Here is a 60,948-nt window from a genome sequence, read left to right as displayed (position 1 = left end):
GGAGGAAATGGCATCTCACTCTGATATTCTTGCCCGGAGAATTCCCTAGACAGAAGAGACAGTTGGGCTATAGTCCATGGGATTTCACACGGCTAAAGTGACTGAGCATGCAAAATACAATAAAATATATAGTTGGGATAAAATATATACCTTAGAAAGATTATTTATCTTAGTGGTTTATGTGTTAAGTACGAAAGCCCTTTGACAATGTAGAGGCTGGACATTTTTAAATTTACTGTTATGATTATGCAAAAAAGCTATTTATGCTTTTAATCAGAACCAAAGCTGGATAATTTCTTCTGTGATTATGTTTGTGAAATATGTTATCCTCAGATCGACAGACTGGAGATTAACATGAAAGAGTGAAAGCTAAGAAAACACAGCTCTTGGGGTGATGGTATTCTGGCTGTGGGCACACATACATAATTCAGCAGAGCAGACCCCAGGAACAGACCCGTGACATGCTCGGTATGACAGTTTCTTAGCAATTTTACACATCTAACAAGTCATAACCTTTATCTAAGGTTTGGAAAAAGCAAGGTACTGAAATGAACGAATATTCAACTTTTAACTCTTAGGATAACTACGTGCGCCCGCGTGAAAGGCGTTGGGGTCGGTGACGTCACAGGTGGGGAGGGCCTTCGGAGACCCGGCCTTAGCACCTTGGGTATCTTCCAAGTCCCAGGCGTGGGGGGCAGGCCGTGGAGGACGATTAGGGGGCTGGATGAGTCATCTCCCACTGTGTGGCAGTTAAGAATCTGCCTGCCAATGCGGCGAACAGGGGTTTGATCCCTGGCCTGGCACGATGCCACATGCCATGGAGTAACTAAGAGCCAGAGGCCACAACTACTGAGTCCCCGCCTAGACCTGGTGCTCTGCAGCAAGAGAAGCCATGGCGATGAGAGGCCCACGCACCCCAACAAGGAGTAGCCCCCCACTAGCTGAAATTAGGGAAAAAGCCCAGATGCAGGGACAAGGACCCAGTACAGCCAAAAGTAAATAAAATAAAAGGATCAGGCTTTAAAAAAAATGTTGTATAATACAAAAACAAAAATTTAGTAAGCATTTGAACCCAAACAAATTCCACGCTGGGTCATATAGCCTTGCTCTTCTTGCTAACGGGCAAGTCAGTGCAAAACCCCGCCTCGCCTGAGTTCATAAATCTCACAGCTGTGGTTGCCACATTAGGTGCCCCAAAGTCCTAGGAAGACATTCCGAGTGTTTCAGGGTGAAGTTCCTGTGGCTCGTGGAATTTTCAAATACTTCCTGGAGATGCTACTTGCTCGGATTCCAGGTGTGGTAATGGGAACAGGAATGTCTATGTCTCAAGGTTAGCAGGGAATGAACTCAGGACAGACTCCAGAATGTCCTCTGTGATTTGGTAAGACTGTATTAGCTTCTTAATGCCTCTGCAACAAATTGCCACAAATATGATGGCTCAATACAATGAAAATTTATTTTCTTACAGTTCTGAGTACTCATTGGGAGGGTGGATGCTGAAGTTGAAGCTCCAATACTTTGGCCACCTGATGCAAACAGTCAACTCAATGGAAAAGACTCTGATGCTGGGAAAGATTGAGGGCAGGAGGAGAAGGGGACGACAGAGGATGAGATGGTTGGATGGCATCACCGACGAGATGGACATGGGTTTGAGTAGGCTCCGGGAGTGGGTGATGGACAGGGAAGTCTGGTGTGCTGCAGTCCATGGGGGCGCAAAGAGTCGGACACGACTGAGCGACTGAACAACAACAGAAGGATCTCCTCACCTCCAAATCCTTAATTTAATTACATATGAAGAGCCGATGTTTTCTTGGCCAAATTAGGCCACGTTCCTAGGTTCCAGGGTCTGGGCCAATGGACATGTCTCTTAGAGGCCACTGTTCAATCCCCTATAAAGATTATCCAAGTGACACAGGAAACCTGTAGGGTGGAACCTCTTGACCAGCTTTTCCTCCCGTGCCTGGCGGCCCTGCCATCTTAGAAACCTGTTCTCCGGAGCTTGCTGCTTGCGCTCAATCCTGGCCTGGCATCTTCACAACGGTCTGCTGGGTATTTCTACTGGGAACCCCCACAAGCAGCTCAGCCTCCACGTGGCTGAGACCAACTCTGTGCTCCTCGCTTCCTTCCTCTGGATTCTTTTCACCCTTGCCCTCCCGCTGGAACACAGAGCCACACGTGGTTCTTCCCTCATTCTCTCCTCCAGCCGACTTCACTTGAGTGTCCCACAGTCACCCCACTTCTCTCCTCAGGCTTCCCATCTCACATGGACTCGTGCGGAAGCCAGGACTGTGGCCAGGCCCACGCTCACTCAGCTCTGACCCTCGGAGGCTCCTGTGGATCGGCCCCCACCCAACAGCATTCACTCCCCGAGACCTTGTGCTCCCGCTGGACAGACCCACGGTTCTCGTCCGAACCCCAACAGTGGCCCCAGACCTGGGCCGGCATTCAGTTTTTCAGATTTCAGAAAGTAGTGTGGTTGTGACAGTTAATTGCATTTCTCAACATGGCTGGGCTAAGGGACCTCCCCATATCTGGGAAAATGTGGTTTCTGGGTGTGTCTGTGAGGGTGTTTCCAGAAGGGGTGAGCATTCAAATTGGTAGAGCAAAGACCCCCTGCCCCCGTGGAGGGACGGAGCAGATCAGAAAAGCTGAGGAAGGGCAAATTCCCTCTGCTTGGGCGGAGACATCCACATCCTGCCCATGGCCATCATCACTCCTGATTCTTGGGCTTTTACACTCAGATCAGAACTTAGGTTTTCAGCTCCTCTGGTTTTCAGGCCTTCACGCTGATAGTGCATATTCACTGGAAGGACTGATGCTGAAGCTGAGGCTCCAAATCCTTTGGCCACCTGATGCGAAGAGCCGACTCATTGGAAAAGACCCTGATGCTGGGGAAGATTGAAGGCAGGAGAAGGTGGGGGGTGGGGTGGGGGCGGGCAACAGAGATTGAGATGGTTGGATGACATCATCGACTCAATGGACTTGAGTTTGAGCAAACTCCGAAAGATAGTGAAGGACACGCAAGCCTGGCGTGCTGCAGTCCATGGGGTCACAGAGAGTCAGATGTGGTTGAGTGACTGAACAACGAGAATAGATCTACATGTACATCAATAAGTTACGTATCTTACTGGTTCTGTTTCTCTGGAGAACCCTGACTGACCACCGCCCCCAGGCTCACTGCCTGGTGGATGTGCAGGAGTATCTCTAGCCGTCACCACTGGCCAGCTCTTCCCTGGTCCCGCCCCGACTACAGGGAAGACTGCACACGCTCCCCTTCCACTGGCGCCTGAACAGAGCTTCCCTGCCAGGTTCCTGCTTAGGAAAAGTTATCTGTGGGAGTCGGGATGCAGCGTTGCCTCTGCCAAGGCCCTTAGATCCCAGCCTCATGTTTCTACCTGTCCCCAACACCCCTCAGGGGCACACACTTGATAAACTGGAATTGATGAGAGTGATCCGGAAGGTGTCCTCTGCCAACAGCCCACAGGAGTGAGTCATCCGGGCCGTCTTTGTGCTCAGGGAAGGCTACATAGTAACTTTTCTGTGAGGGTTGGAAGGGCTATTTCCCTGGGGAGGCTCTGGGTGGAGGGGACAGAGAACCCTTGTTCCGGCTGCTACTGGACTGCCATGGTGATTGGACGTCCAAGGGAAGCCTCAGAAGCAGCAATTCAACAGCTAAGGTATTGGGTTTTAAGGTAAAGTAATACCAGAGGAGTTACTTATCTATTCATTCATTCAATAAGCATTTGTTGAGCATCTTCACAGTGCTCATCACTGAAGAACAAGAAAATTAAAGACAGTTTCTATTCTGGAGTGGAGGAATAATTCAACAACTGCCTATACTATAAGATGATATGCTCCATAATAATAGTTACAGATTATAGTAACTGCTGGGCTTCCCAGGTGGTGCTAGTGGTACAGAACCTGCCTGCCAATACAGGAAACATAAGAGACATGGGTTTGATCCCTCGGTTGAGAAGCTGACCTGGAGGAGGACACGGCAACCCACTCCAGGATTCTTGCCTGGAGAATCCCATGGATAGAGGAGCCTGGTGGGCTACAGTCCATAGGGTCGAAAAGAGTTGGGCACGACTGAAGTGACTTGGCATGCACGCATAGTAATCACTATAGTAACTATAGTAATAGCTACAGAATGCTCAACGTGGGTCAGACACTGTGGTAAACACTGTACTAGCCTCCTGTCATTCATCACTCCCAAGAACTCTATGAAAAAAGAGCCCGTTTCCCCCGTTGTATAACAAACAGAGAGAACGGAGGCACAGAGAGGTGGAGAGACCTGGCCAGTGTCTACCCGAATGGTAAATGGTGGGATGTGACTCACACTCACATGTATCAGCTAGCGCAAAGCTGGATGCTGTGACAAAGAGTCCCCAGATTTCATAGCAATAGCTCACAATCACAGAGAGATACGGTATTCTGAGTGTTTTGCATTATTACTCTATTTGCTTCTTGCAGACACCTGAGGTTTCGTAGTCTTCACCTCCCCAGGGCAGCGATGAGAACTGAGGCACAAGGTCATTAAGCAGCTTGCTAAAGGTCGTACAGCTATTAAGCGGCAGAACTAACCAAGTGTAACTGGAACTGACAAAGTGACCCCGGCAGGTCATTGCCGTAACCACCCTGCCACACTATACTAATACTGACTTCTCCCCCACTCTCAACAGTTTTGAGTTAAGTGGCCCATACTGGTGGGATAAGTCTGCTCTGCTAGGCATCCCAAGACCCATATTCCGTCCATGTCTTTATTCCTCCATCCCCAAGGATTCCAGTGTCTGATACAGTATCCACTGCTGACAAGGCTATTTTACAATTAAAATGCGATTCCTCAGCTGCCCTCACCACATTTTAAATGTCCAGGGGCTACCACCTTAGACAGCATAGGTCTAGAAGATTTCCATCATCTCAGAAAGGTCTACTGGACAGTCATTGCCTTGTCCAGGTCCAGGTAGAGACATGAGGGGAGTGGTTGTGGAGAAAATCCAGCAGATGTGTTAAGGCCCAGACCCAAATCTGGCCACATTGCTTATGCTTGAATTTCTTAGTGTCAAGGCCACGCACGCCTGGGAAATGTGGACCAGACAGGCAGTCATGGGTCTGACTTCACTTCCATTTCTATGGAGGAAGGAAGTTCAGTTCAGTCCCTCAGTCGTGTCTGACTCTTTGCGACTTCATGGACTGTAGCACGCCAGACCTCCCTGTCCATCACCAACTCCCAGAGTTTACCCAAACTCATGTCCATGAGTCAGTGATGCCATCCAACCATCTCATCCTCTGTCGTCCCCTTCTCCTCCCACCTTCAATCTTTCCCAGCATCAGGGTCTTTTCCAATGAGTCATTTCTTCACATCAGGGGGCCAAAGTATTGGGGTTTCAGCTTCAGCATCAGTCCTTCCAATGAATATTCAGGACTGATTTCCTTTAGGATGGACTGGTTGGATCTCCAGTCCAAGGGGCTCTCAAGAGTCTTCTCCAATACCACAATTCAAAAGCATCAACTCTTTGGCACTCAACTTTGCTTATAGTCCAGCTCTCACATCCATACATGACTACTGGAAAAACCACAGCTTTGACTAGATGGACCTTTGTTGGCAAAGGTATCTGCTTTTTAATATGCTATCTAGGTTGGTTATAACTTTTCTTCCAAGGAGCAAGAGTCTTCTAATTTCATGGAAGAAGGAAGGGTGGGTTTTATTTGGGTTCTGCAGTCTCCACCACACTCACCTGCCTAAAGGTGGGGTCTCTGGTTTTAAGTCTGTAGTGGATCCACTACCTTCACAGGAGAGAACAGGTTCCAATGTGCCAGAGCTCTGACCAGAGAATTACACTTCTGCCTGAGGCAGTGAGTGAAAACATTCCTGAAATGGACAAGTGCGTTCCCCAAGTGTGGGACAAAAGCGTGAAAGGGCACGTCCAGGTAGAGGCAGGAATCCAACAGAGGCAGGAGGAGGGGCCACCAGGGTCCGGCCAGGCCCCGGGGTGGCAAGTACTTGGAGTTCATTCTTTTTTTGTTTTACTTAAAAAACTTATTTTTTTTTTGGCCATGCCCCATGGCATATGGGATCTTAGTTCCCTGACCAGGGATTGAACCCACGCCCCCTGCCTTGGATGCATGGAGATTTAACCGCTGGACCACCAGGGAAGTCCCCTGGGATTCATCTTGAGGCCTGGAAACTCTGACAGGGGAGATGAGGGCTGCGGCCCAAGTTGCCGGAGGATGAGAGATTTCAGACGACACAGTCTGCTCCCCTGAGGGGCTCATGTCGTCGTTCAGGGAAGAGCACCCTCGCCTCCTCCTGCCCACCCACAGAACTGGGGTAATAGAGCAGAGCAAGGATGTGGGGGGCTGTGGATGGGGTGACACAGAGAGTGAGGTTTAAAAACCCTGCTGCCGAAAACTGGAACATGTCGAAAGACTACATTGAAGAATGATATACTATTAATGGGAGAGTTAACAGTATATATTAATGTCAATATTAGTTAATATTATTGTTAACTATTATTAGTTAATGTTAATTAATATTATTATTAGCTATTATTAGTTAATATTAATAGTTAACATTAACTGGAGAGTTAGTTCGTGGTACAAGAAGAACAGCTTGACTTTGTGCATGTTTGGTACAAGCTCATAGAAGGGGACCACGTTTGTCTAAGGCCTGTCACTTTCCGGGTGCCATGCTGGATGTTTTACATGTTTATAGACATGACCTTGATTCTAGGAGGAGAGCGCTGGCTGATGACCGAGGTAATTCTTAAAGTCATGCAGCAAGGAAGTATTAGGACTGTGTCCCTTGCTGGCCACGCCTGAGCTCCATTTGCAGACAGTCAGGAGGACTTAGGGATACCATTTGGAACCATGTAGGGCCCAGTGCTGGGAGGAGTCATTTGCTGGAAAGTGTGATGGTGTCGCCCTCACATCTCGTCACTCACGAATTATGCAGGACATCAGCAGCCTTGCGTGCTCAGTCGCTCGGTCGTGTCCGACTCTGCCAACCCGTGGGCTGCAGCCCGCCAGGCTCCTCTGTCCACGGGATTCTCCAGGCAAGAACGCTGGAGTAAGTTGCCATTTCCTCCTCCAGGAGATCTTCCTGACCCAGGGATCGAACTCGTGACTCCCTTGTCTCCTGCACTGCAGGTGGATTCTTTATTGCTGAGCCACCAGGGGAAGCCCCGTATTCAGCATTATTTATATTTAGAAAAACGCTCTTTTTTTTTTTTAGCTTAAGTTCAGTGGAGTCACTATGTCTTGTTGCAGAAGTGAAAGTCCTCTCATATATTTGTTGTGGGAAGAACATGACTCAGGATTCATTGTCACCTCTGCACCAACCACTTTCGTAGTCGTGGCAAGCTTCTTACCCTTTCAGGCTTCAGCTTCCTCACTGAAATTGGGGAGCAAATGTACCTAGCTTGGAGGTCTGCTTGAAAATTATATTTAATATATGTAAAATATCCAGTGCAATGCTTGTCTCTGAGCAGGCTGTTGGTGAACAGCCATGGTTATGAATGTGGTTATGATTGTTACTTGACCTGATGTGGTGCCTATGAAAAAGCAGCTCTCAGATCCCTAACTGCAGTGGCCAGAGTGGACCAGCGGCCCCAATGCTCTGCTCTGAAATCTATTGCAGTTTTTGCTCCCAGGGACTGCTTCCAACCAATGATGGTGAGGCAGGAATGCCAAGTCATGTCCATCCTGAGAGATGTGGGACTCTGCTGGCGAGGGATTTGGGTTTGAAGACTGTAGTGGTCTTCCCTAACTCTCCCTAAAACTGCCATACCATCTGAGGTGCTTCTAGCCTGCCAGCTCACCCCATTCCTTCCTCCCTCCTCCCCGCACGCCTTCCCTCCCTCCCTGCATCCTTCTTTCTCTCCTTTTCTTGGGGTCAGAACTGCACTTTGATCCAATGTTTCTCCCAGTCTTTTCTGATTCCTTCTCAATTTCCTTTCACCAATATTTCTTTTAAAAATGTCTTGGATGCTCAATCCCATCTTGGAATCCGCTTCTCATGGGACCCATACTAGCACAACTAAAGCCACTTTCCAGAAGGTTAGGAGGTTGACACTAGTTCTGGTGTCCCTTGTAACCAAAGTTGTGCAGACCATGACCACGGCCCCTCTTAGCTTCCATCTTCCAGAATGAAGGGTTTTGATATATTTTTCTTAGTCTTCTGACACAAGCTGCTTCTTTTTGCTTGTTTCAGGTGCTCTTTGCTGGCAGCGTCCCGGTTCTCTTTCTTGATCAGAACCAGAAGCAGGTGTTCTCCACCCACGTGCACCATGATTTTCTGCAAGGTAAGGATTTGCTTTCTGGATCGTCACAATTAGAAGAGCTTACTTGCATCCAATGCATTTCTCTTCAGAGTGTTTAAGCCAAACTTAGAGTTCTGCTGAGTGTCATCAGTTTTTACACTGGGGTTTGAGATCTCAGGACTTCATCAACGTACTGAAGGAGCTAACAGGGTGAAAACTGGCATGGAGTCTAAAAAGTTTATACTTCCATGTTTGTGTGTAGGTGTGTATAACTGGCGAAAGAGTTAGATGTCTCAGCTTTCCCCTCTTTCTATAACGCTACCCCTGTCTCCTCTTGAACTTGTGGCAAGCTTTTCATAAAAAGTTAATGGTGAGTGTCAACTGCATGCTTCCATCTTCTGATTGGGTTACATGACAATCTGTAGGCAATAGCAGTGTAATCTTGTCACAGTTTCATCACATAGACTTTCAGGTGGAACAACAGATGTTTCATGTCAAAGGAAGTGGAAGAGAACTCTTACTGCCTCTCAATAATTACTAGTGTAAAACCAAGACACAATTTATTATTTTTATGGCACAAATCATGCACTTTCACTGGCAGGTGACCCTAATAGAATAAATGGTAAATCTGATTTCCTTGAACATTCATGTGTCAATGAGGTACTTACAGAAAAATGCTTTTAGCATCCTTCACCAGTTGGAATTATTCTGCTTCTCAATTCTGTATTTAGGGAAGCTTTTCTGGCTTCCATTTGACCATGTATGGTGCACATTATAGTAGCTTCCTCTTAGGGTTATGAAGAATAAATGAGATAATCCATATAAAGTGCTCAGTAAAATGCTAGATGTTGGCTTCAGTATGATCATGATCATGATCATTACCATCACCATGATCATCATCAAAGCAACAGAGCTGCAAATATTCCCTTCTGCTAGAACTGCTAATGTGGGGAAAAGTCACAAAGAGTAAGGCAGAAACCAGCTGTTTTGCCCTCTTGGTAGGATAGCTGCAGTTTTTAAACTTAAGCTGAATCTGGTTCTCAGAATAAATGAGAATGTATAGCAAAAAGTGTTCCAAATGGCATCCCTAAAGGCCATGAGGGCTGATCGAGCAAGAATAATGCAAATGGAAAAAAATGAAAGAAAGAAAAAAAAAATGCCTCCAGATTCCAAGGTCACAAAGTATAAGAACCCTAGAAATTTCCCCGGGGCAGAAATAAGCTGACCTCGGAGGGGAACGGAAGCAACACCCTCTGGTCAGCAGAGTCCTGCAGTTTTCTGCCTGTAATGTCACTCCAGGTGCACCTAGAATCGCTGGGATTTCTCAGCCTAATTCTATTTGCTCTTGGAGCCTGGGGTGTTTATGTCTTAAACCATTCCTACAAACAAATCAACAATATTTACCATGGTCAGTAAAAGGAAAGCAGCCACAATTTAGCTGCTTCGAGAGGAAAAGCAAGAATTTTCCTGTTGGTCTCAGGGGACTTGAATGGCTTGTGGTTTCATCAGAGAACAATAGTCAATGGAACAGTGAGTTAGGACAATGAGGAGATAAGTGATTTCGAGATTCTTTCAAACTCTCTCGGGCTCTCAGTGGATCTCAAGGGCTCTACTTGGGGTGGTTTCAAAAGTCAGACTTGAAAACCTCCCATTTCTATTCTCATATTCACCAATGGAAACGGGAGAAGAGAGGAAAGAGAACGTTTATGGGAATGAAAATGGGAGCTGATGACTAATCACAGATCACAAAAATGTAAAGAATGAGACCATGATTATACTCATTGTGACCTGGCCTGAATTAAACATCCTGTGGTCACAATGCAGAGAATGAGGGCTAAATTCCTGAACAGAAGAGGTAGCTGTTACAGGTTCAGCTATGTCCCTTCCAAAAACACACGTTGGAATTCTAACTCCCTGTTCCTAAGAATGTGACTGTACTTGGAAACAGAGTCTTTGCAGATGTAATTGAGTTAAAATGAGGTCACTAAGGTGGGCGATAATCACAAACGATTGATGTCCTTATAGAAAGGGGAAATTTGGACAGAGACACGCACACAGGGAGAACGCTGTCAACATGCAGGCAGAGAGCAGGTTGATGCGTTTACAATCAAGGCACAGGAGGGACTGCCAGCAAAACCCTGGAAGCTAGGAGAGAGGCCGGAGCAGATTCTCTCAGAGCCTCAGAAGAAATCGGCCCAGCGGACCTCTGGGTCTCAGACGTTGGGCCTCCAGGCCTGTGAGATAACATATTTCTATCCTATAAGTCCCCCTGTCTGTGATATTTTGTTGCAGGGACCCTAGGAAACTGATACAATGGGCAGCAGGATCCCAGACCAGCTGACCATGGCAGAAGCAGCAGCATAGGTCATCTCCATGCAACCTTGTCCGCGGCCGCGGCTGCTCTTAGAAACTGGTCCATGGTGGGCTACGGATGCAAGTACGGGAGGCAGCAGTAACAAGTCGCTCAGCTCAGTTGCTCAGTCGTGTCTGACTCTTTGCGACCCCATGGACTGCAGCACACCAGGCTTCCCTGTCCATCACCAACTCCCAGAGCTTGCTCAAACCCATGTCCATCAGGTCGGTGATGCCATCCAACCATCTCATCCTCTGTTGTCCCCTTCTCCTCCCACCTTCAATCTTTCCCAGCATCAGGGTCTCTTCCAGTGGGTCAGCTCTTTGCATCAGGTGGCCAAACAACTTGCTAAGTGCTGAGAAAAACAGAGGGAGGGGGAGCGCATATGGGGCTATAAGTCTAAACCACAGAAGTACGCATTTCTCTTAATTATATGGAGAGCAAGTTGCCTCCAGGGTCTACTTGACAGAAAAGGATGGCTTCCTGGGGAGGTACACCCGTGGTGAAAAAGCAGGCATTTGGGTTCTGTCTGTTGCTTCGTTTGTTTTTTCCCCCTTGGCCTTCACATAATCAAAAACTGTTTAGTGAGCTAGTTTGCAAACAACTGGGACTAGAGGATGTCTAAGTTTGGATTCCTGTCCTCAGAATTCCTAAAACACAGCTGGGAAGCTCAGGTATAAGATACCTTGGGGTTTTAAAGATGAATAGGATGTACATAGAGGTTCAGTTTCAAAGGAGGCAGACAACAGAGAGGACCTGAGTGACAGCCCAGTGCTGCTCCTGTGACTGTTTCTGTACTGGCTGCTCCAGCACCGCTCTGAAAATTGGGGTGATAGAGAAGATTGCGCGTGCTCATGATTTCAGTGAGTATTTCCAAAGTTCTACCATTTAAGTCAAATGCCTTCTCTAAGGTTATACTATTTACCCTCTATTAAGACCAGGAAGTCTCTATTAGTTTTCTCAGAGATTTCTTTGTTAAAAAAAAACAAAACAAAAAACTAACCCATCAATCAAGACCCTGATATTGGGAAAGATTCAAGGCAGGAGGAGACCGGGACGACAGAGGATGAGATGGTTGGATGGCATCACCGATTCAACAGATACAAGTTTGAGCAAACTCCAGGAGATGGTGAACAGGGAAGCCGGGCGTGCTGCAGTCCACGGGGTCACAAAGAGTCGGACATGCCTGAGTGACTGAACAACAGCAACCAATCAAGTTGAATTTTATCAAGTGTCTATTTAAAAAGTCTATCTGAGATGTTTCTCTGCTTTAATCCTCAATGGACTTAAATACATAAATGAGTTTATGATAGTCACTATTCTTGAAGTCCTAGGAAGAGCCAAGAGATAATTTTTTTTCCCCCATGTGACGTGTGACAGACTGAATCTTCTAAAAATGGCTTAGAAAGATCTCAATTTCACTTGTTCTTCCAACAACCGGCTTCTCATTTCTTCCGTTGAGACACCGGGGTTTTGTTACCTCCCTGGGAATCCATCTGTGTCACGGTGATGGTGGGAGAGATGCTCTTGGACTCTGGAGGCAAGGCCATAAAAGGTAGTGTGGCTTCTACCCACTTCTCTTGAGCTATGTGCTCCTGGAACCTGGCCACCATGAAGCAAGGATGCCGCTCTTCAGTGACTCATGCAGAGGGGGTCCGTGGTTTCCACCCTACAGTCTAGCTGGGCTCCCAACTGACATCCATTATCAACATGATGGCTGTGGGAGTGAGCCATCTTGAAAGCAGATCCACCAGCCACAGCCAAGCCATCCAGCCAGTGTGACATGGAGCAGGGGGCAAGTTATGAACGTCATGCACAACCAACATTGCAAATTTGTGATCAAAATAGAGGCAGACAGTTGTTTCAAGTCACTAAATTTTGAGGAGGCTTGTTTATGTAGCAGTTGATAGTTCATACAGGATAATTAATTCAATTTGCTAATATTTTATTTGTGACTTTTACATCTGCTTTCAGAAGGAAGATTGGCCCATATCTTCTTCCTTTTTTTGGACTGTCCTTGTCTGTATTTCCTATCAGAGTTACATAACTCTTTAAAACTGAGCTGGAATGTATTTCTTCTTTTTCTAGTCTCTGAAAACATCTAAGATTGAAATTCTTTTCCTGATGGTTCAGTGGGTAAAGAATCTGCCCACAATGCAGGAGACACAGGAGACATAGATTCAATCCTGGGGTCAGGAAGATCCCCCAGAGGAGGAAATGGCAACCCGCTCCATTATTCTTGCCTGAGAGTCTAATGGACAGAGGAGCCTGGTGGGCCACAGTCCAGGAGGTGGCAAAGAGTCTGACCTGGCTGAACAGGAACACGATACATGATAAAAAAAAAAAAAAAGAACAAACTAGTGTTAAAAACAGTCAGAGCTTGATGTCTTTGGTTTCTTTGAGAGTTTTGTCTCCTGGGCCAGTTTTTTGGAAGGTTAGGATCTATTCTGATTTTGGGTTTTTATTTTTAGGTTAACTTTTGGGAGTTTCCTAGGAAATTGTCCACATTCTTCAAGTTTCCGAAATATGAATACAGGTTTCACTGTTAGTGATTTATGTTCCCTCATTCATCTGTAATATTGTTTATTTTCTCTCTATCTGTTTTTCTGATGGACTTGCTGAAGTATGTCTATTTGACTCATCTTTTCAAGAATCAGCTTTTCTTTACTGTTCATCTTCTAGCTTCTCATAAAAGCAGAAAGAAAACTAATGAAAGTTTTCAATTATTTACAAACAGTACCTGTAATTTGTATTGTAGTCGGTAAAGAATTTGCCTGCAGTGCAGGAGGCCCGGGTTCAATCCCTGGGTGGGGAAGAGCCCCTGGAGAAGGACACAATAACCCACTCCAGTATTCTTGCCTGTAAAACCCCATGGACAGAGGAGCCTGGCGGGCTACAGTCCAAGGGGTCACAAGAGTCGGACACGACTTAGCGACTAAACCACCACCACCTGTAATTCGAATACTCGGGCAAAAAAAAAAAAAGTGTTTTCATCATGGAGTAAAGCTACCCTTTCCAAGTACGGCCCGCTGGGCTTCAGCCTTCTCGGCATCTTCCCTTCTAACAAACCTCAGGTAAAGGTCAGGTCTCGTTTATCCCGATTTTAGGGACGAGAACAAGAGGTTCAGAGGCTAGCGAACTTGCTCAGGGCCAGGGGAGACAGAGCGGGAACGCAGAGGTCCCCACCGCTGGGTCTGTGTGTCCCTCAGCCCCTCCTGCAAGTCTTGAGGACCAACACCTGATGCGTGCCGCTCACCTAGCTGGCTAAGGGATGCTGCGGCGGGACCGAGCTGACTCCGTCCCGCCCCGCGATCAAGCCGCGCCCCCTACCCCGCCTCGCGCTCAAGCCCCGCCCCGGCAGCCCCGCTCCGCCACTCAGGCCCCGCCCCATCCGGGCCCCAGAGGAAGCGGAAGTGGTGGCGGGCCCGGACGGAAGCAGGAAGCGGTGGGGCAGGACGACGCCCGCGGCGGTTTGCGGGCTTCGCGGTGATGGCGGAGAAGTTCGACCACCTGGAGGAGCACCTGGAGAAGTTCGTGGAGAACATCCGGCAGCTCGGCATTATCGTCAGCGACTTCCAGCCCAGCAGCCAGGCCGGGCTCAACCAGAAGCTGTGAGTCGCACGCGGGGCGGTGTCTGCCTGGGGCCGGGGTGAGAAGCCGGGGTCCGGCCGCGAGCCTCTGCCTGCTCCCAGCTCTTGCTCGGGGGCCTGTCCTTCCTGGTCCAGGCTGTGTGCAGGGGCGCTCGCCGCTGCCGCCTCCTTCCCGCCTTGCTCTGGCTGGGACCTTCCCTTCAGGACCCCATTTGGAGAAGTCATCAGGGCCAGATAGCACTTTCCCGTTTCTGGAGGAATAGCCTGACCGTGGGTGCTGGGGGGCAGAGAGGGGCCACGGAACGCTTATGAATTAGTTTTTCTGGCAGCAGCCGTGTGCAGGCCCTGGTGCTAGGCCCCTGGGATGGGCCAAAGGCGGAGTCGAATGCTGTGGACACGGGCTCGCAGCTTTATGGAGGGTTCAAACATAACAGGCGTGTTTGCAACCCCGCCTCCGTACCCAGGGCTGTGGGACCAGCCCGGGTTCTAGGAAGGCTCCCAAGCCGAACTGAAATTAAACCAGGCCTGGTGGGTTTCTTCCCTCAGACTCTGAGGATGGACTCTTGAAGGCCAGTTCACTGCGCCCTGCCGCCCCTCCCCTCCGCCCCGTGTTGTCTCAAAGGGGCACACAAAATCTCAAGAGGCTCCTGCCCTTATTCCTGTTGGTTTCTGACCCCTCAACTTTGGTAGTTCCTTGTTCAAAAAGAAAAATAAAGGGATATGTGAGCATACTGTATAACTCCAGAGCCTTCCGGGGAATCCTGAGCTGACCAAAGAGCCGAGAGCTGCCTGTCGCCTGTTGCTGTGTAAGGAACAGGCCTCTGGAGCTCTCCTGGGCTCACTATGGGTGGGGCCCAGTGTGGTCATCTAAACTAACCTCATGTTCTCCCCCAGGAATTTTATTGTTACTGGCTTACAGGATATTGATAAATGCAGACAGCAACTTCACGATATCACGGTCCCTTTAGAAGTATTTGAGTAAGTACTGTTCTTGATATTTCTGATTCTTATTTGGTTTTCCTGTAATGATTTTCTTATCATAGGGCTTCCCTGGTAGCTCAGACGGTAAAGAATTTGCAGTTCTTGGGTCGGGAAGATCCCCTGAAGAAGGGAATGGCAACCCATTCCAGTGTTCTTGTCTGGAGAATTCCACGGACAAAGGAGCCTGGTGGGCTACAGTCCATGTGGTCACAAAGAGTCAGACATGACTGAGCAACTAACACTTTTCCTTGACCACCAGTGTTTAAGTGTCTGCTGTGTGGCAGGGACGGTCTGGGTGCTGGGCAGATGCCAGGGAAAAAAGCAGAGAAAAATACCTGCCTTCATGGAGCTTATGTTCTAATGGAACTAAAGGAAAAAAAAAAAAGATCTCATTATAGTATTGTTGAAAAAGAGTTACAGGTGAATAAAGGCTCTTTAGATATTTGAAAGACATCATAGGCTCTCAAGATCCTACTTAGATGAAAGGTCAGCCCCATGACTTCCTGACTTCTTTCTATTTTTCCTTAAGAAGGAGAAAGTCTTATGTGGCTATATTATAAATTAAAAAAAAAACAAAAAACAATTAAAGGCAGAAAGAACCCGAGAAGAACGAATTTGGTCTGTGTGTCTCCCGGACTGCCCTGGCAGTGCTAGTTCCAGGAGATGATAATATGTGTGTTATTGAAAAAAAGAAAAAAAATCTTCAGACATTTGGGATGTTTGGGAAGGATGTTTACTGTTTGCTGCGGGAGAGTTACTTGTACCTCGATATAGTCTTGGCCTGGAGAGCGCCTCTGGGAAATGAACTCTTTTAGATTTTATTAATACAGGTTTTAGTGCACTGATTTCACAGGTGAAAGAACTGATAGGCAACTGCACGGGCTCTTTAGCTAGTCACTGCGGAGCTGAGGCAAAAATTCTGGACTTTCTAAAATTTTATTTTATTGACGTATAGTTGATTTTCAATGCTGCGTTAATTTCTTCTGTATAGCAAGGTGATTTAGTGATATATGTGTTTTTTTCATGTTCTTTCCATTATGATTTATCACAGGGTGCTGCATATAGTTCCCTCTGCTGTACCGTAGGGTCTTATTGTAGTGGTGGGATCTCACGGAGACTAGTTTACCTCTGCTGATCTCAAGCTCCTGGTCTCTGCCTTGCCCACCCTCTTCCCCTTGGCAACCACAAGTCTGTTTTCTATGTTGTGAGTCTGTTTCTGTTTCAGAGATATGATCGTTTGTGCTGTGTTTTGGATTACACCTATAAGTAATAGCATATTATATTTGTCCTTGTCTTTCTGACTTCACTTGGTGTGATAATCTCTAGATCCGTCCATGTTGCTGCAAATGGCATTATTTCCTTTCTTTTTTTTTTTAAAGGCAGAGGAGTATTTAACTATATATATATATATATATATATACACACACACACACACACATACACACAGACATACATCACATCTTCTTTATCCATTTATCTGTTGGTGGATACTTATGTTGTTTCCATATCTTGGCTACTATAAACAGTGCTCCTGTGAACACAGGGGTGCATGTAACTTTTTGAATTTTAGTTTTCTCTGGATATATGCCCAGGAGTGGGATTGCTGGATTATGTGGCAACTCTGTTTTTAGTTTAAAAATCCTGGACCTGTGTTGTTCTTGACCAGGGCCATTTCTCTGGGCTAAACAGCCTTCCTCCCAGAGCTGGCTTGAAACAGCAAGAGAATTCTGGGGCTTTCTGCATTAAAACTGCAGATGTAAATCATTAGAGGGAAGAGTTATCATATCTGTCCCCAAGTGTCAGAGGTAAAAAGCCTAGTCACTGCACAGCTGCTGAGCACCCAGTGAGGACACACAGGCTGCAATTTTCACGGTCTCAGCTCTGTCCTGTGCCGAGCGAGGGGCGTGGTGCCCCGGGGTGCAAGTTACAACTCTAGACTCCTGGGGTGATGCGCGGGGAGGTGGAGCCCAATTCCCTTTCCCGGAAGAGTCCTCATCAGAGCTGTTCTGGTCCTGAGTGTGAGGGATGAATAGATTGACAGTTGCCAAGGGCCGCTCCCGCTTCTGAAGTGGAGCAAAGGAGAGGGAGGCTCCTGAAGGGGTGGGGATGGCGAGGCTCTGCCGTCGCAGCCGCATTCACAGCTGGTGGGCCGCAGGCCGGCTGAGACCCCCGTGGGGCTGAGATGAGGCCTCCGGGCGCCCAGCAGGCAGCAGTGTGCAGGGTGGTCACTTTGTGCCGCTGGCGGAGGGTGTCCCCAGGGCCTGCGCCTGTGGCAGAGGTGACTGTGAAGCTCGGCCCTCCCGTGGGGAACTCGGGGTCAGGGAGTTGGCAGACCTGGGGTTCAACCTTCCGTCGTCAAAGAAGCGTCCAGTCTAGGTGACGTCCCTGACGAAAGAGTGGTTTATTTTGGACGCTTGGGCCTGGCAGGTTTCTCTCACCAGAAGTGGATGAATTTTGCTTAGAATTAATTGTAAGTTTGGCTTTTTTAATTCTATCATTTAAAATACATCACAGTAATAAAGGATTTCTAGAACTTTTGATTTATTAGTATTTTACTGTGTCGTAATGGAAGGTCAGTTTTTATGCCATCAATAGCAAGTTAATGTCTTTAATTTGAAGTGATATTTTTTTTTTTAGCTGAAGCATATAATTGGGACTTGGTTGTCGTGGTTTTGTTTCTTTGTTAATAATTCTGTTTAGCCGAGTGACGTGCAAGTCTTCAGGCAGATTCTTACCCGGGTGAGATGTGGATGTTTATCTGGGTGTGTGCTCAATGAAATCTTTGGGGTGACGAAGACATTTTGGGGAAGTTGAAGTTTCAAGAAAAATTGTTTTATATTGTTAAATAATTGGAGAAAATCTTAGTTCAATTCAAGTTACTTAGAAATGTATCAATAGACATGTATACACTGCTGTATTTAAAATGAATAACCAGCAAAGACTTAACTGTACAACAGAGGGAACTCTGGCGGTGTTATGTGGCAGCCTGGACGGGCGGGGAGTTTGGGGAGAGTGGATATTTATGGCTGAGTCCCTTTGCTGTCTGCCTGGAAACTACGACATGGTTAGTTGGCTCCGTGGTGGTGGTTTATTCGCTAAGTCAGGTCCAACTCTTGTGACCCCGTAGACTGTAGCCCGCCAGTCTCCTCTGTGCGTGGGATTCTCCAGGCAAGAATACTGGAGTGGTTTGGCATTCCCTTCTCCAGGAGATCTTCCCGACCCAGGGATCGAACCCAGGTCTCCTGCATTGCAGGCAAATTCTTTACCATCTGAGCCACTGGGGAAGCTTATACCTCATACTTCTTATACCACACTGGCTATACCCCAGTACAAAATAAAAAGTGAAAAAAGAAAATAGTATATCAGCCCCGTCTCTCTCCAGTTCATAAGCTCATCTCAGGTCGGCTCTCCTGCTCGGGGCGCTCCCCTCACCCATCCCCTCCAGGACAGGTGCACCCAGGCACGGCGGCTTCTCCCTGTGTTGCCCAGGCCCGAGGCTCCAGCTCACACTTGGTTTTCTCTTGTCAAGAGCTGCCTGACCTCACAGGCTGTCATGAGGATGGAAAGGTGGTGAAACCTTTTGAAAAACAAATGCTGAAAAATGCGTGAGCTGGCATGGCCATGGAGCTTGCTTGGGTTATAAGTGATTGTCACTTGGTTTCACGAGTTACTCATACAATGAGAGTAACACGAGAGCGAGTCACAGCTGCATGTGTAACAAAGGAGCCCGAACTCACCCGGGTCTCGGACACCCTCCAAACAGGGCCGTGTTGAGGTTACACGGCGCTGCCGGTGTCTTTTCCCCCATAAGGAAACTGTGAGAGGAGGTGTCAGCCGTGAGGATGTTAACAGCAGTGTTTCCTGTTTCCAGATACATAGACCAAGGTCGAAACCCCCAGCTCTACACCAAAGAGTGCCTGGAGCGGGCTCTGGCTAAGAATGAGCAAGTTAAAGGCAAGATTGACACAATGAAGGTAAGGTTCTTACAAATAGAAAGTAACGTCAGAACATCGAGAAATGCTCACAAAGCAAATTTGGCTGATAGACTGTGAGACATCAGCTATCTGACCACATTACACGGTTGGAGACTTCTGGATTGTGTAACAGTTATTGCTCAGTTGTTGTTTAGTCGCTAAGTCATGTCTGACTCTTTGCGACCCCATGGACTGCAGCACGCCAGGCTTCCCTCTCATCCACTGTCTCCCTGAGTTTGCTCAGACTCATGTCCATTGAGTCAGTGATGCCATCCAACCATCTCATCCTCTCATCCCCTTCCCCTCCCACCTTCAATCTTTCCCAGCATCAGGGTCTTTTCCAGTGAGTTAGTTTTTCGCATGGGGTGGCCAAAGTATTGGAGTTTCAGCTTCAACATCAGTCCTTCCCTGAACACCCAGGACTGATCTCCTTTAGGATGGACTGGTTGGATCTCCTTGCAGTCCGAGGGACTCTCAAGAGTCTTCTCCAACACCACAGTTCAGGAGCATCAATTCTTTGGCGCGCAGCTTGCTTTATGGTCCAACTTTCACATCCATACATGATTACTGGAAGAAGCATAGCTTTGACTGTATGCGGACCTTTGTATGCAAAGTGATGTCTCTGCTTTTTAATTTGCTGTCTAGGTTAGTCAGAGCCTTCCTTCCAAGGAAATAGGTAATAAAATTAAATAACAAGGAGCTGTGTCATATCATAAAAAAATGTAACGACATGGCAGTCTTTTAGGAAAGTCCCGGGTATTTTTGTAGCCTTAGCTGTCATTGACTAACTGTGCTGCTCCCATTTGTAAAGTGTCAGTGTCTCCAGCCTGCCTGGGGTGCTCTCTGCGCCCCTCAGTCGGGCCCGTCCCTGCCACTGCAGGCTGTGGGCCTGGAGGCTTCTGTACCGTCCTTCTCTCCTCATCGGGATCCTTGCCAGTGGCCGACTCAGGCCCCCTGTACCTGATTCCCTGCTCTCCACGGAGACCCTGCACTTTCCGTGTTTCTTGGTCTTGATGAAGTCTAGAAAGTGCTGCATCTTGAGCATGATGCCTGGAATTGTTTCCTTACACTGACTCATCAGTGATTCAGATTGTGGGGAGGGCATTGCCACCCCTTACGGTTGGCCTGTGATAGGGAACCCCCTTGCCTCCACCCCGGTCTTCATTCTGACCCGGCCTCAATGACCTTGAGCCCCTCCTCGCTGGCCACTCCCCGGCCGTCTGCTGGGACCCCCGCACGTCCTCTGTGCCCTGCCCACCCTCTGGGGTCAGCATCTCTCCCCGTTGGGGAGGCCTCGCGGGCCGGCCTTCTCTCCATCCCTGCCCCGTGTCCCCCGCGGCCCGAGCCCCAGGAGTCCAGGAGCATGAGGTGTGTGTTGGCGCTGCCCCCCGGGTGCAGTGTGCCGCGGGGTGTCCGGCGTGCTGCGGGACGGCTGCGTGGGGACCGCGGTGACAGCCGTCCTGTGCTCAGGGCGGGGGTCCTGCCCTGGGGTGGCTCTGCGTGTTGGCTCGTGTGGTGCCCGTGGCCCCCTTCTGCTGTGTCAGCTGGAACCTGAGCTGCTCTTGAACTGGGCATCATCCCCGTGAGCTGTGGTGGTCTGGATCGCCGTGTGGCTGAGCTGTCGTCCAGCAGGAACCTCCACCTCACGAACAGGGTGGAGGCACCTGGGGGGTGTGCTCCCGGGGCCCCGTGCTCCGGTGCTCCCCGCCGTCGCCTTGGAGGTCGCCTGCCCACAGTGACACCAGCGGCTGTCTGTGCGGTTTGCATTCCTTTCTCTGCCTCTTGGTGTCATTTCCTGTGACCTTGAGCGTCTCACGGGACAGCTCGCGGGCCCGGTGGGCTGCGTGCAGAAGCCTGCTCGAGCTCTGTCTTCGGTGGTTTCTGGAGTGTTGGTGCGCAGTCTGCTTTGAGGATGTCTTCCTCTCTTCACCTAAGGACAGTCTCTTTGTTTACCCCTGCCGTGTGGCTTTATTGTACAGCTCATTATAAGAAAAGGTTTTGAGATGCTGGCCTGTATTAGCTGCATCTGAGGTTGGATTAAGACAAATACGCTGATATGAAGGCTCAGGGAGCCCCGGCATTTGGGTAAGACAGGCTTCGGGTACTCCAGAAGCCTTGCTCCAGCTGTGTGCTAACAGTGCCCTTGATGCCGCGTGAGTTAATAATTGCTCAGTTAAACATTATGTGAGGATTCCTGTGCCGTGTGCAGAAGCCCTCTCTACCCGTGCGACTGGCTCTTTGTCATCGGAGGCCGGAGGGAAGAAGCGGCGTTTGAGTGAACCTCCCTCTCGCGGGCGGCTCTGCTGTGCCGGGGCTGCCGGACACGCCGCGGTCTCGAGCAGCTCCCTGCTACGTGGGCCGGGGTCGCCTCCCGGGGCTGAGCCCGCAGCACCACGGGGGCACGGGCTCCCCCGAGCTCGAGGCTCAGCGGGCGTCGGCTTTAACTTGGGTGGCGGGTCCCCAGAAAAGCATGCTGATCGTGTATGTTTTTCCTCCTTAGAAATTTAAAAGCCTGTTGATTCAAGAACTTTCTAAAGTATTTCCAGAAGACATGGCTAAGTACCGAAGCATCCGAGGGGAGGACCACCCTCCCTCCTAACCGCACCCGCCCTCCGTCTGAAGACCCTCCTTGTCCTGCAGCGTTGGTCGTGGCCCCCAGGCCGCTGTGACTGAGCGCATGTCCGTGCCCTTGCCCCCGTCGCGGGCCCCTGGGGACGGGGCGTGCGGGCGTGCCCCCAGCCTGCCCTCAGCCTGCAGACGGCTGGTGATCACACGGCATCGAGTGCAAGGCATGTGAGTCTCCACGGCCAGGCAGCCTTGGAAATGATGTGATAGGTAAACCAAAAGTTTTTAAAAACCCTCGCTGACAGTTTTCTTTTAATGCACTCTTTCTGTTCCTTTTTTTTTTTTAAATGTCAAAACTGAAAAAAAAAACGGGAAAAATTGGTTTAACATGAGAAGTACTTTAAGTTGGTTTTGAGTACTTTAAATTGTATGTTTTTGAGTACAGCGCATAAAGAATGCGCTCAGTGCAACTGTGTTTCAGAGGACTTCGGTTTGTGTCACTAGTAAAGTCTTTAAATGCTTACTTGCTCTGTGCGGTTGTTTCCGTAGCATTTTTACAGTTTAGTGCTCTGTGTCTTGTAAACCACGGTCACTTCGCTCACGTGTGAGGAATGTTGGTAAAGAGTGTCCTGCGGGCATTTGAGCCGGAGAAGCAAAAGCGGAAGGCAGAACTCGGTTCCCCGCAGCCTGTCTCACAGGGGCCCGCGGGTGTGGTGACCGCGGTTCAGGCGTGTTCCCGCCACCACCGCCCGGGGTCCCGTGTGTCAGCCTGGGGCCGCTGCCGGGCTGCGTGGGGTTACTGCGCCCTCTGACCCCGCAGGGCCGGGCGGGCCGCGGGAGGCGGTGTGGCTGCTAAGCTCGGGCGATGCTGTTGCAGCCGTGGGCTGACTCAGGGTCGCCGGCCCAGGGCAGTGGTTCTCAAGGGTCTCACAGACCACCCGCCCCAGAATGTCCTGGACTCGTTTATTGGGAAGGTGGGCCTACAGGGTCGGGAGCTCTGGGCTGGGGCCCCGGGAGCTGCCTCGTTGGTCTCCTGTCCCCGGTGACTCTGGACCCCTGGGATCAAGACCCGCAAACAGGACTTGAGTCTCACAGGAGGGGTGGGCGTGGATGGGCACCCGCTCCAGTGACTCTGGACGCCTGGGATCGAGACCCGCAAACAGGGGACTTGAGTCTCATGGAAGAGTTGGGCGTGGACATGGGGCACCCGCCCCCAGTGACTCTGGACCCCCTAGGATTGAGACCTGCAAACGGAACTTGAGTCTCACGGGAGGGGTGGGTGTGGACGTGGGGCACCCGCCCCCAGGGACTCTGGATCCCTGGGATCGAGACCCACCACTGGGGACTTCAGTCTCATGGCTGGGGGGGGGGTTGCAGGCTGTGGTGTCAGGTGAGGCTGCCCTCGCTCCCCGAGGGGTCTTGTTTTGGTGAGGAGTCGCGGGCCAGGCCTCTAAGGAAATTGCTGCCTCCTTGTCAGTGGTGCTTCCTGAGCGTCACCAGGAAGGGCCTCCTCTCCTGACCCGGTTTATACTGGATGAAGACTGCCCGTCCCGTAGGCTCGGGCCCTGGGCGCTCCTGCACTGGCCCTGCCGCCTCTGGCTGCCACGTTAGCCGCCCACAGGCATCGGGAGGCCCAGCTCCCACGAGCCCGCTCGGTCCCCAGCACAGCCCCCGAGCTGCAGGAGGTGGTGCCCTCTCACGGCCTGGAGCGGCACGGGTCCCGCAGCCCAGGCTCATGGCAGGCGTGCAGAGGACGCATGTGCCTGTCCAGCGCGGGTTCTGACCCACACGGTTCCGCCGATCAGGCAGACGGCTGTCTTCTGCACTTGGCACAGGGACCCGGCCTCAGTAGATCCTCCGCGTCCTCTGGAAGCATCGCACGATCTGGATGTGGGCGTCCCGAATCCCCAGCCGTGGAAGGTTTGTTTGCACCCCCCTGCCTGGCTGCCCGGCAGGTCCACAGGCATCCTTGATTCCCGTCTGGGTGCCGGGACGCGCAGGACGTCGCTGCCAAGGGGGCTGTGGTGCCCGTCCTGGGCCCGAGGATCAGGCAGCCTTCGGCCGTTTACTGAGGATCCTTGAGACGGTGAGTGGAGATGCTTATCGAGCCGTCAGGGTTGGTGTAGAGCCCCAGGGTGGGGGTCCGCCGAGCCCGACCCAGCAGGGCAGGGCTCGCGAAGCAGGAGTGCCCCGGAATGGTCTCCCATCTCCTTTCCAGTACAAGTTTGGGCCCATGGTGGGCAGCCTTGGGACTCGTCAACAAGTCTCACACATTGACCTCCGCTTTGCACCACGCCTGGTGTTGGCATTCTCTGCGTGTGCCCACCAGGTCAAGTCTTCTTCAGGATGACCTAGCCCTCCAGGCTCAGAACAGACACCAGGGTCAGCAGGCAGCCTTCCTGCAAACTCACCATGAAGAGGGCGTGTGGAGTGTAACTGCCCACGGCCTTTAGATTTTCCCGGAAGCTCCAGGACCATATCCCGGACTCAGGATGTGCACCCTGACCTCACGCCCCTCCCTGCCCCCCCCCCCCCCCCCGGGTCCCAGGACCCCTCCTCTCGTTTCAGTTAGAAATTTTGAACTCTGATGACTCATGTTATCCTGGTGGGAGCCATCCTGATGGGCTGCCTCTCTTCCCATCACCCTTACTCTTCCTTGACACCTCGTTGCAATTTCCTCCTTTGATTTTTAAATCTCTCCTCTGCCCGCTTCCCCTACACACTGATCAACGAACCAACCAGCCTGAAATACCACTGGTTTTCAACCATTATGGCACCGATATGTGGATCCTGGGGCCTGAGCTTTAAATCAATTAGCTGCATAGATTATTTTAACGATCAATCACCTAAGCAACCTCTGCAGTTAAGAAAAGGAAGAAAACCAATATGAAGCCCTGATTTTATGCAGAAGTAGATGGATGTCCTGTGCTTGAGTAGATAATCAGTTGTGTTCATTATGGAAAATGCAGAGAAATACAGCTAAGAAAGTCACCTGGCTTTGCTGTCTGTCCTGACAGTTAATATTGTGCTTTTTATCCATCTGGACATTTTTTCTACAAATGTGCACAAATGAAGAGCTAGATGTGGAATTATTCCTGCACACGTGAGTTAGTAACTTGGTTTTTTCTTGGACAGCATACCATGAACACTAGGCCAGTCAATAAACGCCTACATAATGATTCTGTAATGCTCAGCATGCTGTGAATGTGTGTCAGACCCGGGTTAAGCTGACCCGGGTTTTAAGTCCCCAAGGAGGCCTGTGGGGTAGTTTCCAGGCAAGGAAGCTGAGGCGCAGAGAGGTAGGCGACCAGCTCAGGTCACCCAGATAACAAGGCAGGGGGGCAAGGCATGCACCTGATTTCCAGAAGTCAGAAATCGAGGTGGGTGGGGCCATGGCCTCCAGGGGCTCCAGGGAAGGGTCCTTCCTGCCTCTTCCGGGTTTTGGATGCTCCGGGTCACATCACTCCAGTCTCTGCCTCTGTCTTCATGTGACCATCTTCTCTCTCTCTCTCTCCTTTTTAAAAAAATATTTTGAATTTGTTATTGCTCCTGCTTTATGTTCTGGATTTTTGACTGCAATGCATATGGGATCTTAGTTCCCCAACCAGGGATTGAACCTGTACCCCCTCCATTAAAAGGTGAAGTCTTAACCCTTGGATCGTCAGGGAAGTCCCCCTGTGTCTCTTATAATGACGTTTGTCATTGGGAAATCCAGGATGGTCTCATCTCAGTATTCTTAACCTACATTGGCAAAGACTTGCTAAATTGCATTTGCAGAGTCTGAGAGACAGAGCTTTGCAGGCCGGCTGCAGTTCTCCACCCGCCACTCCACTTGTAAGGCATGTCTGCGCTCAAGGCCCTGGGCATGCCGACTCGGGAGCGACTGAGTCCTATCTCCCAACCAGATCCGCCCAGAGCCCAGCCGCACGCCCCCCGCCTCCCAACGCCCGCACCGCGGGAAATGTCCGCGTCCCTCTTCCTAGCAGAGGCCGGTCAGGAGTGCAGAGTCTAAGATCTGCGGCTGGAGAGACCACTAAAATACAGTGTGTCCATGGAGAGACAGGAGCAGCATCTCCTCCCTGGTCCCATAAGAGCCTTTCCTGCTGTTTGAAAGGAGAAAGTTAAATGTTATGAAAAGAAACAGTAGTCACAGGCTTTTTGGCTTGGCGATAAGGAAGAAATACTGTGGCTGACAGTGGAAGTTACAAAGCAGAGAGAGAAGGATCCCTGCAGATGGCCTTGATGCACACACGCACACACACATATACACATAAACACACACACATATTCATACACACATGCATACACAAACACATACACACACACACATACACACATATACACCCAGATACACACACACATACACACACACACATATACACACACATACACACACACACGCATACACACACACATAAATATACACACCCAGATAGACACACACACAAACACAAACATACACACACACATGCACACACATATACACAAACACACACATAGACACACACACACAGACACACATGCACACACAAACATATACACACATACACACACACACACCCAGATACACGCACACACATATACACAGACATATACACATTTAAATAGACACACACACAGACACACACAGACACACATACACAGAGACACACTTGCACACACAAACATACATATACACACACACACCCAGATACACACACACACAAACACACATGCACACACATATACACAGACATATACACATTTAAATAGACACACACACAGGCACACACCCACATACACAGAGACACATATGCATACACACATACACACATGCACACACACACAGACACCCACATACACAGAGACACACATGCATACACACATACACACATGCACACACATATACACAAACACAGACACACACAGACACACATACACAGAGACACACTTGCACACACAAACATACATATACACACACACCCACACACGCACCCAGATACACAAACACACATGAACACACAAATACACATAGACACACAGACACACATGCACACACACACACAGAGACACACACAGACACACACATGCATATGACACAGTCACACAGCTGGCAGCGCCTTTGTGCAAGGCAAGCAGGCTGCAGGAGCTGGGGGGGGGTGGTGGAGGGCAGGTTCCTGAAGGGCCTCCACGTTTCCGTGGCTGCGGCCGCTCTGGAAAACGCTCCCATTGGGCCCTGAGAGGACAGATGACAGGTGGTCAGCTCTGCAGGTCCTTGTGTGATGGGGCCTGGCCCAGGGGAGTGCGGGTTGCCTGTGGCTTCTGAGCAGGTGGGTGAGGCTTCATCCCAGAGCTCATCACACACAAGCTCTGCTAGTCATCCGTAGGAGCACCATCTCAAAAACCAAGCATTTAAAAAGAATTTTGGGGTTTTTTTTGGGGGGGGATGGGTGGGTAAGTGTGCTATGAACAGGGTTCCCTGGTGGCTCAGAGGGTAAAGAATCCGCCTGCAATGCAGGGGATGCAGGTTCGATCCCTGGACCAGGAAGATCCCCTGGAGAAGGAAATGGCGGCCCACTCCAGCATTCCACTCAGTAGGAATTCCCAGAGGAGCCTGGCGGGCTACAGTCCACGTGGTGTCAAAGAGTCGGACACGACTGAGCGACTAACCGACAACAAAGTGCTGTGAACACCAGGAAAGACCCTGCACACGCCCATTTACGTTTGAAAACAAGTTGGCCACGCGGGATCAGGTTAGATGCAAGGGTTGCCTTTAGCTGCAGTGCCTGCCTCACCTGGGACCCCGTGGTCTACCCCCGTGTCCACTCCAGCCACATGGCGCCCTTCCCCACGGTGACCGAGGGACACCTCTGCTGTGTGAGCTGTTCGGGTCAGGTTAGACAGAGGGTTTCCCCCAGAACCAGAACCAGAACACACAGCCACCCATCTCAGCTGCCCAGTCTCCAGGGCTGTGAAGACCAGACGTCTGCGGTACCTGGTCAAGGCTGCTGGGAGCAGACCAAGGCACGTGGCTCCTCCACGTGCTCAGGACACCTTAGGCATCACTCAGTCCTGATTGGACAGTGAAGAGTTGCTTGCTTCTGTTACTTCTCTCTTAATGTTGCTGAGCCTGACTGTCTTGGCTCCCAGAGCAACTGTCTGGGTTTTTTTTTGCCTCCTAACAGTCCACCCACCCGGATGTTCAGCGCCGGTTAGGGGGTGGGCGTGGGGTGGGGGAGAGGTGATGAGGAGGAGGCTGGTGATATTAAAACAGCCCCCTGCTTAGACAGGCTGGGAGGTGCCTGTGGCCCAGCCGCTCGCTACTTCCTTTATTTTAAACTTCTCCTTCCAAGACAGGAAGTCCAAGACGGGAGGCAGACAGATTGGACAGGCCTTGACGTGGGCGCAGACCACGCGGCTCACAAGAGCTGTCTCCCAGCCGTTTTTATGGCGGAGACAGTAGGGTAACGAGGCAGAAGGGGGGCAGGCTCGCTCAGCAGCTGAGCACGCACAGACGGAAAACGAGGGCTGCGCTGCTGGAATATATGTCCCCGGCTGTATTTATAGCAGCGTCTGGTTCAGAAGGAGAAATCGGCAGAGCCTCGGATCCCTGGGTCCGCCCTGTCCCCTTCCCCGCGGCGGCCGGGGCTCCGCGGGCGCTCAGGCTCCCTGCGGACACGGCTTTGCTTCTCTTTGCTCTCTCGCCCATCCTGGCCCCTGTTCGACTCTGCACTTGGCCAGTTTGCCTCTGCTCCCAGACTGGCTCCTTGGGCTTCCCTAGTTGCCCACCGATTAAGGTGCTCCAGTGTGAGATAAGTAGGACTGTTAGAATCTCTTCCAGGGGGATCTTTCCCACTTTTTCTTTTATTTATTTATTTTTGTGGAGTGTTAGTTCCCCTTGGGCTGGAATGTTTCACAATGACCCAGAAGCATTTGTTTTTTCCCACAATCTTTGACATTTCGAAGACTTTAGGGGTGATTAAATCTTATATAACATTAGCAATACTTTAAAAAACAATTTTACATACCTATCTCACTTGATGATTTAAATATACATCAAAACTAATCATGTATATGTATATGGTGGTGGTGTTTAGTTGCTAAGTCATGTCCAACTCTTTTGTGACCCCATGGACTGTAGCCCACCAGGTTCCTCTGTCCCTGGGATTTCCAAGGCAAGAATACTGGGTTGAGTTGCCATTTCCTTCTCCAGGGGATCTTTCTGACTCAGGGATTGAACCTGTGTCTCCTGCATTGGCAGGCAGATTCTTTACCACTGAGCCACCAGGGAAGTGTGGGGAGTGTGTAATTTTATTACATTCATTTTATCACAGTTTTATTTTATTGCAATGATTATTGACCTTTACTGTTTCATGCAGGTTGGCTTCGAATTAGGGAAGTTTCAAAAAGCAGTGAGTGAAAAAGATAGGAGTTATTTTTTCTCCTTTGACAACCAATTCCAAGTTGTATGTCCCAAACAATTGTAGCCCCTCACAAGTATTAACCAGGACCCACCCACACTGATTTGCTTCTCCCCTTTGCCATTTTTAGCACACAGCTCGTTTTGTCTTCACATCACAAGATGGCTGCTGCACCTCCAGATATCACGCCTGCATTCCAGGAAGAGTAAACACAGCAGAGGAAAGGCAAACGCTGACGGACAAAAGGGTTTCTCCTATGGAGGCTTTGCCATTTTGTTCTCGAAGGGCGCTGTCTCTCAGGGACTTCTGCCCACCCCTCACTGGCCAGAACGGAGCCTCATGGCTGCCCCAACAGCAAAAGCCACAGGCTATCTCACACCTTAGCTTACACAGCCTTTAGCGCGGAGGCGGGCAGGAAAGGAGGGAACTGGAAATGGGGGTCAGACCCCCACTGACACTTTCAGAACAAAGGGTGACCTGGATCCTCACATTCTGGGTGCTAACGTTGATCCTTTCCCGCAGAAACTTACTCTGTAGGGGTAAACTTATTTCTGTAGGGTTCGAATTTTGTTCTTTATTCTGCTTCATTAGTTTGATGATGTAAAATGGCTTGAAAATTGAATTGTCTGATAGGATAGAGCCCAGAATGTGAGATACTCATAAACCTCCATCACTGAGCTGGATGATCAAAGGTCCGAACAGGGAGGCAAAAGAACATACATGAAAATTGACTTGTTATTCTACAAAAATTAACTGAACCAAATATAGTTCTTTAACAGATTTTTATATTATCTCCTTTAGTTACTAAAGGGATTCTCCTTCTTCGGGGCCTCCCCGAAGGCTCAGTGGTAAAGAACCCGCTTGCCAATGCAAAAATTCCAAGAGACTCCGGTTTGATTCCTGCGTTGGGAAGATTCCTCTGGAGGAGGAAATGGCTTCGCACTCCAGTATTCTTGCCTGGGAAATCCCAGGACAGGAGCCCGGCGAAGTACAGTCTATGGGTTCACAAAGAGTCGGACACCAGTGAGTAACACACAGGGGTAACTTAAGGCTAAAACTTTAAGTTTCACATAAGCAAGTTTGGATCCCAGATGGACCGCTGTGAGGTTTGCGAGTTTAGTTCCTCTGGCGAGCAGTGGGGTCTTTTACATTAGGAGCCTGAAAGTGCTTGGTACGAAGGTGCATTACACCCTGCTGTCTAAACAGAGCTTGGAACGAGAAGGGCCAGGACTCGGGAACTCCCATGGGACCGCTCTGGGAATTTGGGTGATAATATGGATGATAAAGTTTCAGGAGCAGAGGCGTGTCCGTGGCCCGCTTCTCCTCTTGTCCCAGAGCTGCGGGTGAGTGGCTCGTTCACACCTTGCCCTAGGCCCATGCCACCACCTGCCCCTGCTGGTTTCACCTTCCCCCAGCCTAGGTGGTCCCAAGTCAGAGGTCTGGATGCTGCTGCAGCCAAGATGCATGAGATGGGCGAGAAAGGCAGGAAGGGTGTCCATCCTGGTCCTCTGAGATGCGAAAATTCTGGGTCTGGAGCTGCAAGAACCTGACAAGCACTGGTTCTACGAAGCCTCCTGCATCTTGAGGGGTGGCGAGGGCGGCAGCCAAGGACCGAGGAGCCAGGAGGACACTGATCCTGTCTTCCCGGGCTTGATACCAGCCTCAGCCTCTTCAGAGCATCACACCCAGTTTATTCTCAACTTCTTTGCCTTTTATCACTTGTGACCATCTCTTCCGATCTTCCTAGTCCTCCTGCCTTCTTGAGGCTGTGGGAGGTGATGGATGCGCAGACAGTCCCAGAGTTCAAAGCCCTCCGCCTCCTCTTCCTATTTCTCCCCCGCTCCTTCCTCCTCCGCCACCTTCCTCCGCCTGCTCCTCCTGAAAACGCCCTGAGCTCTGCCCTGTGTCCCCTGCTTGTGCTCCCACCAAGCGACCAGGTGGGCGATGCACTCAGGATGAAGAAGAGAGGGGTCTCCCTCCTGCCTGGCCTCTTTCACACGCTCCTGGTGCCACCCTGCCCACCCCTCGGGGTGCCGGCTCTGTCCATGGCACTGTTAGGGGACAGCACACATATTTTAAGGCAACCTGTTTGTGCGGGGCGTTTATTCATTCTCCAGCGGGCGCAGGCTGGAGCATCCGTGTCCCAAAGGGCCGCTGACACAGTTGCCCATGAATTTAATCAAGAGGAGCATCTGCAGCCCAGAGTGAGGATGAGTTATGAACTGAGGCAGAAAGCAGCACACAGGACGGACCTTTTCTGGAAACTGGAGTCTGGCCCTTTGGCTAGTCCTCAGGTGTGTCTCATGCCTTGTGAAACATTCCAGGAGCGACATTTTCAGGAGGGTGTTTTCATTTCTGTTATTAATCACCATTCACTCACTGTCCACAGTGTGCAACCAGAAATCTTCCTCCGCACACAGCCGGGCAGCCTGCCCCCACATCTAACAGGCCTGAAACAGTATCGATTTCGCCCTGGTTCTATTGCATCTCTTGTTAAGCTTCAGTAGTCTTCTGTTTGTTTGTACAACTATTATCTTATACGGGGAGCAAAAGCAGACAGTATGCTTAACCCTGCGGTTTCGGATGCTCGGTTTCCATGGGGAAAATGCAAACTGGGCAGTTCAGGCCAGCCCCAGCGCCCGGCCCACTTCTTATTAACTGCGTGTATCTTTCCAGGCAGGCCAGACGCTGTCTAAGCATGTGTTCTGTGTGATGCCTGTAAAAATAAGAATCGTATACACACTGCACAACGTCCCCCTTTTCTCACTTAAAACACCCCCCGCAGATCCTTCCATCTCAGACCGTGGAGGGCTCGGTCAGGCAGGCTGGTGGCCCCCCATCCCAGGGACGCAGCTAGGGGCTCACTCCATCTCTGTCTGGGGAGTCCTTCCTGATTTGCTGGTGCAAATGATGCCCCAGGACACCCCGTTGTTCATTTCATCACACGCCATCAGAGAGGACCTTCTTGAAGTGGAATCACGTGTATTTATGTTTTGGTTCAGTTCTGTTCAGTCGCTCGGTCGTATCTGACTCTTTGCGACCCCATGGACTGCAGCACAGCAGGCCTCCCTGTCCATCACCAACTCCCAGAGTCCACCCAAACCCATGTCTATTGAGTCGGTGATGCCATCCAACCATCTCATCCTCTTGTCTTCCCCTTCTCCTCCTGCCTTCAATCTTTCCCCGCATCAGGGTCTTTTCAAATGAGTCAGCTCGTTGCATCAGGGGCGAAAGTATTGGAGTTTCCGCTTCAACATCAGTCCTTCCAATGAACACCCAGGATTGGTCTCGTTTAGGATGGACCGGTTGGATCTCCTTGCAGTCCAAGGGACTCTCAAGAGTTTTCTCTGACACCACAGTTCAAAAGCGTCAATTCTTCAGTGCTCAGCTTTCTTTATGGTCCAACTCTCACATCCATACATGACTACTGGAAAAACCGTAGCCTTGACTTTTGTTGGCAAAGTAATGTCTCTGCTTTTTAATAAGCTGTCTAGGTTGGTCATAATTTTCCTTCCAAGGAGTAAGTATCTTTTAATTTCATGGCTGCAGTCACCATCTGCTGTGATTTTGGAGCCCCCCCAAAATAAAGTCAGCTACTGTTTCCCCGTCTATTTGCCATGAAGTGATGGGACCAGATGCCATGATTAGTTTTATGTTTTGGTAGTTATTGCTGAATTGCTGTTTAAAGACGGGCTTGTACGTGGGCTCCTAGCATCTTGCATGGAAGCCTGGCCTCTAACTGAGCGCTGCATTGCTGAGGACTCAGCCACCAGCTCCTCTGCAGAGGTGGATCCCAAAAGCTGAGATTTCTTGTGCCTCCATCCTTTCAGACATCTTGTAGCATGCCAAGCCCAGAGGCACATTCACGGTCTCCTGAACAGTTGGGAACAGTTCCCCCAAACTGAGGCCGGGTCCCCAGAGGCACAGAAGCACCCTGGAAGGTGCAGGTCTGAGAGCTTTGGCTGCGGTGAGCCTCGGAAACAGCTTACCCGCCACGTTGCACCCCCAGACCCATGGGGCCTGACAGAAGGCAGGCTGGAGAGTCGGCAGAGCGCTCAGGGCTCGGTGGAGCTCAGAGCAGATGAGGAGACCAGGTGAAGCAGGGCTCTGTCCCTCCTCTGGTTGCCACGTGTGTCCTTGGCTGCTTTTGCCCGGGTCCCGTGAGGACGGGTGTCAGCACCTCCCTTGCTGTGCCTTCAAAGTCTCACTGCACCGTGGTGAGAAAGAAAGCTTGCACCCCATGCCAGGACCCTGCACCCAGAGCATCACCAGGTATCACTGACTTCGGCCACGCCTGTGGACTCTGATCTCTCCCACGCCGACCCTTCTCCTCCGGGAGCTGGTGACGAGTCACTGCATTGGTTTCACAGCCACTGGGCGGCTGCCACCTGCTGTTGGAATGAGCTGCTCTGCTCCTGGGGTTCTCTGCAGATGAAAGGGGCAGGGCAGATTGAAGCTATCAGGGTGTGAAAACTGGCCGGATCATCCCCCAAGGCTCTGTTATTACTCCTCCGTCCTCACCCACATCCACATCCATGTCCAGAGCTGCCCGTTGACCTTCCTCCAGCCGGCTGGCCACGGAGGACCCCTGGAGTGGGGCCGAGCAGAGTCTGGCCTGCAGGAGGGCCCGTGGGCTCACAGAGAAGGCCCTGGCTTGTGCCTGCATCCTTTCAGACGTCCTGTAGCGTGCCGAGCCCAGAGGCACGCTCACGGTCTCCTGACGAGTTGGGGACAGTTCAGGAGTCCTCACCCATGCAGAGTCTGCAGGGAGCCGGGCTGTGGGTCAGAGACACCCTCACACATGAGGGGAGGTGTCAATGCAGAGAGGAGCCTCCTTCCCAGAGGGATGCGGATGGAGGGAAAGAAGAAACAGGTCTGCTCCTTCCCTTCAAGGTGGGCACCTTTTATTTCTCTTTCTTTCTTTTTTAGGATGATCTTTTATTTCTGTGCTGCGCGGGTGTTACTCCAGCTGCAGCGAGTGGGGCTGTTCTTGGTTGCGGTGCCCGGCTTCTCACGGCAGGGGCCTCTCTTATTGTGGAGCGCGGGCTCTGTGATCTGGGCTCAGTGGGTGTGGTCCACCGGCCTGGCTGCTCTGCAGCAGGTGGGATCTTCCTGTGTCTCCTGCAGTGGCTGCCGGGTTCTTTACCACTGAGCCACCAGGGAAGCCCCACTATTCCTCATCCGATTGCTGTGGCTAGGCCTTCCTGTGTTAGACAGACGGAGTGAGAGTGGGCATCCTTGTCTTGTTTCTGATCTCGGTGGGAAGCCCTTGAGGATTATGTTGGCTGTGGGTTTGTCATAAATGGCTTTTATTGAGCTATGTTCCCTCTATACTCACCTTGTTAATTTTTTTTCTTTGTTTTTAAAGAAATCCATTTCAAAGTTTTGGAGTTACAAAGCCCAAGAGTAATTGATACCCAGTGAGGAAAGGGACCTGGGATCATGAGGACCCACCGTGAATGCGGGCTGACATCCTTCTGCAGAGGCAGCATGGCGCGTCCACACGGCCTCTCTGTGAACACCCGAGGGAAGGAGACCTTGGTCCTGCCCCAGATCTCCCCTTCCTTCGCCTGTGGACGCTGGACCGGCAGGCTGCAGTCCTCAGGGTCACATAGGGTCTGACAGCGCTGAAGTGACTGAGCAGGCACGTGCACACAGATTGTGTTTGTTCTCAGCTTTCTTGTGTTTTGTTTGTGCGCTATAAGGAACAGTATCCGCATATCCATCGATAGCTCCAGTATAACATATTACTAAGCCTTCTCATGCTAAGTCGCTTCAGTCATGTCCAACTCTTTGCAACCTGGTGGATGGTAACCTGCCAGGCTCCTCTGTCCTGGGATCCTTCAGGCAAGAATACTAGAGTGGGTAGCCATTCCCTTCTCCAAGGGATCTTCCTGACCCAGGGCTCAAACCCACGTCTCTTACGTCTCCTGCATGGGCAGGCAGATTCTTTACCACCGCACCACCTGGGAAGCCCATTAAGCCTTCTCAGTTACTTTTTATTAGAATAAATTCATATTTATCTATCTACCTATTTTTCTACCTGTCATTTCTGTCTCTACCCAGTCATCCATCCACCCACCCATCCATCAACCCACCCACCCATCCACCCCCCACCCATCTATCCATCCATCAACCCACCCACCCACCCACCCTCCCACCCACCCATCCATCCACCCATCCATCTACCCACCCACCCATCCACCCACCCTCCCACCCACCCATCCATCCATCCATCCACCCACCCACCCATCCACCCACCACCCATCTATCCATCCACCCACCCATCCATTCATCCACCCACCCACCCATCCACCCATCCACCCACCCACCCATCCATCCACCCACCCGCCCATCCACCCACCACCCATCCATCCATCCACCCACCCACTCACCCACCCACCCATCCATCCATCTATGTATCTATCTGAATCTAACTCTGGCAGATATATCTATATGACCCTCAGGGAGTCACAGTGTTATACAATCTACTCCCCTTGAATGCAGGTGGAACCTGTGACTTCTATCCAATAAGATATGACAAAGGAGTAGGCGTGTTCCTCCCATGACCACATTACATTACATAAGACTCCATTCCTAGTGACTCCAATGGTAAAGAATCTGCTGCAATGTGCGAGACCTGGGTTCGATCCCTGGGTCGAGAAGTTCCCCTGGAGAAGTATTCTTCCCACTCCAGTATTCTTGCCTGGGAAATCCCATGGACGGAGGAGCCTGGCGGGCTATATAGTTCATGGGGTCGCAAAGAGTCAGACACAACTCAGCGACTAATGCAAGCAAGCAAAAAGACATTCTTCCTTCTGCCGGCCTTGAAGATGCACATGACCAGGTTGCAATCTCCCTCCAGTATAGTGTGAGCAGGAGAGTTAGAGGAGAGAAACCTGATTTACGGTGGTGGTTACTTTCGTACAAAGACTCAGTCTCTGGAGGGGGATGCTTTTACTCTCAGTGATGCCAGGGAAGCTCCTCTTTCCCATCCTGTATCTGGAACCTAAAGGAATCATATAAACCTGGAGAGGCGGAGACCTGCCTCGGAGGTGTCATAGGCAGAGTTACAGCCCTTTAATGCTGTCCGCCTCTCAATCCCTGAATCTGTGCATATGTTAGGTGAGTGTTGAACGGGAGTCTGGGTAACAGAATTAAGTAAGTCTGCTAATCAGGTTACCTTAACATAGGGAGATTATCCTGGATTATCTGGGTGGACCCAATGTCACCAGAGTGTCCTTTAAAGCGGAAGGGGGCACAGAAGAAGAGAGTGAGAGGAAGCTATGAATACAGAAGAGGGGGTGAAGAGAGGCACTGTTGCTGTGTTTGAGGATGGAGGAAACCACCCCAAGTCAAGGAATGCAGGCAGCCCGGAGACGCTGACAAAGGCAGGGGGTGGATGTTCTCCCAGAGCCTCCAGAAGAGAACACAGCTCTGATGACACATTGATGTTAGCCGGGAAGCCCTTTTTGGACTACCTCCAGGACCCAGGGATAAACGGGTGTTGCTTTAAGACACTAAACCAGTGGTCATGTTGTCACAGCAGCAACAGGAAGCCTCCTGAGCCTCGCACCCCGAGCTCATTCTCTTCCCACCAGCCAGGGGCTCTGCGGCCTCGGCCTCCGGGGAGGGATCTCACCCTCGTGATGCCCTCACGTTCGTGCCGAGTGGCGGTGTCCGTCTGGACAGAGGCCCTTCTAGAACGCTCCATCAGGGAGAGCCCTCTAGTGGCTGTGGGTCAAGAAGGAAGGAAGGGGAGGGCTTCCGTCCCAGAGCAGCAGGAGGGTCCTGACCTCCTAGGAGGCACCCGGGGCAGCTCTCTCTCTCTCTACAACAGCCGAGCAAGAAGCAGAACAAGAGACGCCCAGAGAGAGAATGTGGGTCCAGGCTCCCCTGACGCCCCACCCCAGCAGAGAAGAAGCCCAGGAGACAGCCCCCAACGGAGGAAGAGGAAGTCTGCACCCCTCCCACCTCCCTAGTTGACATCACACAATAGGGACCCGGGAAATGTGCCAGCGATGGGACAGACTCCTTGCAGCCCTGGAACACCCAGGTTCTGTGTCTGTAACAGGGAAGAGATGAGAACATGCCTGGGGAGGCTCTGAGGGAGGCAGGGGTGAGACGAGCTTTTTCTGTGAGTTCCCAGGGGTGAAAGTTTGGGAAGATGCCTCTGTCTTGCCATTTCACACATTTGTCCAGATTTCAGAATTTCCATGGCTGAAGAGCAGCGCCCATCTCCTTGGACTGCAAGGAGATCAAACCAGTCAATTCTAAAGGAAATCAGCCATGAATATTCACTGGAAGGACTGATGCTGAAGCTTGAATACCTTGGCCACCTGATACGAAGAGCCAACTCATCAAAAAGGACCCTGATGCTGGGAAAGATTGAAGGCGGGAGGAGAAGGGGACGACAGAGGATGAGATGGTTGGCTGGCATCACAGACTCAATGCACATGAGTTTGAGCAAGCTCTGGGAGCTGGTGAAGGACAGGGAAGCCTGGTATGCTGCAGTCCCTGGTGTCACAGAGTCGGACACGACTGAGCGACTGAACAGCCCTCGCCATTTCCCACATTCGTCCAGGTATCAGAATTTCTGTGGCTGAAGCGCAGCGCCCGTCTTCTCGCTGGCGTATTTCTTGTCAATAAACTCTAGAGACCCGTGTGCAGGCATCCTGGCTGTACCCTCAGTCTGTTCTCCAGAACCGCTGTTTGCAGAAGCCTGCCATCCTCCGGGGAGGCCCTTGAAAGGGAAATGCTGTCTCGCGCTGTCTGTGGTCCCCAGTGGAGCCCGGGTCCCCCCTCCTCCTACGGCCTCTCCCACAGCCCCCCTCCCCGCCCTCCTCCAGCCTGGCAGCCCCTCCGAAGCACACGTCACTGCGCCATCATGCCTGAACTCAGACCCCCTTCCTCACTCCCTGAGTCTGGGCTCCCAGTTCATCCTGTTCCCTCCACTTTCTCTCTGGCCGTCGTGTTTAGGTCATCGTCCCCTGGAGGATAATTCATGAAACGCCTTGTCTCTCTGCTGACCTTTTCAAAGCTCCGGCTGCCTTTGCCCCAAGGCCCCCAGCTTGGCCACCTGCTCCTGAGCCGTACCCCAACCCTCTCACTGCCCCCCAGCATCCTCACCTCCTTCACAGCCTGCCTGCCGGCCCCTCCTCTGACAGCCTCTTCCTCCCCCCGCCTGTGGCCTGCTGCTCCTCCACGCAGGCTTCCGTTCATTCACTCACCACGTTTCCACTCCCAGATCCCCTCCCTCCTCACCTCCCCGCTTGTCCAGCTCTGCCCAGAATCACTCTCTAGAGTGTCTCTTGATTCCCTCGCCTTCTTCCCTCCACTTTGTAATTCGCTGGGAAACACCCCAGCTCTGATGAAACCCATCCATCTGCCCCGAGTGCCTGAACACGGCGGGAGAAAAGGACACCCCGGGCTGACATTGTCACACTGGGTCCACGCCTCTGGCCTCGGAAGGGCCTCGGGCACCCTGAGATCTGGTGCATTGGTGGCTCCCCTCTCCGAGGGCTGTGCAGGCCGTGGGGGGGGGTGGTGTACTGGTCAGGAGGGTCCCCCTCCCTGTGACTCTTAAACCCGGGGGCCCCTTGGCTTCAGGAGAGAACGGCCGCCACTCAGCTGCCCCGGCCCCAACTCCCTGCCCCGCCTGTTTGGTGCAGGGTGGGGCTCAGGCATCACCAGGTCGTTTTCGTTCTTTGTCCATTTCACTCACGTGGAAGCGTGTCTTAGTTTCCTGCTGGCGGTGACAAATGACCCCGCGAGTAGTGGCTCCCCACAGCAGAGGTATAACGTGTCCTCTCCCCGTTCTGGGGCCGGAAGTCTGCAATCAGCGGCCAGCAGGGCCAGGCTCCCTGCAGGGGCGTTAGGGGCGGGCCTTCCTGCCGCTGCCAGCTTCTGGCGGCTCCAGGTGCTCCTGGCTCGTGGCCGCATCACTCTCTGTCTCCCTCTGCACCTGGTCATCTCTGTGTGTATGTGCGCTTTCTCCATCTCTTAGAAGAAGACTCTCCTTTTAGATGGAGAGGCCACAAGGACCATCTGGGATAAGCTCCTCCTCTCAGGAGCCTAAACTTCATTACACCCTTTTCCGTATAACGCAACAGTCACTCTTTTATCATACAGTCACTTTATTATTCTGGGAACTAGGATGTATGTTTTGGGGGCTACTTGTGGCTCAGCTGGTAAAGAATCTGCCTGCAATGCAGGAGACCTGGGATCCCTGGGTTGGGAAGATTCCCCTGGAGAAGGGAAAGGCTACCCACTCCAGTATTCTGGCCTGGAGAATTCCGTGGACTGTATAGTCCACGGGGTTTCAAAGAGAGTCGGACATGACATAGCGAACTTGACATTGAGCCCCCTAAAGACAGATACTCAGTGGACAAATCTTCACTGCAGAGATCAATGAACTCTCTCAAAGCAGACCCAGCCAGGGAGACGGCACGGATGCAGAAACACGCCTCCCAGGCATCCCGAGACTCCTGTCAGTCTCAGCTCCCCACTCCAGGGACCCCTCCTGCCCCCACTCTGTACAGCCTGGTTTCGAATCTTGCGTCTATGGAGCCAGATGTGTCCATTTCTTTCGCTCTCTGCTCTGTGCGAGATTCATCCCACTTGCTGCACGCATTTCCATTGGTGGCTGCCCACCTGCAAACACGTTCCTGCCATGAACCCTTCTGCCCTGGGTGGGCGTCAGGCTCTTTCTAGTTCCCGCCACTGCAAATGTGCTGCTCTTGCAGGTCAACGGACATGAACTTGGGCAAACTCCGGAGACGGTGATGGGCAGGGGAGCCTGGCGTGCTGCCGTCCACGGGGTCACAGAGAGTCGGACACGACTTGGTGATCTAACAACGACGCGTTCCATTTACAGTTATTGTAAAGTGTTAGCTGTATTCCCTGTGTTGTGCAATATGTCCTTGTAGCTCGCTTGCTTTATATAGGACAGTCTGTGCCTCTAACTGCCCCACCCCGTACTGCCCCTTCCTCTTTCCCGCTCCCCGCTGGAAACCGCTCGCTTGTCCTCTGTGAGTTGGTTGTTTTTGCTATTTTCACTAGTTTGTTGTATTTTTCAGGCTCCACGTGTAAGTGATACCACACAGGATTTGTCTTTCTCCGTCTGACTTCTTTCGCTGGGAGCACAGTGCCCTCCACGTCCATCCCTGCTGCTGGACGTTCTGTTCTTGTTGATCGTTGAATCGTATTCCATCCCGACACCCATACTGGCAGAAGTTCCGGCCTGGTCTCCTTGCCCCCACCACGCGTGCTGGCTGGGGGTGCCGCCCCGGCCCTGTGCGGAGAGGCAGCGAGCTGGGATGCAGCCCCACTGATGGGCTACACCTAAGTTTAGGTCCCCCTCTAGGGACCGCGGGGCCCAGAGACACCCGCAGAAGCCCTGGGACAGGGTGGCACAGGCCAAGAAGTCCTCCCCGCAGGAAGCCGGGCTGGCTGACGGCTCATTCACGAGCATCTGTGTGTGAGTGTGTTTACCCGGCTTGGGTGTCCCCTCCAAGAGAGTTCCCAGGGAGTCACCAACCGATGCCCTCACCCCGATCTTGTAAAATGAAAGTCAGACGAAAGAGACCGCGGCACGCGCCCGGCACGTCACAGAGGCTGCTGGGTCCCGGCCTCTCCCACCTCCCCGCGCCCCTTCCCTCCACTGTCTCTGAGATTGTCTTAGCTCCCACAGACGGGAAAGGAAAGCATTTCAATTTGTAGGAAACAAATCCCGGGCCCAAAGACGACTGCTTTTCACTCTGCAATGACTGCTGTTTTGGGTGGCAGGTAACGTTGTCAGAATTTTTCTGAGGCCGAAAATGAAGGTCAATTAAAAAGGAGTTGATAATTAAATAGTTCACAAATGTTTTGTGAACTAATTAAGCTGTATTCCACTTTCATTAGCTGCCCAGTTTGACACGTGTATTGACTTTGAAGCTGAATTGGTGGCTCAGGAGGCAAGAAATCCGCCTGTAGAGTTGGAGGCTTGATCCCTGGGTGGGGAAGGTCCCCTGGGGGAGGGCCTGGCAGCCCACTCCAGTGTTCTTGCCTGGAGAATCCCATGGACAGAGGAGCCTGGTGGGCTACAGTCCATGGGGTCGAAGTGAGTGGATATGACTGAGCGACAAAGCTCTAAGCATACAGACAATATCCCGTACAGAACTGTGTAACACGTGAGAAAGAAAATCTTTCCTGTTCTTTGGACTTTAGCACATAAGACATGCATGTGTGGATACCAGATAAGGGACGTCAGACTGACTAGTTCTCCTGAATACCTCTTTCCTAATGTTTGAACACATATATTTACTTTTTCCTATCTCCTCATAAGGGCTTCCCTTGTGGCTTCAGCTGGTAAAGAATCCGCCTGCAATGAGGGAGACCTGGGTTCGCTCCCTGGGTTGGGAAGATCCCCTGGAGAAGGGAAAGGCTACCCACTCCACCTCCCATAATGGCTGGTTGATAACATGATACCTGGAAACGAATGCCAGAGAAATAAAAGAGTTAGAATCAGGCAGAGGGTCAGTTTTGCTGCACATGGGCCTCCGTTTTAGCGAATCTGAGGGTTCTGCCTCCAGGTCTTAGAAATGAGTTCTAAATGAGTGCACATCCCGGGGGTCCGGGGGCACAAAGTGAGGCTGACTTGGGGGGCTCCTTTCTCTGCATCAGGAAGCTCCTTCTGCCCGGGAGACAGCGCTCTGTGGTTTCTCGTGGGGACGAGCACTTCTGAAGATAAGAAGGAGCAGGGAGCGTGCACCTCCTTGGACTGGATGCAGCCCCTGCCGCTGTCTGCCCACCACCCGCTTCTGCTGTGGGAGAAGCCAGGGGGCCTTCCTGTCCTGAGCCTCGTCGTGTGAACGGTGTGAGTGGGGGACCCTCTGAGGACCACGCACACCCAGTTGTTTACTAACGACTGATGAGCAGTCAGGGTGCTTCAGCGAAGAAGGAAGGCGTGGCCACGGCTGAGGGTCACTGTCACGGGGAGAGAACGCTTGGAAACTGCAACGTCAATCAGAGACAAAGGGGACTCAGCGGTTTGAAGCAGAAACCACCTTAGAGATTTTGTACCAAAGCCACACTTCTATAAACCAGAAGACTGGATCCCATTGAGGTTAAATGGGTGCAGAAGGCTTGGATCTGCCTGGCTGTACATAAACCCGGCTCTCTCAGAGTTCAGCGGGGAAACAAAAAATTAGGGGACAAAGTGGTGGATGAAAGAAGTGTGGAAGAGCCTTGTGAAGGCATTTGGTAGTGTAACATCTGAGTGTGCCCAAATTTGTCAAAACCAGGTTCTGTAATGCAAAGATAAAGTGAAAGTCGCTCAGTCGTGTCCACTCTGCGACCCCATGGACTCTAACACAGCCCGTGGAACTCTCCAGGCCAGAACACTGGAGTGGGTAGCCATTCCCTTCTCTAGGGGATCTTCCCAACCCAGGGATAGAACCCAGATTCTTTGCCAACTGAGTCACCGGGGAAGGCCAAAAATGCGGTTGTTTACGTTAACCTTTTGTTAAGTTCTCTAGAACTTTATTTTCTTCTGGGTTTTACCACGCAAGTGTGTGTTAGTTGCTCAGCCATGTCCAACTCTTTGCAACTCCGTGAACTGTAGCCTACCAGGCTCCTCTGTCTGTGGGATTCTCCAGGCAAGAATACTGGAGTGGGTGGCCATTCCCTTCTCCAGGGGATCGTCCTGACCCAGAATTGAACACCAGTCTCCCAAATTGCAGGCAGATTCTTTACCATCTGAGCCACCAGGGAAGCCCATGTAAAGAGAAAGGCTGTGGATAAAAATGAGTCCATTTCACAGATGGGAAACTGAAGCTATTACAGCTTTTCTGTTCAACTTAGTCAGAAGCTTATTACCAAGGGTGTACCCCCACCCAGCTGTTCCCTCACCCATCCATTCCTCCATCCATCCATCCTTCCACTCACCCATCTCTCTACCCATCAGCCATCCATCTTTCCCTTCACCCTTCTGTCCCTCTATCTATGCATCTATCAATTTCATAGTTACTGAAAAATTAGCCAAACATTAGAGATTTCGCACGTACCTCCTGTGGTTTCTGAAGTAAAGAAAAGGGACAAGGAAATGGCGTCACCTCACAGAACTAGCGGCTTCTGTGCAGAAGGCCAGCACAGTTCAGGTTCCTGGGTAGCAATCTGTGTCTCCATGCAGAGCCTAGCTCTTGGTATTCTTCATTTCCAGGAGCTTTACATGTCCTTCCGAAGCACCATTTTGGCTGTAGCTGACACATTTAACCTGCCTGAGGTTCAGAGTTGCTAACAGATCTACAAAGTCATGATCCCCCCTGTAGATTTGCAAATTGAATAAATCATCCAAACTGAAGGCGTTAAAAATCTCAAAGACGAGAAAGAAAATTCAAAGATGTCTGCAAGAGCAGCCAGCATCAGAGGGTACCCCCACATCCTCACTGATTCATTGTCTTAACCCCTGTATCAGAGCACGGGATTCTGGGCTCCTTCCAAGTGCAAGGAGCCTGAAATCACAGCGGGCGACAGACGCTGGCAGGCTGCGAGCTCCGCATGGAACCCGGCTGCCCTTTTGGTTGCCCATCGGCCTTCCCCAGAACCAGTCTCCTCTGCAGTGACAGCCTCCTTCCTGGCTCCCCGGCCTTCGCACACCCCCCTCCTCTTTCTAGATTCTCCCCCTGGAGCATCCACCCCTGCTACAGTTTCATCTTCCCAGCTTCCCAAACCACACCTGGTTTCTCTTGACCAATAGGCACTGAACTTTTAACTGGGGGGCCAAGGGTGCCCCCTCCCTCTGCCTGGAACCAGCTGGAAAGGACTGTGTGGTCATCCATGTGTCCCGCCTCCTTCGTGGGTAGCACACTAGATGGGGGTGGGGGGCTGTTCCTTCTTTCTTGCAGCATCCTTCTCCTTCGTGACCTGAGGAAGTTCCCGGGCTCCAGCGTGGGTCAGAGCTCCCTGGTTTTACCCTTGGTGCCACTCTGTTCTGCAAATGGATGATGGAGCAGAATCGTCACACCAGGCCCTGCTCGGGGCACGCAATGGCTGTCATCCTCCAGCCCCCTGGGTCTGAGCATGGTATCCAACATTCATGTACTTCTTGGGATGATCCCAGCACTTTCGAAATGATGTGCAGGAATCATCTCATTTAATTTCCCGAAATAGCAGCTATGAACCAAAGGTCCGTGTCCTCCCCCACATGACTGCACTGGAACCCTGATAAGCCCCTGTGTGAGGGTTTGGGAAGTGAGGACTTGAGAAGTGGTAAGAGTTAGATGAGGCCACGAGGGTGAGGCCCCCGTGATGGCATTAGTGCCCTTGTGGGGAAAGGGAGGGACCACGTGAGGATACAACTGGATGGCTGCTGTCCGCTAGCCAGTATGCCGGCCTTCACTGGACACCAGGTCTGCAGGCTTCTCGATCTTGGACTTCCAGCCTCCAGAACTGTGAGAAATAAATGCTGGCTGTTTAAGTCACCCCATCCGTGCTTGTTTTGTTGTACCAGCCCAAACTGGGACAGTAATCTAACAAGGAGGGTTGCTACTCTACTCACTGTGCAAACGGGAAACTGAGGTTAAGTGACTTTCCCAAATCACCCAGCTCTTACGTGGTGGAGCCCAATCAGAACTGATACACCTACTGTAACTCCATCTCCTTTCTGTCCTCACTCCAGCCGAGTGCCTGCAGGCCCTCCCAGGGCAGGAGGCACCTGCCGTCTCAGTGTCTCTGTTCCTGCTGCCCTCATGAGCCTTCCTCCCTTCTCCAGCCAGCGCGGTACCCCACCTTGCCCCCTGCCTGGGGACCGTGCCTCATCTGGGGGGCCCCTGTCCCCAGAGACTGTGTGGAACGGCCTGCAAGCTCGGGAAGCCAGGGTGCTTCATGGGCTTCTTTACAGTTCAGGGTCACAACTCCTCACCGTCCAACCTACTGCTTTATAGACAATACTGGTTCAACACAAAGGGATCCGCAGAGAAAACCTGCTTCAGGATATCAGAGGAGGAACTGAGGTTATAGTTGCACCTGCAAAAGGAAGTGAAAGAGGAAGGCAATTTATAGACAATTCAAAAGAAAAAGATCCTTTTCTGAGGGCTCAAGCATGCGATTGATTGCTGCTTGAAGGAATGGAATGACGCAGACCATGGCCTTTACGTTCGGTCCCACTGGGAGTCTGAGTCTGGAGTTAGGGTTAGGGTTAGGGTAGTATGGAGTTCCATGTGACACGGTCTGCAGGTCTTCTGCTCATCTCTAATTCCTTGAACTCTGCGGTCTGGCATTTTGTATGGTGTTTTTTTCTAACTAGTTCTCAAGCACTGTCTTTTTGATGAGGTTGCCAAGTCTGTGAAGCCAAGGTCCATTCCTTGCTTTCCTGGCTGACTCACCCACTTCCTCGCCCCCCAGGGGAGGCTCGGGGCCCAGACAAACCTGGCACTGCTGGGTGGGAAGGGAGGTCACCGTAGGCTCTCGGTCCCAGATCGGCGGTCCTTGCCTGGCTATCCAATGCCATCACCGGCAGAGCACTGGACACAGTGGATCTGCGTCTGGTCAGTGTTTCATTCAGAGCCTCAGGTGATTCCAACAGGGCTCTGAGCTCCTGCGGGGGTTACGAACACACCCTGTGGGGGGCTGTGGACACCTGGCTTCTCCATCTCACCCGGCTAAGAGCAGCTCAGCTGCACGATGACGAAGCTGACAGAGACTCCAGGAAGCCCAGGGGGGTTGGCCCCACAGTAGAGGAAGTGGACAGTGACCAGCTCTTTCTGGCACTCTTTGATACAACACCTCTTTGGGTTGGTCTATGTTCTAGGGGAGAAAGTTATAGGAAAGTTCCAGCTTATATTGACTTTAAATGTTATAGCCCCAAATAGAAGATCGATTTTTTGAATCAGCCTTAAAAGAAGTTCCTTTTTAAAGCAACAGCTCAGGAGATGACTACAGCCTTGTGGGAGACCAAAAGTTGAAACAAACAAACAAACTGCAGAGCATCCATTCCAGGCTGACTTTCTGGCACGCCCCACAATGGGCTCTCTCGAGTGCGACACTGGTCTTGGAGATGCCGTCAAAATATGCTGGTGGCCCGTGTCCAACACCTGCACTTACATCTTGTTATTAAGCGGAAGCCCCAGGAGGGGCAGGGCTTGAAATAGGCAAAAATGTGCAAGGTTTGAGATTCTGTTCAAACTTCCAACAGCCACCCAGCTTTGCTGGAAGTATCAAGCATCAGATGAATCAGCGTTTGAAGATGGATCTGGGCTAAATTTGGAGATTTTTGACTCAGCCAGCAGTGAAATTCAGCAGTTTCTCCTGAAGCTTTTGGTGACCTTTTGGTTTCATTCAAGCTCAAACACCAAAGGCAATGGGACGGTGGATGGACTGGCAAGCTGGGGTGAATTTTGTACAGCTGACACTCTGACATCAGTCTGCCCACTGTGAAACCAAACCGAATCTGGCTTGCCTCTCAGCTTTCCTTCCCCGTAAAGGAGGGCTGAGGCGTGCAGGAGGGACGTGGAGGCTGGCAGGGCAGGTCAGGGAGGAGCGTGAACAGACCCTGCCAGGCACACTCCCCGTGGTGGCTCCACACGCATACCGCGAGGGCTCAGAAACCCCATCACTGTGTCCGGGGACGTGTTCCCACAAACCTGCAAGGGAGCGAGTCTTCCGGTGGAGCCTAGCACTCCCTGCTCTCAGCACGTGCTGTGTTTCTGAATAACCCTCAAAGCGCCCTTTGGATGAGAAGATGGGTCAGATCAAAGCATCAGCGAGGACCTGGGTCCCCGATGATCCTGTTTAATGTGCCCGAGGTTTCTGTCACGAAGGGGACATGGATTTAGCCTTGCTTTTTTCTGCCTCTGGTCTGCGGCTTGCTTATTCAGGCTGTAGATACTCATATACAGAGAAACAATAGAGGGACATAAAATATTCATACTGTGTCTATATTAAAGTATAATTAGCAGCAATAGGCATGTGTTAAGCTGTCAGGAGGCCTGCTGGATTGTAAAATGTGAGCCGGGGCTGGATTCTTCATTAGCTCATGGACCCAAAGTCTGGCTAATGATGTTCTTCTCTTTGAGGCTGATTTCAAAACATTTTAGCTGCAGCGCTGTAGTGTCAGAATGGCTTCTTCATGCTTTTCTGATGTGAATGATTTTTTCTACTTCTTGTTAAGTACCTTTATTTTTGTTTTTTTAATTACAGAAAAATGATGTATCTATCATAAAGAATTTAAGTAATATAAAACTGAACAACAAAAATAGAAACTTCCTTAAGTTTAGCCCCTGTTTATAATTTAGCATTAATTTGTCCAGGTAACTTTTTAATATAATATTTATTTATTTACAATATTTATTATGCTTCATTTTAATGATCATACAAAGAATATTCTTTTATATCTCTTGATCTTTTCACTTAATAATGTATATTTAACAACTTTCCATAAATGTGTGTTTTTTGGCAGGAGAGTTACATTGCGCATGCTCAGTTGCTTAGTTGTGTCCAACGCTTTGCAACCCCTAGGACTGTAGCTGGCTGTGCTCCTCTGTTCATGGAATTTCCCGGGCAAGAATACTGGAGTGGGTTGAAATTTCCTTCTCCAGAAAAATTACACTACAAAAGATAAATTAAAAAAAGATACATTATGGTATGTCTATTCACTGGGTAGCATTAAGATGCTAACCATAAAGATTACATAGTTAGGTAGAAATACGATAGTCAATGAACGAACTGTGATATAAAATTATTCGTAAGATAATATCCTGGTAGAATTTCCAAACAAAATCTGTTCCTCATCATCTTTAAGATGACTGTCTTGATTTAAACAAAAAACAGCAACAGAAGGGCTTGTACTTGTTAGGAAAGATTTGCTTGGCTGTCGTCACAGTGGGCCGTTCACAGGCCTATTATTTCTGAGGATTTTAAGGGCAATTTTAAGGGCAATCTCTTCCCCATCTGATCACCCGGATGTCTCACTCAACCACAGGATGATGATGAGATGATCACAGTTAGCAGGCTTCACCCTTCCAATCCCATTTCTTTCTTTTGGCTCTTTGGAATCTCTTCGGGATAAACCAGTTCTAACTCTAAATGCTCTTTCTTTCTGAATAAATGTGAATTACCTTCAGAGAATAGAGTATGTGACAATGAACAGACTGAGTCTAAAGGATATGAACATTTATCTTGGATATTAAATTTCCAATGGAAATCGCCGGATTCTCATACAAATCCAAAGAACAGAAAAGTTGTGTCTTATCCTCCATAAAACAGCTGGTATCCAATGTGTATTTAAAGTGTCCTAGGGCTTCCCTGGTGGCTGAGTGGTAAAGAATCCTCTTGCTGATGCAGGAGATGTGGATTTGATCCCTGATCCGGAGGATCCCACATACCTCGGAGCAACTAAGCCCATGAGCCACTCGTATTGAGCCTGTGCTCTAGAGCTCATGAGCTGCAGCACAGGCCACCCTGTTGAAGGGAAGAGACGCGCCGCCGCCACAATGAGAAGCCCTCAAAACGCAACTAGAGCAGCCCTCGCTGACGCAACTAGAGAAAAGCCCACAGCAACAAAGACCCACCGCAACGAAAGATAAATCTTAAAAAAGCCACAGGACTTGGAATATTTTTTTTAAAAAGGTGTTCCAGGATGCACTCTCAGTTCTCACTTCCATACCTCACTTCGTCACCCACCAAATCAGTCAACTAAATCACCATCTGTGTGTACTAAGTTACCTCCAACTCTTTGCGACCCTATAGACTGACTTCTCTGTCCATGGATTCTCCAGGAAGAGTACTGGAGTGGGTTGCCGTGCCCTCCTCCAGGGGATCTTCCCGACCCAGGGATCGAACCCACATCTCATGTTTCCTGCACTGGCAGGCAGGTTCTTTAACACAAAGGCAGCCACCTGGGAGGCCCTGAACCACTGTCTACAAGTTGCTAATCCAAACATCTGAAGTCCTTCCTGTGGAAGGTAGCTTCTGCCAGGGAAACAAAGAGTCCTGGAGCTGACAGTTGCAAACCTTCCTTTCTAGCTCACAGCATGTGGGGGGCAGTCTTCCGGGCTCAGCTGGTCCTGGATGCACTTCACTGGGCCCAGCTAGGGTCCCAGTGTTGGCGGAGAAAGACTCCCTGGGAGGTGCTTCAGTTACCCTGCAGGCGGGAGCTCAGGAAGGCCGTGCCATCTAAGCCCTCTGCAGTCCCGGCACTTCCATGGACACTCTGCTGGTCAGAGGACGTCACGTGGCCACAACCACAGTGCCTGGGGCGGGGACGCCCGTCCCCCTCTCAGCGCAGCTGTGCTCGGGGCTGGCTGGGGGTGCGTTAATTAGAGAAAATGGTTCAGTTGCGCACAGCCCCTGCCCGGTTCACCAACTTGTCAACCACAAATTGGTCCTTGCCGTGGGTGCTTGCCACCTACCTCTACAAGGATTAAATCAGGTACCACTGCGGCTGCTGACCTTCAACCCCCCGTGAAAGGAGCTCAGGGCAGAGAGCAGAAATGGTGGAGGGCAGTGCTCTGTGCTCCAGGAAAACTGGCAGGACAGGTCTTCAGATAGTTAGATATTCTCAGGAGCTGTGTTTCTGAGCCCAATTCTTGTGTCTCCTCAGATCTAGAAAAGCACTGAAATCCTCCATGGTGACCATTCTTTCCTGTGATTAGCAGAAGCTTCACGAGATCAGCAGAAACTTTCTACAAAAAATATATGCTTGATTGTATGTACTCTCCCTTTGTTAAAATCGCATACATACTGTCCTTCCCCCATCTCTGGAGGAGTTTCTCGAAGCTACATCTGAGGTGCTGTCTCCCGGGCTGCAGCCCTCATGTTGCCCCAAAGAAAACTCGCAACCTTTAGTTGTGCATTTACTTTAGTCGACCAAGTCCTGTTGCCCGTCTCTCCTGTTCTCCCCTGAACAAATGCCACCCCTGCCCTCTTCTCCCCTCTTCCTCCACCCTCCCGCACAAGCCACCACCGTCCCTCTATGGGAGACACTCTCTCTGCTTCCGCTCCTCACCTGACCTTCCCCAGGCCACCCTTCTCACAGCAGCGGAGAGATCTAAACACAGTCCACATGATGCAAAACAGGCTGTGCTTCTCCCTGGCTCAAGGCCACCTTTAGGCTTCTGGTTGCCCTCAGAATAAAACCCATTCCCCTGCCCTTGGCTGTGAATTCTGATGGAGTGTGGTTTCTGCTCATCTCCTGCCCTCATCCTGGGAGGCTTCCTGTCTGTCCTGGAGGTCATCCCTCCAAAGCTGCTCATCCTGGAGGTCATCCCTCCAGACCAAGAAGATGGGAGACTAATGTCTCCAAATAACCACCATATCAGGATCTGGATGCCAGGTTGTTTTACAGAAGAGAGATGGGGAAAGGCGAGGAAACCAAGTGAAAATGTCGTTTATCTTGTAACTATCTCCCCAAATGGCAAGCCTCAGGCAGGGGGATGTGTTCGTTTCTTCCTTCCTGCCATCCACAGGTAGACAGGATCCTGAACAAAGGCACTTTAATGGTCAGGCAGAGGGGCAGGGTCCTCTGAGGCAAGCCATTATGTATGATTATAATAACAAAAGCAACGGAAAGCAAATCAAAGAAGCAATTCCAACAAGAGAAGTTAGAATTGCCTTTTCCCAGGGATACCCTGACCTCATTCTGGGCAACTCTTTTCTCCTACACCCTCCGGCCATGCCATTTCCTTGTAGTCCTGGGTGCAGAAGCTCACTCTTGCCTTAGGGCTTTCTCACCAGCTGTTCCCTCTGCCAGGAACACACTCCTCCAGGTCTCTTTTGCACAAACTCACCTTTGCAGGGAAGCCTCTGTTGGATGTCAGTCTACAGCATCTTTTGCGCGGCTGGCAGAACAGCTTGACAGCTCCTCCTTTATATTTGTGGATAGTTCATCCTCTGTTTCCTCCCCTCTTCCGTAATGTCAACTCAAGGGTGCAGAGTCCCCAGCATCACCAGCTCCCGGGAGAGTTCCTGCAAACCGTAGGGACTTGGTGAATATCACTGAATAAATTTTGAAGATTATAATGGTGAGCATTGCACAGTACTTTCTCTTATTAGTAATGTAACTATTTTAGGTGGGGTCTTCCCCGGTGGCTTAGTGGGTAAGGAATCCGCCTCTATTGCAGGAGATGCAGGAAACTCGGATTCGATCCCTGGGTCAGGAAGATCCTCTGGAGGAGGGCATGGCAACCCACTCCAATATTCTTGCCTGGAGAATCCCATGGACAGAGGAGCCTGGAGGGCTGCAGTTCACGGGTCAGCAAAGAGTTGGACAGGACTGAAGCAGCTGAGAGCCCACACACCCATGCAGAGCCCACACACCCGTGTAAGTGGGGGTAGAGCAGTGGCTTGGTGTTTGATCCGCTATGGAGTTAAAGCCAGGTCAGGAGATGGATGAGAGGTTCGCAGGGAGAAAGACCTGGCACCTTCCGTGAGCAGGGCCATGCAGGAACCAGCGAGGCTGTGAGAGGGAGACCACGGGGGCGATTCCAGTTCTGTTTTTTCCCAACTGTGTGTCCCCGGCTACATTATTTTATCCCATTTAACTTAATCTTTGACAGCCCTATCAAATAGGCATTATATATATTTCATGAAGGAAGCAGTTGAGTGTGGGAGATTATATATAATTGGAGTCTGGCCCAGCACAGATGTTCATTAAATGCTGGCCCCCTACAAAAAGGATCCCAGGCTCCTCTCTGCTACGCCTCTATGTGAATGCGAAGGTATTAAAATTCTAAACTCTGCAACCAGAAATAAAAATGAGGTAATTTCTGAAATTATACAAATGCTTCTCCACAGAGGAAGTCACCTCAGGGTGTCTGTAATTACAGCACTACCTATTACATTTAAATGTGGTCCTCAGAGCAAAAAGGCGTGTGCAAATGTGACTTTCAGTCCGCTCCCAGGCGCGGGAGGGAGCAGCAGGCCTCCCAGGCTCAAAACTTACTTGTGTCCCGTTGGCTCCGTCCCCGGGAGACCTCTGGGCCGCTCATGCCCTATTACCTGGTGGCCAGCCTGGCTCTCTGACCCGCCCACGGCAGGACTTGGGGGAAGACCTGCCTAAGTCTGCTCCATCACTCACGCCAGAATTCTTCCTAGCTTCCGACCCCTTCTCAAGAGGGCTCAGGATACTGATCTAAAACCGCAAATGTGATTATTAGGGGCTTCCCTGGTGGCTTGGCTGGTAAAGAATCCACCTGCAATGCAGGAGACCCCGGTTCAATTGCTGGGTCAGCAAGATCCCCTGGAGAAGGGATAGGCTACCCACTCCAGTATTCCTGGGCTTCCCTGGTGGCTCAGCCGGTAAAGAATCTGCCTGCAATGTGGGAGACCTGGGTTCGATCCTTGGGTTGGGAAGATCCCCTGGAGAAGGGAAAGGCTTCCCATTCCAGTATTCTGGCCTGGAGAATTCCAGGATTGTATAGTCTATGGGGTTGTGTCAGTTGGGCACGACTGAGTGACTTTCACTTTTCACTTTTCATGTGCTTATTGAGAAGATAAGTAAAGATTTATGGATATTCAAGCAATTTCTGTTTTAATTTTCTAAACTGAAGGATAATTGCTTTACAAAGCTGTGTTAGTTTCTATCGGACAACACCGTGCCCAGCTACACGTGTGCATATATCCTCTCCCTCCAGGGGCTTCCCAGGTGCTGCTACTGGTAAAGAACCCGCCTGCCAGTGCAGGAGATGCAGGTTCGATCCCTGGGTCGGGAAGATCCCCTGGAGGAGGACATGGCAACCCACTCCAGCATTCTTGCCTGGAGAATCCCACGGACAGAGGAGCTTGGCAGGCTAAAGTCCGCGGGGTTGAAAGAGTCGGACAGGACTGAAGTGAGTTAGCACGTAGCACGCCCTCTCGAGCCTCCCTCCCGCTCCCTACCCCACGCACTGAGTTGAGCTCCTGTGTTATATGACAGCTTTCCACTAACACTCTATTTTACACAGGGGAGTGTATATATGTCAATGCTACTCTGTCAGTTTGTATTTCTTTTTGCTAAGAGCGGCTTCCCAGGTAGCTCAGTGGTAAAGAATCCCTCTGCCAATGTAAGAGACACGGGAGATGCTGGTTCGATCCCTGGGTCGGGAAGATACCCTGGAGAGTGAAACGGCAAGCCACTCCAGTATTCTTGCTTGGGAGACCCCATGGGCAGAGGGGCCTGGTGGGCTATGGTCTGTAGGGTTGCAGAGAGCGGGACACGACTGAGCAACCCAGCACACACGCACAGGTGTGCCCGCGACCCTCAGGGCATGGTCCTCTGCCTGTGGCTGTCCTTGGGTCCCCATTCCACCTCTCACAAGCTCGGGGACCATGTGCAGGTGAGATGAACTCTCTGGGCCTCCCTCCCTCATCTGTGAAATGGGTGCAGGCGTCACACCTCCCGTCATAACTGGGTGGGGCTCCCAGGGGGTCGTGTCCGTGGAGCCCCCAGAGCGGGTGGGCAGTGCCGTGTGAGACCTGCTGCATAAAGGCGCACGCAGCTGCCTCAGCCAGCCTCCCCGCCTCCCGAGGGCCGGGAGGGATCAGGACTTGCTCTGGAAACTGAGTACATTGATGGTGACCACCTCAGGCCAGGCTTGGTTTAAAGACTGGTCAGTTCCCCCCCACCTGGAGTCCCGCTCTGCGGTCAGGGTGCCTCCCGGACACTCTTCAGAAGACAGCCTCAGACCGCAGCTGGTACCCACATCTCTCAGGGTCTCAGTTCAGTTGCCCAGTCGTGTCTGACTCTTTGCGACCCCATGGACTGCAGCACGCCAGACCTCCCTGTCCATCAGTGACTCCCGGAGCCTGCTCAAACTCATGTCCATCATGTTGGTGATGCCGTCCAACCATCTCGTCCTCTGTCGGCCCCTTCTCCTCCTCAGCGTTTAGACGCACGTGGACCTGGTCGGGGGCAGAGGATGGAGAAGCCGTGCTGGCTGCACAGGGAGGCGATGGGGGCGGTGAGGGTGGCCGTCCCCACGGGCAGGGACCCTCTTTCTCTCTTCCGTCTTCCTCTCTTCCGTCTCCACCCAGCAGGACTGTGAACACGGGCAGGGCCACCTGACAACCGATTCCGCTCCTCTTTCCTGTGCTTGAGCCCCCAGCCCCTTGCTGCCCGGGGACCCCCATTCTCTCAGTTATTGCCTCAGTGGACCAGACAGGGTGCAAGGGTCTTCATCCATACAGGGGGCTGTTGGGGTCCTGGAGTCAGACCAGCACCACCACGGGGGCTTGGTGGATGGTCAGAGTTGGGGAGGAAGGCTGGAGCCCTCCCTTGGGCCACCAAGCCAAGGAAAACCCACCAGTCAGCTTAGCAGCCTGGCCCTGTTCCGGAAGCATGACTGAATCTGCCTCCTGTTCACTGAGTTGACGATGTTGCTGTGAACGTGGGGAGCTTTAAACCACGGTGATGAGACTCAATGCCTGGCCCTGACACCCCCGGTTCCTGTGTCTCTAGGAAGTCTGGTGAAGGCACCACCCGCCATCATGGACTCAAGGGACATGAATTTGAGCAAACTCCAGGGAACAGTGGAGGACAGAGGAACCTCGCATGCTGCCGTCCGTGAGGTCGAAGAGTCCAGCAGGATTTATTGACTGAACAACACCCGCTACTGGACTATCCCTGCCACTCCTGCTTCTCTGATGGATCTCAGGTTCCGACCAGAGCCCAGCATGACCTTGCCTGTGATTGAAGTCCAGAACCTAAGATCTGGCTTCTGTCTCCATCCCAGCTCCCAGCGTGGGGCTTCCCTCTGGAGTACCCATGTACAAGGGTGCTGAGACCTCAAGTCAGATGCTCACCTGGCGTGATGACCCCTTGTCTATCCCATCTGGGCTGAATCCCAGAGCGCTTCCTAGACCTCTGATCTCCCGCCCTGATTCCCAGAGACAAGGTTTGAAGGAAGCTTGCGTTTGCTGAGCCTGGAGCGCCAAGCACCCTGCCTGTCGCTCACATCTCATCTGAGCTTCATGAGAACAGGAAAAGTAAACATGTGAGACATTTTCTACTCCATTTCAAAGCGTTTTCTTAAAAGTGACTTCTGACAACTGTCATTAAAGGGAAATAGACCCAGTTTGGAAAAGAACAACCCTGGAATCTCATGAGAATTATTTGAGTGTCTCTGCTTTGTCACTGGTTCGAGGAAAAAAAAAGAAGCTCTTTTTCTACTTGGATTCATTTTATTTATCTTCTGGCTGGTCTCAGTGCTTAATATATAGAGTGCCTCATGGAATCAACAATAAAAGCAAAGAAAGTACTTCCCAAGTCCACGGACTTGAGTTGAAAAACAGCCCTGCGGTGGAAACAATTATTTGCTCTTATCTATGAGAACAGTTCTTCCCCACCCCCAGCTCCCGTATCTGCCCAAGCTCTGCAGACCATAAATCACGACTCCCATCTTTCTGTACAGAACAGCCCACGGCTGCTCAGAAAGCCCCAGGAGCAGGTCTTTTGTCTTGGATCCCCTCGTCCTGTGTGACGCACACTCTAGCCCCCCAGCCCTGACCTGGAGGGGGTCCTGATAAGAGGTGTCTAGGGTGGGGAGGGGACAGACACTGCTGGAACGAGCCCTCCCCCGCCCGGTTCTCAGGCCGGGAGCAGGCTTTCACATCCTTGGGCTCTTTGTAACCTTTGTGTTTAGGTATTTCAAATGCATTCTGCTCATGGGCTCCTAGCTTCGCTAGGCTGCTGGAGCTCACTTGCAGGCACGCGGGGGGAGGACTCCTGGTGGAGGGAAGGTCGGAGGAGGGCAGAGGAGCACTGCTGATGGGGGGCCCGGGGCAGCTCTGAGGGTCCTGAGGAGACAGACCTTGTCCATCTGCCGGTCCAGGCGCTCCAGACGCGCTCAGTGCAGGAGCCTCCTGGGACACCTGTCACCGTGCTGTCTGCTGGGGACCCTGAGAGGGTGCATGGCTGGGCGGGCCCATCCCTCCGCCCCCAGGGGCTGCCCGAAAAGCAGGGCAGTGGCGGGCGCTTCTGTGAAGAGGGCGGTGCTGAGGCTTCTGATCCCGATTCTGTAGAAGCGGGATGGGGGCGTGAGAGCGGACGGCGGCCCCGGGCCCTCCTGGGCAGACGCCAGCCTAGCCGAGGTGGGGACTGGCCTTTGTCTGGGAGGCTGGGTCTGCTTCAGGGTGCGAGGGAAGGCTGTATCATGTCGCTGAAGGTCAGAACTAGGAGTTCGTGTGTGGGTACCTGCCTGGTGTTTGCAAGTACCCACATAGCTCAGCTGGTAAAGAATCCGCCTGCAATGCGGGAGACCCCGGTTTGATTCCTGGGTTGGGAAGATCCCCTGGAGAAGGGATAGGCTACCCACTCCAGTATTCTGGCCTGGAGAATTCCACGGACTGTATAGTCCATGGGGTCACAGAGAGTCGGACACGACTGAGTGACCTTCACTTCACTTCACACGGGCACGAACGTGCATGCGGACATGTTCATGCCTGTGTTCTCACAGACACTCACATACACATGTGCCTGCCGGTGCATGTGTGTGTGTTCCATCTGTAAGCCGAAAGCAAAAAGCCAAGTGCGAGGAACCTAGAGATGAGCCAACACTGCAGGTGGGAGTTTGCAGGGCTGGGAGTGAACGGGTGGGTGAGGCGGAGAGATCTGACCGCCCCGCCTCCACCGAGCCCCTCTCCACTGCATGTCACTCCCTTCATGGACAATCTGCTGAGTTCCCACTAAGTGCCCTGCCCTTCTCATCTCTCCCTTACCTGTGCCAGGTAAGGAGCTTCTCCACGTTGCTGAGACCCCGTCACAGCGTTCGCTGTTGTTGTTCAGTCTCTAAGCTGTGTCTAATTCTTTATGACCCCATGGACTGCAGCACGCCAGGCTTCCCTGTCCTTCACCAGCTCCCAGAGTTTGCTCAAACTCATGTCCATTCAATCAGTGATGCCATCCAACCAGCTCATCCTTTGTCCCCTTCGTCTCCACCTGCCTTCAATCTTTTCCAGCATCAGGGTCTTCTCCAGTGAGTTGGCTTTCCCCAACAGGTGGCCAAAGTGTTGGGACTTCAGGTTTAACAACAGTCCTTCCAATGAATATTTAGGGTTGATTTCCTTTAGGATTGACTAGTTTGATCTCCTTGCAGTCCAGGGGACTCTCAAGAGTCTTCTCCAGCACCACAGTTTGAAAGCATCAGTTCTTTTTTTTTCTTTTTTCCGTTTATTTTTATTAGCTGGAGGCTAATTACTTTACAATACTGTAGTGATTTTTGCCATACATTGACATGAATCAGCCATGGATTTACATGTGTTCCCCATCCTAAACCCCCCTCCCACCTCCCTCCCCGTCCCATCCCTCTGGGTCTTCCCAGTGCACCAGTCCTGAGCACTTGACTCATGCATCCAGCCTGGGCTGGTGATCTGTTTCACCATAGATAGTATACCTGTTTCAATGCTATTCTCTCAGATCATCCCACTCTCGCCTTCTCCCACAGAGTCCAAAAGTCTGTTCTGTACATCTGTGTCTCTTTTTCTGTTTTGCCTATAGGGTTATCATTACCATCTTTTTAAATTCCATATATATGCGTTAGTATACTGTATTGGTCTTTATTTTTCTGGCTTACTTCACTTTGTATAATGGGCTCCAGTTTCATCCATCTTATTAGAACTGATTCAAATGAATTCTTTTTAATGGCTGAGTAATATTCCATGGTGTATATGTACCACAGCTTCCTTATCCATTCGTCTGCTGATGGGCATCTAGGTTGCTTCCATGTCCTGGCTATTATAAACAGTGCTGTGATGAACATTGGGGTACACGTGTCTCTTTCAGATCTGGATTCCTCAGTGTGTATGCCCAGAAGTGGTATTGCTGGGTCATATGGCAGTTCTATTTCCAGATTTTTAAGGAATCTCCACACTGTTCTCCATAGCGGCTGTACTAGTTTGCATTCCCACCAACAGTGTAAGAGGGTTCCCTTTTCTCCACACCCTCTCCAGCATTTATTGCTTGTAGACTTTTGGATAGCAGCCATCCTGACTGGTGTGTAATGGTACCTCATTGTGGTTTTGATTTGCATTTCTCTGATGATGAGTGATGTTGAGCATCTTTTCATGTGTTTGTTAGCCATCTGTATGTCTTCTTTGGAGAAATGTCTGTTTAGTTCTTTGGCCCATTTTTTGATTGGGTCATTTATTTTTCTGGAATTGAGCTTCAGGAGTTGCTTGTATATTTTTGAGATTAATCTTTTGTCTGTTGCTTCATTTGCTATTATTTTCTCCCATTCTGAAGGCTGTCTTTTCACCTTGCTTATACTTTCTTTTGTTGTGTAAAAGTTTTTAAGTTTAATTAGGTCCCATTTGTTTTGAAAGCATCAATTCTTAAGTGCTTAGACTTCTTTAAGGTCCAACTCTCACATGCATATGTGACTTCTGGAAAACCCATAGCTTTGACTATATGGACTTTAGTAGGCAAAGTGATGCCTTTGCTTTTTAATATGCTGTCTAGGTTTGTCATAGTTTTCCATTCAAGAAGCAAGGGTTTTTTAATTTTATGCCTGCAATCACCATCTGCAGTGATTTTGGAGCCCAAGAAAATGAAGTCTGTCACTTTTTCCATTGTTTCCCCATCTATTTGCCATGAAGTGATGGGACCAGATGCCATGATCCTAGTTTTTCGAATATTGAGCTTTAAGTCAGCTTTTTCACTCTGCTCTTTCACGCTCATCAAGAGGCTCTTTTGTTCCTCCTCATTTTCTGCCACAAGGGTGGTATCCCCTGAGTATCTGAGGTTATTGATATTTCTTCTGGCAATCTTGATTCCAGCTTGTGATTTATCTAGCCTTGCGTTTTATGTGATGTACTCTACATATACGTTATATAAACAAGGTGACCATAGCAGCTTTGTCATACTCCTTTTCTTTTTTCTTATTTTTTGTCATACTCCTTTTCCAATTTTGAACCAGTCAGGTGTTCCATGTGAGGTTCTAACTGTTGCTTCGTGACCTGCATACAGGTTTCACAGGAAACAGTAAGGTGGTCTGGTATTCCCGTCTCTTTAAGAATTTTCCACAGTTTGCTGTGATCCACAAAGTCAAAGGCCTTCTCGTAGTCAATGAAGCAGAAGTAGATGTTTTCCTAAAATTCCCTCGCTTTGTCTATGATCCTGTGAACGTTGACAATTTGATCTCTGGTTCCTCTGCCTTTTCTAAACTCAGTTTGTGTATCTGGAAGTTCTTGGTTCATATACTGCTGAAGCCTAGCTTGAAGGATTTTGAGCCTAACCTTATTAGCATGCGAAACGAGGGCAATCATACGGTAGTTTGAACATTCTTTAGCATTGCCCTTCTTTGGATTGGGATGAAAACTGGAAGGCCTTCTTATCTCACCTCGATGTTCACAGCACACATTACATTCTTTGAAAGCAGAGCTTCCAGTATGTGCATGCATGCACACAGGCTCTACCAGGCGGGGGTCGCTGAACAGACCTGCCTGGAATCTATTTGCGTTGAGGAGCAGGTTTCCAGATTCTTCCTTATTCTCTCATCTCCGTTCTGTTGAGAGGTCTCTTCTCTCTGTTTTGCCTCTCCTCACCTCCCTGCAATTTGCAGAGTTCTAGCTTGGTCTAGAGAAGCAAGGACACAGGTCCCCAAGGCCCACAGCCGCTCTGTCCAAAGGCCCTAGACCCCTGTGTATGAGCACACTCATGAGACTCAGGTATGCCTGTACTCCAGATGCGCTTGCTTAATTTTGAATAAATGAATTAGTGAAGAATCTGTGCGTCTGTATTCAGGGTAAGGAGGACCCCCATGGGAGAAAGCGAAACGCCCCTTTCCTGGGGTGGTGGTGGGGGGTGGGAAGAATCCGGAGAAAATGCTCACCTGTCTCCGAGGTTCAACTGCTTGCAGATTTCACGGGCTCCCTCCATCCACGGTGTGCGTCATCGTGTGATCACTGTTCTGTGATCCTGTGATAATCATGCCTGTTTGTTTGCAGGTGTTACCGTGTCGAGGTGACACGGTAAATGAACATGTGTGTAATTCTCAACACTAGTCAATGAACATTGACGTAATCAACCAGTCAGCATTTCGATTGTGGGCGTTCTGGAACTTGGAAGCTCCCAAAGTGGGGTCCCCTTGTCTTCTCACAGCTTCCCAAGAGTCAGCTCACTTAATTTGTGCTGAAAAGTTATTTTATTTTTTTTTTAAAGGAGTGATAAAAAGGCTGAGCTATGTCAGGGTTAGAGCTAACCCTATGTGTGAAAGCTCTGAAATAATAAAAAGCAGTTGTTAATAAAACATCAGAGGAGGGGATGGAGTAGACCAGAAGGCTACAAGCAAACTCGCTGCGGCTGAGAAGAAGGACCTCTTTTCACCCAGGAAAGAGAAGAGAGTGGGTGTCTTGAAGCAAAGGTCCCAGGCTGATCAGATGGAGGTTTGGGCTCTGAATCATCAATCATGTATAGCAAACATGGGGAGCTTGTCCCAGGAGATGGGTCTCCTCTGTGAGCTCTGCCATAAGTGGTACCGCCCTGCATTCCTCCCTCCTTGTTTTTCTTAAGTCCTTCTCATGTCTTCCATAGGTTTGGATTCTTCTCTATCACCAGCAACGAGCTAAGGAACAGGCTTTAGAGAGAAACATTTCTGACTTTTGGTTCAAAATTCAGGACGGCTGTCCACCAAGTTTGAGTCTCGTCTACTTAAGCATGGTCTCTGAGTTGAAGGACAGTTTTAATCATACTCAAAGTAGCTTTTTAAGAATAAATACATGAATGGATAAACGATATGACAAATAAGTGACTGTGGAAGCTTGTAAGCGTATTTCCAAAATTCCGTGGTTCTCTTTCTGCAGGGAGATGGAATCGCTGTGCCCGCCCCTTGAATCTGGGTCTGGGCTGCTTGGACAGAAGGGAGCAGGGGACTG

At 50.7% G+C, this 60,948-nt stretch overlaps 1 protein-coding gene across 1 annotated transcript; it reads left to right on the top strand.

The window, feature by feature from the left end:
- The first annotated feature begins 14,031 nt into the window (after positions 1-14,031).
- Positions 14,032-22,247, top strand: MED10 (mediator complex subunit 10). Its single transcript, XM_065905575.1, has 4 exons — positions 14,032-14,225; positions 15,099-15,182; positions 19,057-19,159; positions 21,660-22,247. The coding sequence occupies exons 1-4, from the start codon at positions 14,104-14,106 to the stop codon at positions 21,756-21,758; spliced, it is 408 nt and encodes a 135-aa protein (XP_065761647.1). The 5' UTR covers positions 14,032-14,103; the 3' UTR covers positions 21,759-22,247.
- The last annotated feature ends 38,701 nt before the right edge of the window (positions 22,248-60,948 follow it).

Source organism: Muntiacus reevesi, chromosome 14 (genome assembly GCF_963930625.1).
Source record: "Muntiacus reevesi chromosome 14, mMunRee1.1, whole genome shotgun sequence".
Taxonomy (NCBI): Eukaryota; Metazoa; Chordata; class Mammalia; order Artiodactyla; family Cervidae; genus Muntiacus; species Muntiacus reevesi.
Note: the sequence above shows the minus strand (reverse complement) of the source record. Positions and strands in the feature narration are given on the sequence as shown.

What these genes read in the sequence shown, in the direction of transcription:
- MED10 (XM_065905575.1), top strand. Translation starts at nt 14,104, where the DNA reads ATGGCGGAGAAGTTCGACCACCTGGAGGAGCACCTGGAGAAGTTCGTG. An exon ending in GCCGGGCTCAACCAGAAGCT is followed by an intron (nt 14,226 to 15,098) that starts GTGAGTCGCACG and finishes GTTCTCCCCCAG; the next exon opens with GAATTTTATTGTTACTGGCT. An exon ending in GCAAGATTGACACAATGAAG is followed by an intron (nt 19,160 to 21,659) that starts GTAAGGTTCTTA and finishes TTTCCTCCTTAG; the next exon opens with AAATTTAAAAGCCTGTTGAT.